Source organism: Vigna umbellata, chromosome 6, assembly GCF_029865625.1.
Source record: "Vigna umbellata cultivar VRB3 chromosome 6, Vumbellata_1.0, whole genome shotgun sequence".
Lineage (NCBI taxonomy): Eukaryota > Viridiplantae > Streptophyta > Magnoliopsida > Fabales > Fabaceae > Vigna > Vigna umbellata.
This window is the reverse complement of record NC_142170.1, coordinates 7570274-7642362: the sequence shown is the minus strand read 5'-3', so window position 1 is coordinate 7642362 and position 72089 is coordinate 7570274. Positions and strand designations below refer to the sequence as shown.

The following is a 72089-nucleotide window of genomic DNA, read 5'->3' as shown; positions in this document are numbered from 1 at the left end:
GTCTCATCACAATCGTTTTGAATACTGTTGCATATCTTATAATCAAGTTTATGATTTATGAGCAGAAAAATTAAGTATAGTATATTGATTAGTACCAAAATTCCAATAAAGAATTACTCTATATATTCATCCTATAATGCCCTATCTCCTCAAGTGTCTAACTTGACAAACAAAGATTTTTAGACTTTTCAAAGTTTTGTCTTGGTAAGCTATATCTGTTTCAACTTGGAAAAGTAAAACTCTAGCAAGCCATATATATATATATATATATATATATATATATATATATATATATATATATATATATATATATATATATATATATATATATATATATATATATATATATATATATATATATATATATATATATATATATATATATATATATTATAAACTCCAAATCCCAAAGTGTAAATAGTCAAATAAATACGATCTATAACCTCGAAAAGTAAATGTCAGTATGTCGTAAGTAATTAATTAAGGAGACATTGGCAATCATAGGGGTAAACAAAAGTGTTTGTCCTATATGTTTCTTTTATCTCGAAAACTAACTTTGAATGCTGCTTATATGTCCGAGAAGATGTATAAATATATAAATCCTTCTGCTATAAGAACCTTTTTTGGTGACGTAAATAGTCGTATATTTCATCCAAGAATCATCTAAAATTGTTTCAATATCAATTATGTAGATATGATGAAATAGTATACATTGGATGATTTCCTTTCCTTACATTCCAATCAATCATTCATCATTTATCAACTTGAAAGAGTTGATTAAATTCAATATCTCAAAACTAATTAATGGTCCCATATATTTAAAAATCTTACTCATCCTTCTTTTACCCTTCTATGAATATTTAGGAATTGTTCACCAAAATAGTAACTAAGCTTTTATCTTTGGCAGAGCTGCATAAGATCTTTCTCTCTCCCTATATATAGAGAGAGAAAGTAAAATACGTGCATGTGATTTTGAAAAGGTGAAAATTGATTTGCAGAGATATAGTTAAAAATATTGGGAAGAGGGATTAGGGTAAAAAGAGAGGCAAAGTAAAATAGAGAAGAAGATGATGCATGCATGTGGTAAATATGATATTTGATATTCCATGGCATTGTCTCATTTATGGATTGTTTTCCTTATTGTCCAAGGATTTACTTTTGTGGAGCATCTTAGAGAGAATTTAAGCCACTTGTAAGGAAATCATGAAGAGGAAATATTAATTTAAATTGTTGGAGGTGAGAGTGTAGGTCCCAATGAGGAATCATTTTCAAGGATTAGGTTTTGGGTAGAAGACACCCAATTTTGACCAGAGATTAGTATGAAGAGAGTTTTACGTGTGTTGGAGGACACAGAGATGAATGAAGACAAATATTCGAAGGATTAAAGAAAGCGATTGGATTGGAAAGGGCATACGCAGGAGAGAAGAAATGGGTTCTCGTGCGGATTCAAATGGAAAAATGGGAGAATTCTCGTAGCTCTACGTTCCGGCTTATTCAAAACTTTCTTCTTTGTCATTTTCTCTGCATGGGAGTTGACATGTTGCTTATTTTAGGAACACTTGCAGAGAAGCAAAGAATCTTTCTCAGAATTACACCTTTTATTATATCATCAACATCTTTTGCCCATTACCAAAAGCTCTACTTCACCTAATTTAATTATTTATTTTCTGCATATAATTCATTCAATTTGCTACGTCTATTTCAGTCCCTTTATACACATACATTTTATATTTCCAATTAGTAGTGAAGTCATTTTCTTTCCCATGTCTACTATAGTGTTTTTTCCGTTTTACATTTTTGTTTCTGATTGCTACTGTATTGTGGATTCTTATCGAAAACGGAAGTAGATGAGGTTATCCCTAACATTGAAATAAAATTGATTTCCATTTCTTCTAACAATAACTATATCTATATATGTCTCATCAATTTCAATTAATATTTTTATTTCTTTTCTACTTTATCACATGAGTTTTTTCTTTTATTAGAAAAAAAATAATCCCATATGGATCAAAGTAAGCTAATTCAGTTTTCTATGAATGTAAGTTGTTATATATATATATATATATATATATATATATATATATATATATATATATTCTCATCTTTATAAATGATTAGGTAATATAATATTCAAAAATGTTAAAGTGAGTTAAAATCGAGTCAATTCAATTTCGTTCATTCTTTCCTGGGTTTGAAGTTTTAAAATCCAACTCAACTCACCAGAGTTAATAAATTAGGAATGTTCATTCACTTACATATGTTTTATTCTTCAAATTTGTTTTATAAATTTATAGCACAACTCGACCCATTTATTTATATCAAATATTATTATAAAATAGTAATAAAATAAAAATGTCAACCTAATTGGAAAAACAAATAAATTAATCATTTAAACTATTCAACATTATCAAACAACATTCTGGTATCTAAAAAATCAAACTATTAACATATATATTATAAGTAGTGAATAATTACAATAAGAAAAATGATGAAAAATAATAAAAAATATTAAGAATTGTTGGTGGTGAGTTATGCATCAATCCACCTCCAACTTGACTCGAATCGGTTTAGTCCATCATCTATATGCATTGAGAACCTAACTCATGTTGCAAAAATTTATATTTGTAAAAATCTCAATTCAACAAAAAAATATCAATCTACAAAACTCTTGTCAAACAAAAATCCTAATCCAAAAAAATTAGAGCTACCAAAAATCTCAATCAAGACAACGAGAGTCACCTTCGCCGTTGAGTCTTTGCAAAAAAATACAAACTCAACAAAAAACACAAAAAAATAAATCAAATTGGGAAGAAAGAAAATACATTCACTACTCACTCGAAATTAAGAAATGGAAACGTCTCGAGTTGGATGACATTGAGTGAAGGTGCTCAAGAACAAATAAGGAAGAAAAAAGGAAAAATGAGTGACAAACGAGAGAGGAAAACAACTTCTACATGGATGAAATGTTTGACATAAGTGTGATCTTTTATAGAAAATAACCCTAAGTAGATATTTAGGTTTCGATTATTCATAATATCCGCTACCCGTTATCTATAAATAATAAATATTTATGAATAGTAACTATCCGTCATAAATTTTATTCACGAGTATAGATTTTTTTTGTTATTTCTAATCACATTAAAAGATAGAAGAGCACGAAAGAAGAAAAGGAATTGATTAAAAACTAGAAACGTGTCATATACTAAAGAGAAGGAAATAAAAAGGAGAAAAATAAATCCTAACTAAACAGAAAGTAAACTGTAAAAACAAAAATAAAAATAGAAAACCATAACTAAGATACGTTCCTATCGTTATATGCTATTCAAAACTTATGTTTGGACTCATTGATTGATTGGACTTGAATCTTCACAACAAGAGAGATTTTATTGACTTAACCTTTTATCAACATGCTTCTATTGAGAGAGGTTTTATTGAAATATATAACATATATTAATTAGTGATATAACTATTGTATATAAATAAAAGAAAATCAAGTTAAGCTACTTTTTGGAGTAGATCAACTTCAACCTAACTCAAATTTAATTTTCAACATGAGAATATATTGGAGCTCTCGCATTAACTTAGGGATAGAATAAAAAAATAGTGTATATACACACATATATGGGGACAACCCTAATCTTATGGAGACAATATTTTTGGGTTGAAACGTACCCAAAACTAAAATTCTAATGTTTAGTCTTGCGAATTTCATACACATGTATTTCTTTTATTGACCCGTGATATGACAAAAATAATGTACTTGAGTAGGGAAAATTCTCACATCATGAGTTAGATTTTAGGGTAAGGTACACTAAAGTTTCATGTTTAAAATATATCAAAATCTATTAGATCACTCGTCGTTGAGTTGTTATAGAATCACTTGTAGATGCTCGACCCATTAGACTTCACACTCTTCAACGTGAAAAATGATCTTTTGTAGATTCTATATTATTGGTACTATGACTAAAATAATGCATATAAATGAAGATAAACTCTTATCTTATAACCAGATAAAGGAAACTCAGAGTTAAATTATAAACATCAGATAATTTTTTGTCTAGAAATTATTATTAGACATGTCATCCTTCATTAAGTTGTCACCAAATTATTCACAATATCATAAAAAATTTACACTAAACTTTTTATTATGTCTAGTCTTTTAAACTCTAAATATTGAGATGTTTCATCTTTGAAACTTTTTGGATTGGATTAGATCCAAACTAAATAGCATCTCCAACACCTTCCTTACCGTGAGAGTTGAACGAAATAATGGTATAACAGCAATAAGAAAAATCTTCACCTTATAAATTAAAGGTTGAGTTATAGTAAGCAAAAGTAATATTTGTGGATATTAATAATAACTTAATAGAAAATGAATTAATAAATCTAACTTAATTGTTAAGAGATAAATATTAATATCACACTAGAAGTTTTAAATTTAACCTGACATGGACTAAATATAGATAGGTAAACTAACAATTGGCTCATATGGAATAACATTTCAGAATTAGTTTCGTTTAATTCAATCCTAAAACGTAACATAATGTAAGAATTATCACACGTTTATATATTTTTGCTATTTTATTATATAATTATAGGATTTCCAACCCATTTCTTCCCAACCTCTTAAAAACTATTTCCTTTCACGTTCTATAACTTTATTTAATCCTCAACTTACATGATTAATTAATTAATATAAGATAAACAAATAATATTACGATTCATGTGATTTTGTTTAAAAAGAATTAGTGTTGATTATAAATGGCAATCGGTTAAACAAGTCATGTATGCTTTATATAGTTTTTGTTCTATCAGAATTTATACTGAGGAGTGTGTTGATCGATACCTTTTACACCATTCACACCATGGGAGAATTATCACTGCTATAAGAACAGATTTGACATAACTGAATGTGTGAACTCACACTTAACAACTTTTTCTTTCTGCATAATTATTAACGGTGGAATTAATATAATCTTCTCATACATGAAAAGTGAAATAGCTTAAGCAAAACAGTCTAAGTAAGATGGAAAAAAAAACATAAAACCTACTTTTATAGGTATTGTCTACAAGATCAATGTCTGCACCTATGTCTACCTAAATAGGCATAGTGCCTGTACACGTGGATATTTAATATTCAAAGACTTACTTCATGGTACTAGTATTAACTAGATGTTCGGGTTTTGTTTAAGAAAAAGCTATTCATATATTAGAAAAAGTGATACTTAATTCCTCAACTATGAACTCACAAAACACAAGATGATATACACAAGAATCAGGTAGTAGAAACATAAATGCAAAATCATGGGTGTCTGCATCGTATTACTGAGTTATTAATTATATCCTACAATATACTATAATATAACTACTGTCTTCTTCCACTAGGTAGCTCTAAAACCTTTGTCCTTTTTTCCAAGTACAGGGATTGGCTCTCACCTTTGTATTCCTTAATACTCAAAGTATTTCTATCAGTACAAGATATTAACATATAATCACAAATACTAATAAAATTAATTAACCCAGTTGACTCTGTTAACTAAAATAATGTTACAAATATACCATACTTTCTCTCATTTTATATACCAAACTACATAAAACGATTTAAGAAAAAGACTATTATAATTTGTTCAAAAATGTGTTTTATAACAATGACACATAAGGAAGCATATATATAATGAAATAAGTATACGAAGGAACAGAAGATTTAAAAAGGAAAAAAGAAAGAAAGAAAGTGGAATTAATATATATATAATAGAGGTGTGGAGAGCAGAACCCTAGAGTTTGTAAAGTGAGTATTGTATATATTTTGGAGCATTATTTGCCATGTTCTCGATGAAGTATCTGATTACACAGTGTAAGAATTTTGGCTGTTACCTATCTTAGTAATGTGTGAGATTGGATTTGTGATAAAAATAATAATAATAATAATAATAATAATAATGCATGCAAAGATTCTATAGGTCGTTCCAAGGTCTAAGTGGTTTCTCTGGCGTGGCTGTGTTTGCTTGCATATATAATGCCTACCTTCGCGGCGATTCTTTCGCCAAAGCAAATACAAAGCTTCATAAGAAAATGGTGTTAGAAAAATTATGACAGAGACACAGACACAAAGAGAGAGAATAATGCCATGCTGTATTTGTACCAGAGAGAGAAAGATCATAATTGATCACATGCCCATGTTTTGCGGAGCCTCAAAGTTAAAGTTTGCAACCATTTTGGCTATTAGTTCAAAACTAGCTGTAGAGTTGGTGATATTACTCAGATCAGTTTTTTCTACCTTTCTTAATTTATTAAGAGTCAGAATCTCAAGAAATTCTGTCCCTGGAAAATATAATTTTCGTTATGTGAATCAGATACCAAATTTTCACTCAGCTCCATCTACCTTTTTCTGCAGGTTAATCCATAAATATTCTGTATATGGTTGAATGAAATGTTATAAGGGTGTGTAAATAGGAAGATATTTTGCTGCAATTATGCAGAAATAAGTGATATTGTTCATTTTTATTAAAGATCTTTTCTTTCAACTATATTTTTCTTCATTCTTCATTTATGTAAGACTTGAATCCAAAACCTTGTTTAAGAAAAACAAGTTTAATTAATCATTCTTTTATAACATATGATAAAAGGTTAAATCAGTTTTTGTTACTGTGCATGACGTGTAAATTGATTAGAGTAATTCAAGTTATAAATATATTTTTTTGTTGGTAAAAAAATAAAATGACTACACCTCTTTGTTTACTATAAAAGGAAGGTGTGAACATGTTATTAAAAAATAGAAGACTGAGAAATTTATGATTTTTAACAATTTTAAATAAATTCGTTATTTGAACGTATAAGAAAATGTCATGTATGTTATATCTACTTATATTTGTCACATTTTTATGTTTATACTATATTAAATATCTCAAAAATATACTCTAAATTTTAAAAAGAGACGGCATTTGTTTATTAAGCATTTTGCAATTATAAAAATAAGGAGACATACTTGAACTATTTTAACCAAAATTAGGATTAAACAACTAATTTAACCAAAAAGTTAACTTTTGTATTTTTTTATTAGCAATGTATAAGTATTTATAAATATAATTGAATACTTGGGGTACCCCATTCCGTATACACAAATAAAAATAAAAAAAAAAGTTATGCATTTTACCTGTCAAAAAAGTCCATTTATGTCGTGGTGAAGACATGTACATTTATGTAAGTAAAAACACTATGCCATTGAACACACCAATTTAGTCTTAGCTCAAAATTCAAACAACTAAATGATATGCACTTGCAAGGGAAAACATATTTAATAAGACATACATAAATACAATTACTTTAATCCTTGTAGTAGTCTCTCACATTAATCATTATCTCTACATTGTCCACATAAAAAATATTGTTGTCCAAAGGGGTTGTTGTCCATGTAGAGGTAGTTGTTGTTGTGATATTGCTCCTTCCTCCTTATTGATGACTCGGGCCCAAGCCCACAATCCATTCAACGGTCCATTACTCGTGGAATGACAAGGAAGATTCAACAAGACCTTGAGGATACATAAAAAGATGTCTAAACCTTATATGTTCACTTTCCTTCACAAGAGGCCAATTCAACCATCTCCGCCCATGAATAAAGCAAAACATGTTTTCAGCCCATTTAAATTGTGCTCAGCGCAAAACCTTATGCGCCCAACGGCTACGCGTGGAGTGTGACTTAATCACGTGTTTGTAGTGCTATTTTTGAAATGTAGCACATGTTCCATGCTTGAATATGTGGCCTTTGATCCATAAATCATGGCTAATCATCAACCTATCATAAGAGCTTGAGCATGAGCGTTGAATTTTCTATAACTGAAGCACCTTCATCTCTTGTATTTTCACTTTTGGATAATATAAAGAGTTATGTTGTTGAGAACACTACAACCTCCATCTTGCTCGAAAGTACTTTCCTCTTGCTTCTCCCTCTACCTCTTTATCTTCCTTTCATAGATGGTAGGCCGCTTGAGTTAGAACCACTTCCATAAGCACTTTAATTCATCCATTCAACCATAAACCTTCATATTCCGCTACGCCTAGCTTTCTGTTCGAGTTTCCTTGGTTCTTGCTCATTGATTAATGACCTTCCAAGCGTTTGGACAAAGTATCTCCTTTTGAAGTTTTTTATGGTTTCAATCCTCTTACACCCATGGATTTATTACCTCTTGCTACTTCATTTGATTTTGTTCATCAAGAAGGGGTATCTAAATCCAAATTTATCAAAGAATTACATGAGAGGATCAAGAACTGAATTCAACAACAAAATGAGAGATTCACAAAATATAACAATAAGGGAAAGAAAGAGATCATCTTCAATGAAGGAGACTTGGTTTGGTTTCACCTTAAAAATGAAATATTTCCAACTCAAAGGAAGTCCAAACTTAGTTCTAGAGGAGATGGTCCTTTCAAGGTCATTAGGAAGGTCAATAATAATGTTAATCAAATAGAACTTCCTAAAGAGTATGATGTCCATTCTACTTTTAATGTTGCTGATCTTCGTCCTTTTGAAGGGGATTGGTAAGTGATGGTGGTTCTATAGATTTGAGAAAAAATCCTTCTCAACAGGGAGGAGACGATGACTCAGGCCCAAGTCCACAATCCATTGAAGGGTTTATTACTCATGGAATGACAAAGAAGATTCAACAAGACCTTGTACTATTTCTTAAGCATGTGTTTGTAGTACTATTTCTTAAATGTAGCACATGTTGCATACTTGTATATGTGGCATTTGATCCACAAATCACGACTGATCATCAACCTAGCATAGAAGCTCAGGCATGAGTGTTGAATTTTCTATAAATGAAGTACCTCCCTCTCTTGTATTTTCACTTTTGGATAATATACAAAGTTATGTTATTAAGGACACTCCAACCTTCCTCTTGCCCCAAGGTCCCTTCCTCTTGCTTCTCCACCTACCCCTCTAGCTTCCTTCCATATATGGTAGGCCACCTAAGCTAGAACGACCTCCATAAGCATTCAATTCATCCATTCAACCATAAACCTTCGTATTTCGTTGCACTTAGCTTTATGTTTGATTTCCCTTGGTGCTTGCCCACTAATTCATGACCTTCCAAGCTTCTGGACAAAGTTATCACTTATTGTATCCTTCATATCTTTGACTATGTTGTTGGAGTTCCTTTCTTTTACCATAACGACTTTCCTTTACTTTTGCCTCCCAATTGTAGAGCTACTTGCATTCATCCACTTTATGACATGTAAAATTGTTACATAAGCCATACATGCTTTCCAAAGTAGTACATTTTAGTTCGACTTACAAAATAACCCCTTCATAGTTTTTAAAGGATATATATGATTTTCCTCTGTACCTTTTCCTTTTACAACTCTTATTAAGTACATTTTTCACATTAAGTTTGAGCTTTGCACCGAGTTTAGATGACAATTGTAGTATGATAATGTTACATTATGTGGTTTATATTTTATCCATAGCCATGTGTTCAACTGAGTTATACAAAGTACTTCTTCAACATCTACCTTTCTTTCCTAAAAATTAGCTTGTTTTTGTGAATTCAAATGGCTCAAATAATTGTTATCCATATTTCCTTCCAGATTTTATTTTGTTTTCCATTTAATTCCATTAGGTGGAAGTGTTGGAAATTAACTTTAGCTTGGTATGGTTTATTAATGTTATTTCGATCCACCTTTCACACATTTCTTAAACTCTCTTAGTTATTTTACAATAGAAAAATAAATGTATAACATTATCTTCAATTTCATTACACAACTCACATAAAGAAGCTCATAACCCAATCTCCCTTCTTCCTTTGATTTACATAAGGTTTCTCATTTAATCCAAGTTATCTTCCTATCCTCAAACTCTCGATCCTAAAGAAATGTTCTCTTTATTCTTGTAGCCTTTTACATACACTTTTTGGCATTTTAAAGAGTGATATGTAAAATAAAGGTAAAGTAAAAATAATAAACTTAATTAGACATACTCTACTGGCAAAAAGATAACAATCTACCTTCCCACTTAGATATCTTATTCTTTACTTTTTCCAATACTTCCTACTAAAAATTTTGTTTCCTTAGGTCTAACCAACACTGCCAACCCCTCTACAACTATTAAAAATAAGAAGGGTGTTATTGGGTCTCCTTGTCTCAAACCTCTTTTTAGATGGATTTCCATAGTTGGGCTACCATTTACTAATATCAAAATTGTACAAGATTCCATACATATTTTTATCCATCTAATCTACTTACTACAAAATCCTAGTCTATCTATCGTATAATACATAAAATCCAAACTTACTAAATCATAAGCTTTTTCATAATCTACCTTGACTACTTTTCCTGTATGGGGTCGAGTCACCTAAATCTGCACGCTCTCCTCTACGTCCGTCTGGTCTTCTCGTGATCCTTCCTTTTGTAGGTCGATGTTCGTCCGTCCTGTACGCCTGGGAGGATACCTATTAGAGGTGCTCCGAAGCTTAAGTCAGTAAAGGTTCGATCGGTTGTTTAGGTACTGCAATAAATGCGTAATTAATGAATCTGCCTACCTCTTACCTTTGACTTGTATTTATAGTTTTGGCAATGGGCCTAGAATTAGCAAAGCCTTAATCACGGCCCAATCCAGAGCTCAACCCTCTAATTGGTGCTTTACCTTAATCAGCTCTGCAGACCTACCTGTCATGACCGTCCGGTCTGGGTGCCCGAGTCCTGCCGGTCGCCCCCTGTGTTCTATCTGGAGTAGTCAGGGGGTCATCTGGTACAACTATTATTGTTTTTCTCTCTTTTTTTTCTCCTAATCGCATCTACTACTTCATTAGCTACAAGGATAGAGACTATCATTTATCCCCCTTTAATGAATGTTGATTGAGAAGAGTATGTCACTTTTGAAAGCACTTTCTTCACCCTATTAGTCAACACTTTAGATATTACCTTATAAACATACCTGACCAAAGATATTGGTCAAAAATCATTCAAATCTATTGGATTATTTTTTCTAGGTACAAGTGTAGTGAAAGACACGTTTTATAACCCCTAAGTATTTCCCCATATTTTTGGAACTAGTTCACTACTTGAACAAAATCATGTTTTATGGTCTCCCAATTAATTTTGATAAAATTAAAATTAAAACTACCTGGCCTAACACTCTTTTCACTTCCACATTGATTGGTTCCTTCCCTTATCTTTGTCTCCTCAATTTTACTAATCAAAGTCCTATTATCATAAGGTGTTAGAGATGAGAATTCAATCTTTTTCAGCATGATCTTGTTGTTACAAGAAACACTCGATGCCAAGATATCTTTTACTCTTTCTTTTACCTTATTTTGGTTCCTCGTACCAATTACCTTCTATGTTGACCCCTTTTATCTCATTCTTTTTTCTTTTCCATATAATCTTTGCATGGAAGAATTTAGATTTAATGTCTCTCCCTTTTAACCAACTTGCCCTAGCCTTTTGTTTTAGAATTAAATCTTCTATGGTGTAAATCAGTTTAAGCTTACTAAGTAACTTCACACGCTCAAAGCCTTGAATAATCATCTAAGACACTTTCATCAAGCTTATCTATGTCCTCACTTTGTTTGATCATAATCATTTTATTTATACTTATATTTCCAAAGACATCTCTCTTCCAATATTTTAGATCATTTTTAAACTTCTTCAGTTTTTCTTTGAGAACTATCATAGGATTCCCATATTCTTTGTGTTCCACCTTTGTTTTACCATCTCCTTAAACCCTAGCATTATGTTCCAAACATTTAGTATTAAAAGTGGTAAAAGTGATGAAAGATTGTCAAATAAGTATAAAGTTTCCTATGTGTGAAAGTATTACTCATGTATAACTTAAATTTTATTTGAAAAAGATAATGAAGAGTAACACACTCTTATATTAAGTTGAAACACAGTACAAGAATAAAATTATCATAAAAAAAGTGAACTTTTGTATTTAAAAAAAATAGTAACGTCAAATGAACGTAAAATTTTTATATATGTCAAAGTAAAATGATGGTTTCACACAAGCTTTGAAAAAATACATTCATTTCACACCATGTTTCAATAATTTAATTTATATTCTAGTTTAATGTCTTAATTTCATATTTTATTATTAAATAATTTTAATCATTAGTATTTTAATAATTTCAATATAAAGTATTTATTATTTTGTACATTATTTTAGAAGTTTCATTATTCACTAAGTTATTGTTCAAATTGTGTGGCTTTATATTACAGTTTTCATATTAGTTCTAACACGAGTAGTTAATTGAAAAAATGAGACTTGTTACAGTGATTAATTTATAAGAACCGAAGAAGAATGCATTTTTTATTTTAATTCTTCATTTAACTGACTTAAAAATATTTTTTTTCCCGTTTGTTACGTTAGATAAAGAATTGATAAGTATAAAAAAATTCTCTCCTTTTACAACTATTAATGATTTAAAACGACGTAAAATAATTTTCTTACATCATGTGATTAAGCATTATAAAATAGATAATTTTTTCTGTTATTCTTATTTATGTCAATTTTTAAAATGAGGTGATTTCGTTGAAATAACTGACATAAAAATATTACTTTATACTTGTAATTCAGTAAATTAAGGTGTATATCAATACATGATTTTGTTATATTTCAATAGCAATGACAAATAATATTTATATTTTAATACACTATTTACTATTGGTTAACTAAACTAATCTCTACAAAAAAAAAAATGAATTAATCAATGATAAACTATATATAAAAAATTATTGAATGAACTTTACACTTGTTTTGTTGTAATATAGTAGTTGTACTGAAAAGAAGATCCCTACAAATAACACGTCGCTATAATTTTGAAATATGTCACACTTAATTTGGAGCTACTAAGCATTTTAATTTTCTATTAATGCAAAATGAAGCTCCAAAAACTAGTGAACATTTTAGATGATGCAACGTTTGAGTACCACTAATCTAATCACACGACAAGTGTTGCATCATAACTTTTCAGAATTTATTTCACTTAAAAAAGTTCAAGTCCTAATTAATTTAGACTTTAATTTTAATCTCCCAAAAATATATAGTTTCAGTTCTTTACAATTCGGAGTTTGATTCTAGTCTTAAATATCAATTTATTATTTTAAATGAATGATTAAAAATATCACATCAGAGATAATATCAATTTCAGTATATATATATATATATATATATATATATATATATATATATATATATATATATATATATATATATATATATATATATATATATATATATATATATATATATATAAATTGTAAAATTGATCTAGAAGTTTACTTTATTAACATGAAATATATATTTTATAATTTCTATTTGTTTTTCTTGTCAACATATTTGAACATTATTCAAATAATTATTGTTTGAACAAAATTAAGGTAGTTGGTTCAACTAGACAGTGGGAACAAGTTATTATATTTGTTAAGCCTTCAAAGTCATACAAAAATTTATTGCTTGTCTTTTTAAAGAAACAACAAAATCAACCTTTTAGCTAAGACTTAAATATAAACAAATTCTACGTACTTTGGCTTACAATTTTAAAAATATCATCCGATTAAATGAGATGTTATTTCAAATAAATTTATTTTATACTTGATCTCAAGTTTCAATTTAAAAAAAAATGAAATTAATAGTTAAATGATTTTAACCAGCTTTCTCTCGAACTATTATTTTTTCTTGTATTTAAGTTGAAATATCTAATTGAACAATACTTTTAAGTTGATTGGACTTTTTATTATAATTCAGAATTTCATTATTCTCACTTCTTATTTAATGATTACTTTCGAAAATATTTATGGGAAAACACATTTTTATGCACTTTTATTGGTATTCACTCTTTTGAACACATTTCTTCTCAAATTTTATAGGTTAAAATTTAGAATGTTCAATAATGTTTAGCGCAGAATAAAGAGCATGCTAGAAAGAAAGTATATAATAATTGTTTGATTTGTTTTTTTTTTTAAATATCAATGTAATGAAAGAGTGATTACATTTATAAGTGACTTCTTAGAATGACTAAGTTACAAGTATTATGTTATCTTTCAGCTAGTATTGCTTGATTATAATTATATTAGAATTTTAATCAATTTTGTAAATAGTGCTAAATAACCCACTTTAATAAATTAAAAAGATAATCTGATCCGATCCATTTAATAAAACAAAACCTATTTTAGTGTATTATTATTTTGTAAGGTTACATGTCCAATCCATACGTTAAAGAAAATAAAAATTCCAAAACGAATTTAAAATATACTTTTGAAGTTTTTTTAAAAGGTAAACCAGTTATAAAAATATTTGTCAAAAGAATAAAGATTAAAATAGACGTAAGAACAGGACCAGAATTGGACGCAAATTGTGAACTCTGTTTTTCAAAATACTCAGAAAAGAAAGCAAATTTTGCAGACAGAAATCAGTATGAGAGTAACATTTTGGATGAAATTAGTTTGTCTGGAACGGTGTAAATTAGAATAGAGAAGGCAAAAACACAAGGAAATTGCAAAGAGGGAATAAAAATGATACGTGGTAACTTATTGTGAATAATAAGCAAACAAAATTTAACAAGTTGACTCATGATGATTGAGGTCCCTTTTTCAAATTCCGTGACTAATCTAGTGGATTAAGGTGAGGAGGGTGACTGGAGACTACAATAGTGCATTGTTATGTACAAACCAAATGCCTAACAAAGAATAGAATTATTGTATTGGCTTTTTGAGAACTCCTTCATCAATTCCCTTAGTTGTAACCTAATGATAAAGGCCAAATTCATTTTAAGGTGAAACACAAAACAAGAAAATTTTCAAGTTCTAATAACAGGACCACTGTAAATCCCTCTCCGAATCACAAAGTCGTCAGGTGGTTGAAATTCTTCCAACCAAGTAACATCAGACACTGTAACTCCATTCAACTGAAGATTGCTGCCTGTAATTCAAATCAATGTTGGCAAACCATATGGCATGGTTAACAAAAACACAATATTTACAGTTAAAACTATCAATCATTTGGGACACAAGATAAATGAACCTGCATAGGATATAAATAAGATCACCTGGAAGGTCTTTCCTCTGTGATTTTCGGAAGTAGGTGCAGTGTCTTCCATGTTCTGAAGAATAAGGTGGAGATAATACATCAAAGATTGCACAGGGAGTCACTGCCTTAAAAGTATGTATGTTTCCTCCAAGGGTAGGATAAAGAACTGTTGTGGGAGTTGGTGCTTTCATCTCGGTATCTTTGACAAGCTTTGCAGCTCTAGCTGCCAAGAACAAATTGGTTGAGGGCAAGAAAATCAAAATTATTAATGATTAATAATCCAACCGATTCCCAAATGGGGTAAAATTTTATGAAAAAGAGAAACATGATAAATAAGACTATAAGGTAATAGCCTTTAATTTTCATAAGCAAAGAAATGAAATAAAGAGTAAGTGCCTGATATCCTGAATCAAACAACTTCGGGGATGTTTGCTTTATGTCATCTTTTATTCCCAAGAATGAGAAAAGATGAATACACATTGTTATGTTTATTAGGAGGTTTTGAAATATATGACTGTGTATGTGTATTGTTGTAAACAGGGGATCAATAGGAAAATAATATCCTCATTATCTCCATATTACAATCTTCTTATTCATTTTAATATATTACTATTTTCTTATTTTAGAGAGTTTGATTGTTACAAATAAAGATGATAAAAATGTAATGTTTGACCATTATCGATAAAATAACTTTTTATTTTCTTACATAGTTCAAATTGGTATCTATTAGGGTAACCAATAGACCCTTGAGGATTTTGATTAAGTGTTGTTAGACAACAAAGTGCAAACATGAATAAGCTTCGTCGCTAAGATTATAGTTTTCAAACAAGTCATGTGAGTCACAAGCGCTCCGTCTAACATACAATATAGCATATTGTGTTCTCTTGCCTTGTATGATAGTAAAACATTAGTCAGACAATAAACACACAGTTAAGTTAATGTTGTACAAAACGAAATTATTTATAAGCTTATTTTGTGTTGCAATGAATGTTTTCATCTTCACCTCTACCGAGAAGATCTCATACAGCTTTTGTCAACATCAAAGTTATCGAGGGACATGCTAAAGTTGTTCTACGCCAACACACATCTTGACATGCCTTATGTCAACTCTGGAAAGGCTATATGTTGTGTATGGCCCAATGTTATACTCCAATTTGGGTGAAAGCTCTATAACCAATAAGTCATGACAACTATTGTGATGTTGCTTAAAAAAGAGATAAGCATTTAATGTTGCATGGAGGACATTTAATGCATTTAAATGAACACTTGAAGCGAAGCTTCTCAATGAGTAGAATAAGATTTGCAACCACTCTTTTCTTAACTCTAAATAAAGCAGTCTTCCAAGATAAAAAAGATACAAGAGAGGGTTGCGGAAACACTATCAGTATTCACACTCAAAGCTTTCCAGGCTATCAATATTCACACTCAAAGCTTTCTACGCCCTAAGCTTCACAAGAACATCGTTTGTGTTTATTTAGCAAACTACAAGACTGCATTAACCTTGAATCCATCCAAAGACGTTATCTTTGTTTAGTAAGCAAAACCTTTAGATCACCCTTTCTTTGTAAAACCCTCTTAGCCAGGAGTGGCTACTATTCCAAATAATACTTGGGTTATTAAGCTAAATGTGAGTATGTTCCAAACAATACTTTAGGTTGTTGGCCAAGAGTGGTTAAGAGTTCAAACAATACTTCGGTTATCCAGCCAAGAGTGGTTGAGTTTCAAATAATTATCTATTGTAATTTCAGTGTTAGTTTGCCTAGTGAAACTTGATCAAGAACTAGACAAAGTTTGTTTTTACAGACAAACCAGTATAAAAATCTCCAACATAAACCCTTCATTATTTTATGCTTAGTTAAATTGCATGTTATTAAAGTTGTACTTACAAAAGAAAGAGAGGTTTTAACAACTAAGTGATTATCGACCACGATAGAGATCAAGATTAGAATTACATGACTATGTCAAATGCTTCACCTAATGAACTAGGCCATGACCACTATATGGAATTCTCTCCCAGGGTGAGGCAAAGAAAACAGTCTTCAAGATGAAGGCAGATAGAAATAGCAAAGGCTGATCTCTGAGCTCTTTTTCTGATTGAATGGATCAGGCCAGTTGAACTAGAAGGGTGAGAAAGAGAAATGTAAAGAAAAAGAGATAGGATGAAATTGATTGATTGTACAGTACAGAGGATGCATAGAACAAATTACAAGTAGGTACTAACTAGACTAAGTAGGGACTACATCCTGGATGGAGTAAGAAACCATTTTATTAACTAACATGGAGTGGAACCCATTAAACTAGGTTGAAAAAGCAAAGAAATAAAAAAAATCTAATTAAAATGGAGACTTGATGTTGCTTGAAATAGACAGAGAGTTGACTGGAACGTTGCTGGAAGTGACAACTCATGGGAAGAGGTAATTAGAGTTGAACGATGTAGGAAGACTAGTAGTTTATGTGTTTCAATCTTTTGTAATAAGTCTTAGATAAACAAAATATGTATAGGACTTAGTTTAGAGAAGTTTCAAAGCACCTTGTACAATGAGTCAAGAAAAGTTCAAAGGTGTCAAAAACTTAGTTTAGAAGTAATTGATGATCCAAAATGATTTCAAAACTTTCGAAAACTCTCTATAATAATCAATTATCTTAAATGATAATCGATTATCAGTGACAAATATGTCTTGATTCTTCAGCTTCTGCAATAAACGATTCTCAATTTTGGATAATCGATTATTAGTGGCAGTTATGGCTTGACTACAAAAATTCTAGACCAAATTTGTGAATGAAGCCTATAAATAGAGGGTTAGGCTTTCATTTGGAAATACAAATGCAAGAAATGAAATACTAAAATTTGAGTATTCAAGAACTCTCTGTGGAAAGGCTTTGAAAAACCTAATGTAGGTAAAGCGAGAACTTTCAATAAGTGTGATCTTGAGTGACTATTGTTGTTGCTAGGAGGTGTTCATTCCTTGTGGATTTCAAGGAAGGTGGTTCTCCATCTCTTGTGGGATTCAGAGAGGTGTCTCCATCTGGGACTCAAAGGAGGTGTTCATCCCTTGTGGATTTCAAGGGAGGTGATTTTTATCTCGTGGCTCCAAGAGAGGTGTTTTCTAAACCTTAACTTTATTCTTTGTAATTGTAAGTCTTAGTTTATTTTAGTGATTGGTTAATCCCTCTTTTTAAAGATTAAAGACTAGACATAGGTTCTTTTGATCATAACTAGTATAAAAATCACTTCTACAAATCTTTCTTTCCTATACTCTACTTTTCATGTTATTATTTGTAAGCGAGTTTATAAAGAGGGAAAAAATTTTAAAAGCACAAATTTATTAAAGAAACCAATTCACCTTCTCTTGGTTTTTGTCCAAATGCAGTTGTGCGACTCTAACAACTATGGCCTCAACTACTTGTGAATTTCTTAGGCTTAAGCAATTATTATGGAGTTACAATTTAGATTCACTCAAATGACACTTATATGTGACAATCAGGTAGCTCTTTTTATATCAGTTCTAATCATGTATTTCATAAAACAACCAAACACATTGGGATTGACTGTCATTTCATTCGAGAAAAGATTGTATCTGGAGACATCAAAACTGAGTTCGTTAACTCAAAATAATCAGTTAGCAGATATTTTCACTAAGTCTTTAAAGGACCGAGAATTGATTATATTTATAACAAGTTTAGTACATACGATTTATATGCATCAGCTTGACGAGAAGTGTACGATATATTGCATTTTATGTTAATTAGGGAAACATAAACTTTTGCTATTGTTTGATATTGGTAGATATTATTGATATTGTTTTTAACAATATCTTTCATTTACCATATTTATGTTTAATTGCCATATATACTTGTATGATTCTTCATATAAATACATTACCCTATGTGTGTTTTACACAAGAAAGACTAATCCTATACCTAGTTTTACTATATTCAATACTGATGATAGCTTGTAAGATAGCCCAGGTGCAAGGGGCCCTTTATATTTTGGATTGGCAACAGCTAAGCATATCAAAACTTTTAATTCAAGCTTGAATCTGTCAAATCTTTTTGGCTTTTAAAATTGAACCATGCATTTGGTCATATCATAGTAAAACACAGAAAAAAGAAAATATTCTCTCTAATAAAGGTTGGATGGTGAAGCAATGACGCTTCTTTATGTTCATTCAGTCATGCCAGTAGAGATGTTGCATGTAATAAGATGTGCAGCATTGAGGGTTCCGAAAATAATGAGAAGGTTGTTCACATGGTTCACATGCAGTCATGCCTCCAGATTTTTAGAATTAGAATTTAGTTTTCCTCAATTAGAATACATACTTTACTTTGTAATAACATGTACTTCATGACAAGATCCCAATAGTTCCCACAAGGAACATTATCTCAATCCAAAATCGCACAAACTCACCGGTCTAAATTTGAATAGAATATTCTTAGGCTTCGGTTACAGATATAAGGTTTCACACTGACCCCAATAACACATTGATCACTAAATTTGGGCATATAAGTATATAAGACAAACTCAATCACATCTTTGCTAATAAAGAAACCTTAGGATGAAGTACTCTACCAGACAAAGAAAACCTAAAATCCATGCCTTGAGATTGCTAAATGTGGGTATGAAGACAGACAAACCACAATTCTCTTGAAAAGTTCAGTGATAACAGAACTAAAGTTTACGTTACACTAGCCCAATAAGAAAGCATAAATCCATGCTTGTAAGATGGGAATTCTTCTGTTATTCCATGTTCAGTTCATTAGCTTTATTTTTGCATGATGGGAAATGCCTTCTGTCACCAGCGAGAAATAGGTCGAGAATCCAACAACTAACAAAGAATTTTCCCCTTTTTGACTCCCATTATCCACTTCTTATCATTTACCAAATTCAATCTGCCAGTTTATAATTTCTAGACAATTTTAGCTCTGCTATCATATGTTTTTAATAGTTTAGTTTTAAATGAGACCAAGCACTAACATTAACAAGTTATATATTATCTGTTGACTTTTAAAACACAGGTCCTGGCTTTTTTCCTTTCAGTTTGATGAGAGCACAAACTCTTTTGGAGGATGATGACATGGTACCATATTGTCCTACCTCACTAATGATGATGCCATGACAGAACAAAAACATAGAAGGTAGTAACACATTCAATACTTGATGTATTCACAGGCAGGTACACTGGACAAAAAACTGTGTTGCAAAAAAAATAATATGTAAAGCCATAAAGAACAAACCTTCAGATGGATCAGTTGGACCAGGGAAATCAATCCAATCATAGGATTGAACATGCACTGAACCATATATGAGCTTGCTTAAGACTGTCATTCCAGGATGATTATGGAGAGGAATAACAGAAGAAGGGGGCATACAAAAAATTCCTATCTGATGAAGATTAAAAATATTAATCAAAATTTTGTAGCTATGCTCAAGAAATAGTGTATAAAAATTGCTGACTAAATGGTGGAGTTCTGAGAATTAAAACTAACAGAGAAGCTGTCATCTTCATACAAATGCAGGTATTTGATCGGTGGTGACTGTTGATGGTTCCCATTACATTCAGGCGACCAATTACGAACCACTTGTGCCTCCTGTTCAAGACCTACATCAGATGGCTTGATTTTTTCTGAAACATTAAATTAATGGTTATTAAAAAAATCTTAGTTAGACGGCAAAACTATAATGTAGCAAGATATGTAGAAACCCAAAAGGGAACAAAATGTGCGATACAAATTTGTGTGATATATGACTGTATTTTAAAAGACCCAGAACCGAACCAAAGATCAGAGAAAGACAATTGAAATGTTACACTAGTATTCACAGTTATAAAAGCACACTTGAACAGCCCCTAGAGCAGATTATATAATTACAATCTCTAACATTAAGTACGAGTCACAATCACATGCTTGCAAAGATTTTCGGTTAGGGTCAAAATCAGGTCACAACGTCACACTAAGATAGTGCAGTCTGGATATATTGGATCTATTATCTATCTTTTAAAGCACCTGGTTGATTGTTGAGATATAACAATGGATACCAGCAGCTAGCGTAACAAGATGAGCAGTAAAAAATCATATTTCAAAAGGTAGAAATCTTTTACTGTGCATTACCATACTGATAAGCAAGAATATTAAATTAATAAATGACAAATAGAAATCTAGTTAACAGCAGAAACTTCAAAACAAAATTAATCCTTTTTGTTCACTCTCACAATCCTTAATGCAGTAAATTAGATCTTAGAATTCTTAAATGTGTATTTATTGATTATCTCCTTCATTAAAAAGGTTACAAATGTTATCACCCTAAGAGTTGTTGTGTCTTTATCACATGAGTGTGACCTTTCATGAAACAAAAAATTGTTTTTCTCACCCTAAGAGTTGTTTTTATCACATTGAACTTAAGCCGTGACAGAGGAGATGAATGCATTAGTAAGAAACTCAACATGGGAGCTTGTTGACAAACCAAAGGACAAAAAGGCCATAGGATGCAAATGGATATTTACACTGAAACTTAAGATAAATGGGTCACTAGATAGGTATAAAGCTAGACTGGTTGCAAAGGGGTACACTCAAACTTATGGAATTGACCATGAGAAGAAATTTTCTTCTACAGCAAAGATGAATACAATTCAAGTAGTTCCTGCTCTAACAACTCATTCTGAATGAGATTTGCACTAGTTGGATGTTAAAAGTGTTTTTCTTTATGGAGCTTTAGAAGAAGAATTGTACATGAAAATTCTTCTCAAATTTTAAACTCTCAATGGAAGAAACAATCTCCAAGAGTATGGTTTGGGAGATTTAAAAAAAAACATTAGTTTCCTCAGAATATAAGTAAAGCCAACGTTATCATACTTTATTCATAAAGCACTCTGTTATAGGTAAACATACACTATTGTTGGTATTGCAAAAGATGATGAACAAAGAGATTGGCTTTAAAGGAAACATTGGCAGCCCTTGTACTTGCTCTCCTCAAAGAAACAAGCAGGGATGTAGAATCTCAGAATTTCCTATTGAGCAAAATCATAGAATTGGAAGTGAAGAGAGTTCTCTTTTGGAAAAAACTCAATATCATGCAGTTACAGTGGTAGGTCAGTTTATGCATGATATGATAGAAAGCCACGAGCAAGCCAAGCCTAGGAAAAAGGCTGCTCTTCAGGATTGAAGACACTTTGATCCTACTGATGCAGACTACGTAGGTTTTGTTGTTGACAAAAAATATCTACGTATGGGTACTATATGTATCTGGGAGAAAGCCAACTTACTTGGAGAAGCAAAAAACATGACAGAATATCTCATTTTAGTGTAGAATGTGAATTTTAAGATCCTGCTCAAGGTGTGGGAAGGAGTTTGGATCAAAATCACACTTGATGACATTAAAATAAAGGTCGACAATTGTACTCTCATAACAAGTCAGCATAATTCAGTCCAACGTACTAAAACCCAACATTTGAAATTGACAAACACATAACATATATTTTCACTCAAGGGATTTTTCAAGACAAATTCCAAGATATTGTAGACAAGATGGAAATGATTGATATTCATGCACCAACTTAAGACAGAGTGTTGTAAGCAATAGATTATTAAGATAAAAAGAATTCAATATCTCCACAGTTAGGAAAAAGTACATCAGACTCTTCCTATTCATTTGAATATATTTTTATTTCCTTATTTTAAAGATTTTGATTATTACAAATAGAGAGGTGAGAAAGTAATTGGCCTCATTGCTACCAATAAAATAATTTTTTATTTTCTTATATAGTTCAAGTAATACAAAATATACATGCATACACACACATATATATATATATAGAGGGAGAGAGAGGTAACTGACAGGCAAAATCCAACAACATACCTAACTTCTCGCGAACTTTTGTAACAGCCTCTTCAGAGACAGGTCCATCTGGCGAAAAGGAAGCCTTGCACAACCTATAAAGTCTTTGTATATAATATGGCATCTTGTAAAGGTGTGATCGATTAGTCTACTGATAACACCTTGCAAGGAGCTTAAAGATTGCAATAGGGACTGGATATACAATTGGATAATAACTGTATTTTAGTCTCAAACCAACGGTAATGAATCTGAATAGCTGCAGATGATCCCTCACAGCAAATCTAATTACGGGCCTACTGAACAACAAAAGAGCCACACCACAGCCAAAAATAAATGAGTTTCGCTTCATAGACATCACAACAAGTCTAATAGCAATTAGGGCAGCATATGATTCATCCAAAAACACTGAGATTCAATAGTATTATGCTCTATGGTCTCCCCAAATAAATATCAAAAGAAGCTAAAACCTCCATTTTTCTCATACAAATCAAAAAACCCACAAGCTTTGCACAGACTAAAAAACAAAACCCTACATTATTTCTTCATTTCCACTCATCAAAACAGCACTTCACAATCGAATGCGACGTTTGAATAATAAAACGCCCATCTTTTCCATAGCATACACTGTTAAATGAGGGGAATCTTTGGCAGAACAGAGAACCAAAAATGGAAAATTAGAGAGCGACCCAATAACAAATATGAGATGAAAAGGCATAAAAAATAAGTCTTGGACGAGAACCACAAATGGAGCACCAGATTCCGATTATAGAAACGGGGAAAAAAGCAACAACAAAAAAACATGGATAGAAGTTGCAGAAAGGGAAGCGAACCTGGGAAAACCATGGAGAAGAAGGTTTAGGGGTAGTGTACAGAAGCGGATGAAGAATGAGGAAGTTGAAGTATGGAAGAATGGGTACAAAAGAAAGTAAATAAACGATGAAGGGAAAAGAGTTAAAGAAGGTTAAAAAATGAAGAAACGCGATTAATTAAAGATGCCCAAGGAAGATCTTCAACACGTCATCATCACGCACTGTTTTTTATTTATTTTTCGTTTTTAATTTCGTGGTCAAGCAATCGCAGTTTTTAAACTAATGTTTTACAAAACATGAAGATTTTTTTGTTTTTTTAGACAAAAGAAAGTGTTAAAATTAGAATTTAAACTAATGTTTACAAAACATGAAGTTTTTTTTTAAGGACAAAAGAAAGTGTTAATTAGAAAAACCTCGCTGTATTACTACCAAAACACTCATAACATCCAAGAAAAAAACTACATAAAAAATTACTGTATGTAGTTTTGCTTAGTCACACTTTCTCAACACAATATTGAGATTTAGAACATCTCTAGTAATGTAATCTATTTTGGGTTCTTAATGCAAATTTGTGTGGTCCCTCTTACATAAATTTTCTTTTCTTTTTGTCCTAATAAAAATAACCTAAATTGGATTTTTATTTTTGTTGGTCCCTTCATTTTCTTGATTAAGAACATCTTTAACTATTTATTCTTTAAGAATTGAGTATAAAAGACTAAGAACATTTAAGAACCATTATTGGAGAAGATTTTAAAAGAATCTCTAGAATGGTTTATTTTCGATTCAGATTTTAGTTCATAAAAATATCAAATTACTATTTTTTATTCATATATGAAGTTAAAGTTTTGAAAAAAAAATATTATATATTGGATCGTTTTGCTTTAATTGAAGTATAATGTCTTGATTTAGAAGTGTTTGGTGGTTGTAATTTGATTAAACTTTTTATTAAAAATGCATATAAATTAAATATAAAAAATGTACATGGTTTCATTTGATTTAGTTTGAAATAGGAGAAAAATTCAACCAAAACAAATTAATTTAGTTTTTTTGTGATTTTTAAATTTTAATGTTAAGTTTTTTTATGGGTCAAATATATTTTTGATAATAAAGTTATATTTTGTTTCCTTTTATATTTTATAAAGATATATAAAAGGTCTTTGATCACAAATGGCTACTAACAATATTAGAGTCATTTTTCTCTCTATAAACTCTTTTCATTTCAATGGCTTGAACACTAAAGATAAAACGATTTCATAATATATATAAATGGGTACAAATCTTATCTTACAAGTTGATTTTATAAGGTTGAGACTTAAAGCTTACCTTTTAAGATTATATCATAGCCATACTTTTTCATTCCAACCTACCTATTATTTAATGGGGTCTTGTTGTATATTTTAGATGTCACTAAAGCCTTACTTTTTCAATGCAATCTACCAACCACATTTTGGTGTTTTGTTGCACATGTTTTTCTATCAATTGCATTTTTAGACCATTACTTACTAATATGACACCTTATGAAAAACATTAAAATAAACTTTGTGATATTTATCTTTTATGTGTGTTTGGTTGCTCTTGCTACTCTACCACTCCCACTTTGCACAAATTTTTTTTTTGACAATCATGTTGTTCTTCGCATCTTCCTTGGTTTTAAGCCTCACACAAAAAGTTACCTTTTTCTCAATCTTAAAAATCACAACATTCATGTTTCTAAAAACACTATTTTTATGGAAATCATTTTCCATATCATTATAATCTCACTCAACATGAAGATGAAAACAATTTGTCTTTACCTATACCTCACAATTATACTCAAACATGTGATGATATTGTTCCTATTAGTATTACTGTTGCTAATAATATTGTTGTCCCACCTATTGCTGTCAAAAACCTCACAAAGATTGTCGATCCTACACCCTGACATCCCACTCACCTTAGAAGACAATTTGCATATCTTGATGACTTCTAAGTCACTATCATCATTCATAACACAATTGTAGGAATTAGTATCGCGCATCGGAATGTTTAAAAGGTGTGTTCAAACACAAACCAAGAGGGGAGGGGTGAATTGGTTCTATTAAAAATTTAGTTTTTCCTTTACAAATTTCTTCGAAGAGAATAAAGTAAAGTAAAGAAAGGATGCAAAGATTTACACAAGCAATTTTTATATTAGTTCGAATCAAAAGATTTTACGTTCAATTGTTAATCATTCTAAAAGAAGTTATTAACATTTCACTAAAAATAGTTTAATGATAAACTATTGAGATTGTTGATAGGAAGAGCACTAATTTAGCTGAATCCACAATCTCAGTGATATATGAGTTTTTGATGATGACAACACATAATTAATAACACACATGTATTTAGTGTTACATGTTTTATGCTTACATGTTATATGCGTTTTTTAGAACATGATTGTGTTGTTTGTGTTGTTCATTGCATTTCATTGTGTTATATATGTGATTTTATACATGAATGCATGACACATGTTTTTAGAAAAGAAAAACCACAAGCACTTTTGTTGAACTTAAATTGTGTGGCAAAACAACAGTTTTAAGTCGATTTCATTATGGGGTGAGTCGATTAAAACCCGTGTATTTGCACAAACTTTTTCAAGTGTGTTGTGAGAGTTTTTCAAAGAGAAAACTTTTCAAAACTGTTTTACTCTGTTATAAAGTCGATTACATTTGTGATGCATTCGGTTGAGTTTGTTATGTTTTGAACAACTCTTAATGCTTGATATAAGTGTCACAATGACTATATTTTTAAATATGTTGACCAAACATTAAATGAAAATCGAATGCATTAATTGTACATTCAATTAACTACATTGATTGCTGCAAACTACAATAACAGAATTGCTATATTCGACTACATTAGTAGCTTAGTCGATTAAAATGCGTCAGAGTTGTGTTTATCAATAAATTGACGGGAATTTCATTTTTGTAAGAACTTTTGTGAATCTAACAATTTGTGATATTTTTTCAGAAAGTGCATTCTTACAGAAAGAGAGAAAGAGCTCCAAGAAACAAGAAGTGATCGTGGTGATCATCTACTTGTGGATTCTTGAGAAACAAGTTAACTGCATGTACAAAGGCTGATCATATCTGCACATTGGGTGTAACTAAGAGATCAGAGGCTACAATCTTGTGAAGATTGGATTAAGGTTCCCTGTTGTGATTACAAGAAGAAGAGCGTGGTGCGTTCTTGACTTTGAGGGTGACTCAAAAGGTTTGGACTGTAGGAGAGGAGATTCTTGTTGTTAGTCTGTTTGTATGCTACCTATATTTTGATTAGAGGGTTAGAGAGGTGTTTTATATTTTTGACGTGAGGTCGCTATAAAAGCCTTGTTGTAAAAACCTTGATCATTATAGTGCATTGGCTTCCTGTGGTTGGAAGGACACTAGATGTAGGCTTGGCCGAACTAGTATAAAAACTCAGTGTTTGATCTTTCTATCCCTACACTTTTTTATTCAGTCAACTTCTTACTGTACTGAATCGATTTAATTTCTGCTGCATAAACAAGTCTTTTACCTTGCGTTTCAAGAAATTCATAAAGGCATCATTTTTGGTGAAAAAGATTTTGAAAGTTTTAAATTTTATACTTCACCAATTCAAACCCCCCCCCCCCCTTCTTAGTGTAAGAAATAGAGTCATTCTTTTTTTAACAATTGGCACTAGAGCTGGTTTTCATAAAATATTTGGAAAACTAGTCGATTATTGTTTTCATTAAATCGACTGATCTTGGAAAATGGCTTTCAATTTTCAAACCTTTGGTGAAGGTGCATCCACAAATAGACCATCACTATTTGCTGGAGAAAACTGCTTTTTGGAAAATCAGGATGCAAATCTTTCTTGAATCCGTGGATAAAGGAGTTTGGGATGCAACTCTAAAAGGTCCATATGAACCCACTCAAATTGTGAATGGAAAAATTGTTTTGAAAAACTTTTTTGAGAGGACTCATTTCTGAGTAGAAAAATTGTTTTGAAAAATAGTAGAGCATAATATGATGTTAAGGCTAGGAATATAATAGCTTATGCACTAACAATGGATAAATTTTTTAGGATATCACAATGCAAGATTGCCAAGGAAATGTGGGAGGTTCTTGAGGTTACGCATGAAGGAACGGATGAAGTAAAAAGGGCTAGAAAGAACTCTCTTATACAAGAGTATGAGTTGTTCAGAATGAAAGCAGGAGAGACGATTTATGAGGTACATAAACGATTCACATACATAGCCAATCACCTCATGGATCTTGGGAAAGTGTTTAATAAGAAATCAACATAAAGATCTTGAAAAACCTCAATAGAAGTTGGCAATCGAAAGTCACTACTATATCTGAATCAAGAGACTTGACCAGCATGAACATGGCTACATTGTTTGGAAAACTCAGAGAACATGAATTAGAGCTTGGAAGGCTAAAGGAGGAAGAAGAAATTGAAGAGAAGAAATCAATTGCTTTAAAGGCCACAAGCAAGAAAGCTACAAAGATTCATGAACTTGGAACTGAATTAGATGCAGATATACCAGAAAAGGAAATGATGAATATGATAGTAAGAAAATTTAACAGATTCATGAAAAATAAAAATTTTGCAACTAACAATGCAAGTTTCTCAAGAGGAGGAAAGAAGAGCTCAAGAAGCAACGTTGTTCAATGCTATGAATGTGGAAAGGATGGTCATATCAAGCCTGACTATCCAGACTTGAAGAACAAGCAGAAAGAATTCTCCAAGTATCCTCAGGACAAGAACAAGAAGCAGAGGAAAGCTTATATTGCCTGGGAAATAGTGATGAAGACTCTTCGAGTGATGATGACAATAATGTTGAAGAGGAGTCAAACTTATGCTTTATTGGGCTTTGCACAATCTGATGATAATAGTGATTGTGAATTGGAAAATGAACTAATAGAAGTCAAGTACTACATGCTACTGGATGCATTTCAGGAAATTCATGCAGAGGCCATGCGACTTCAGTATAACGTCAATCGATTATCATCTGAGAAAAGAGATTATGAATAACGAATTGATAATCTTGTTCAGGATAATGAAAAGCTTGAAAAAGATCTTAAAGAAGCTCTAAAATCTGCAAAGACAGTAAAGACCAAAGTACAAGTTGTTGAGAAAGAATGTGGTAATTGTCCTCTACATGTTGAGAAAATTGAGTACTTAACCAGCACATTGGCAAAATTCACTCAAGGCAAAGAAAATCTTGATGTTGTGTTAAGATCATCTGGAAGAGCTATCTACAGACAAAGTATTGGTTATAAAGCCAAAAGTAATAGGATAAACATAAAGAAAGTCATTGATATGAGTAAGCCTACTACTAATGCATGCTTTTAATGCAACACAATTGGTCACACTGTTAGAAACTGCTATTTTAGAAATATTGGTGTTCCAAAGGGAAAATACAAATGGGTTCCCAAGGAACAGCTTCCTGCTACTAACAAGACAGGACCCAAATTCAAATGGGTACCAACGTCAAAATTGTTTAACTGTTGTGCAGGATAGGAGCAGTAGCTGCTGAAGCAGTATTCAACTCAAGGATGAACTATAATGATGAAATAAACAAGTTCTTGAGTCACTGGTTGTGGTAACTGTATCTAAACTTTTTCATGCATCATGCATCATAAGTGTTTGAATGACTCATTGTTATATGCATGCTTGCTATATGATGCTTGAATTGTTTGTTTTCTGTGAAAATACTTCTCTGTGACTTTTAATCGATTGTATAATGTTGAGTCGAATATTTTGCGTGTATGTGTTTCTCTATTTTTGGTAACACTCTGTCAAAACATTAAATCGACTTCGTTTTTAATGAAACTGATTATTAGTCTCTATTTTGAACTATCTTGTGTTTTGAAAATTTGAATGGGCCTAGGTATATGATTTTTGGTTTGTTCGTGCCCTCAAACATCTTCATCTTATGAAAATGTGTTAGCATTGAATGCGCTTTGTTTGTGAAATCCTTGTAACCCTAATATTGAGAAAGACTATCCGGAACTCAAAGTTAGATGGCTTCTTCATCACACCACTTTGGTAACAGAGAGAAGGCTATAGTTGTTGCAAGAGGTGTTGATTCTTCGAGATGGATCAATGTTGATTAAACGCGTGAAAGATTTCTTAGAGGGAAGAGAATCAAGATTGTTGTACCACATATGTACCTGAAGCTTGACTTATTTGAAAAGGAGGGCTTTCACTTCCCATAATGGATTAAAACTCAAGGGCTCTCTACATTGGTACAGATGAAAGGTGAATGGTACCCCAACCTCGTTAGAATATTTTACAATAATTTGAAAAGCGTTAATGGAGACATTCAATCAAGGGTAAAAGGCGTCAACATCTATATTGACAACGATGTCTGGCTACAACTAGTTGGTCTGAAAGCTGAGGGACTATATTCTCTCATCTACGCAACTCTAAGACAAATATATTGTTGAAAAAGAAAGATGTTTATAGAAACTGGTTAAGATTTCCTAGAAGATATAAAATTGAACGGTTGTACGTTCATGAAGGATTAAACAGGGAAGAGAAGATGATAGCACATATCCTTGCATGGGTAATATTACCAAGAAGGCTACTGCAAGACAGAATGACGACTGAAGATGTCTTCCTACTACATGCCATTAAGAACGATATCCCCACCAATTGGGTGGAAGTCTTGAAAGACCACATGATTGAAGGTGGGCTTAGTCAAGCTCATTATCTGCCCTATGCAGTGCTTATCAATAGAATTCTAACTCTTCAAGGAGTGAATGTTGAGGGTGAAGAGAAATGCTCTTACAACTCCACAAATATACTTAATTGGAATACCCTGACTTCCATTGGACTAGTGAAGACTGAAAAGGGGTGGCGCTTCAAAGATGAGGTAGACTTGGTTCATAGCTCTAGAAGCACGAACGAAGAGCACACAAACTACTTTCCATAGACAAACTTTGAACGATTTGTTGTAGAGCAGTTCAAGCATCTCAATGAAAGAGTTAAAAAAATTGAAGGAAAGATAGATAATCTTCATCAACAAAGAGTGAACAACTCATCTGAAGGTTCTGAAGAATCATCTGATGAAGATTCCATGGATATGTCTAACTCAGATTAGAAAATTGATGTGTTTAGATTGTATTAGTTTTTGTGTTTCGTTTTTCTTCTGTTCTAGTTGTATTGATGGCTTTATAGGCAACTTTCTTTTGTCTTTACTAGATTGTATTTTAAGTTTCATATGAATGAAATCAGAATTTATGGTTAATTAAATCTCTGATTGAATTAAACTAAAATAGATCAAATCGATTACATCGTGCTTGTATGTGAATGGATTATTGATTAATGCTACTTTCATACATTTGCATACTCACATATTAATTCTTGTATTACATTGATTCTAAAAAGCTTGATCTGGAAAGACTTGGAAAGGTTTTGTAGGAATATCACTTGCTGAGTGGATAAAACTAGATAATTTGAGATCAAATCGATTAAACATCAACAAGAGTTTAAAGATTCCAAAACTGGAATATTTGATATCTTTAAATCTGGCTTTAATTGATGTTGATTGCTTATTCTTATATCTCTATGCTTATTTGCTGCATAAAATATTTGTGATGATAAGAGATTGAAATGTGTTGTTTGATTGAATCAGTATCACCATGTTATTACTGTGATTTATCTGATTTGATACTATGTTATTCATACTGATAAATGCTCTGACATATTCTGTTTACTACATTGTGCATCTGTAATTTGAGATTGAAATATGCATAATGACAAGGGGAGCATTGCATATCATTGCTTTATTTCACATGCCTTCATTTAGGGGGGAGAATATCTTAATTTCATGTGAATATTCTTGACAGAGGGAGCATCATTACTTGTTTTATGATTATCTGATGCATCTCTGTATGCATGATTATCTGTATATCAATACCTTTGTGTGCTTACCTTTTTTGCTAATGCCCAAAGGGGAGAATCTTTGGTTGATTGATTGATAATATGTATTGAGTTGTGCAATATGGTTGATTATTAATCATGGTTGTGCATCATTAAAAAAGGGGGAGATTGTTGATAGGGAAGCACTGGTTTAGATGAACCCACAATCTCAGTGATATCTGAGTTTTCGATGATGACAACACATAATTAATAACACACATGTATTTGGTGTTACATGTTCTATGCTTACATGTTATATGCATTTTTGAGAACATGATTGTGTTGTTTGTGTTGTTCATTGCATTTCACTGGGTTATATATGTGATTTTATACATGAATGCATGACACATGTTTTTGGAAAAGAAAAACCACAAGCACTTTTGTTGAACTTAAATTATGTGGCAAAACAACAATTTTAAGTCGATTTCATTATAGGGTGAGTCGATTAAAACTCGTGTATTTGCACAAACGTTTTCAAGTGTGTTGTGAGAGTTTTTCAAAGAGAAAACTTTTCAAAATTGTTTTACTCTGTTATAAAGTCGATTACATATGTGTTGCATTCGGCTGAGTTTGTTATGTTTTGAACAACTCTTAATGCTTGATATAAGTGTCACAATGGCTATATTTTGAAATATGTTGACCAAACATTAAATGAAAATCGAATGCATTAATTGTACATTCAATTAACTACATTGATTGCTGCAAACTGCAATAACAGAATTGCTATATTCGACTACATTAGTAGCTTAGTCGATTAAAATGCGTCAGAGTTGTGCTTATCTATAAATTGACGCAAATTTGATTTTTGTAAGAACATTTGTGAATCTAAGAGTTTGTGATATCTTTTGCAGAAAGTGCATTCTTACAGAAAGAGAGAAAGAGCTCCAAGAAACAAGAAGTGACCATGGTGATCATCTACTTGTGGATTCTTGAAGAGCAAGTTAACTGCACGTACAAAGGCTGATCAAATCTACATATTGGGTGTAACTGAGAGATCAGAGGCTACAATCTTGTGAAGATTGGATTGAGGTTCCCTATTGTGATTACAGGAAGAAGAACGTGTTGCGTTTTTAACTTTAAGGGTGGTTCAAAGGGTTTGAACTGCAGGAGAGGGAATTCTTGTTGTTATTCTGTTTGTATACTGCCTATATTTTCATTAGAGGGTTAGAGAGGTGTTTTATATTTTTGACGTGAGGTTGCTATAAAAGCCTTGTTGTAAAAATCTTGATCATTATAGTGCATTGGTTTCCTGTGGTTGGAAGGACACTAGATGTAGGCTTGGCCTAACCAGTATAAAAACTCAGTGTTTGATCTTTCTAACCACACACTCTTTTATTCAGTCGACTTCTTACTCTACTCAACCGATTTAATTTTTGCTGCATAAACAAGTCTTTTACCTTGCGTTTCAAGAAAGTCATAGAGGCATCATTTTTGGTGAAAAAGATTTTGAAAGTTTTAAATTTTATACTTCACCAATTCAACCCCCTTCCCTCTTGGTGTGAGAAATTGAGCCATTCTTTTTTAACATAAACAAACACCTTCCCTCGACACACGATGGAATGAAACAACTTGAATCAGCTTGCTAGAGAACCGCTACCACCTTAGACACACTAAGATAAGCTTCTCATTCTTCAAGCACTTGATCAAGCACACTTAAATAGTTAGAGCTTCATTAGAACCAATTTTTTACTTTATAATAGTTTAGGTAACCTTTTAAGAGTTGTGGAGAACTCTATTTATAAGCCAAGGTTCAAGCAGGGTCAAAAACTGAAAAGTCAGCTCCCAATTGTCAGTAATAATTGATTATCAAAAGTGATAATCAATTATTTTTTACCGTTATAAGGTTTTTTAAATAGTGATAATCAATTATTGTCGAACCCTGAACAATCATAACTTTCGGTGATAATCTATTATCCTTAATGATAATCAATTATTGCTGAATAATAGATTATCACTGAATTGAAGTGTTTTTCCCATTTTACACATGATAATCGATTATCCCCTTTGGTAATCGATTATTGCCGCAATGAAACTATACTAAAAAGAAAGTTACAAGGCTTTTAATGGTTTACAAGTGAAAATGAAAGCATAATACAAAGGTTTCTACAAAAAATGCTTTAACAATGTATGTAAAGAATTCTTCAAGTCTTCAAGTACATCATCATCAAAATCTCTTCAAAACATCAATGTTTTTCATCGGTAACAATCTCCCCCTTTTTGATAATGATCAAACACATCTTTGTTAAAGGCACTTTTAAGACCCGAGAAAATGTAGAGTTTATAAATAAGACTTGAGTATGTTTTATTAAAATCTGCATGAGTTCACAAGGTGTTGTGTAGCTTAGTTGGTGTGCAATTCTTGAGTAAAATATAAAGTTATATGTTATTTATTTATTTTGTTGATATAAGTGTAACACATGTTATTGTATGATTGTTAAATTTATGATGTCCTACATTTTCAATGTGATGTGTTGGTTTATTGGTAGAGATGATTGTTTAGGATTGAATGGATATGAGTCAAATCCTAGGAAAATAGGTTTCTGAGAAACTTTTGTTTTATTGAAATAGTATTTTTTTTCCTAAGGGCAAAATGCTTACACTTGAAATAAAATAAGTAGAAAAAATAAAATAAAAGATGTAGCAGTTATGCTTTTAAAAAGGGAAGCGTAGAAAGAGAGGTACATAACATTTGAGGAGAGATTGAAGATGAGAAAATATTTTTTAGAAGATAGTAGAAACGTGCTTCTGTGATTCACTGATCTTCACTCTTAAAGCTTTATAATTGACTAAGGTATGAGAAACTTTCCTTTATTTTATTGTATGATGATTTTGGGAATATCTTTGGAAGTATTGGAAGCTTACCTTATGTAATTATCTGTTCATTTGATTCATAATAATTTTGAATGTCTTGAATGATTCATTGGGGTGGATGTGATTGAATGGAAGAATTGTGAATTTTGATAGTATTTACATCATAAATGTTGATTCTCTTTTCTGTTTATATATAGAAATCTTTTAATGCCTTGAAAGTAAATTAAATGAAAATGGGAAAACATTAAAGAAATCATAAAGTATGGACTTGTGATTAGTTTCCTTTTAATTATATTTAGAAATAAATCAAGAATTAGGAGTTATGTTAATTAAAATTAGAAACAATCTTGAGTTAAGTAACGTGAATCTTTATTTTGTAAAAGGAAGAAACGATTTAAATAAATAAGAATGAATGGTTGCAGAGTGAGAAGATAGTCTTGAGTTATCTTTGATTAATCTGGAAAGGGAAATTACGAGAGAGGATACATGGGTTAGGGTTTGACTTATTATGTAAAAGTTTCATAATTAATTCTAAAATCTTAACTCACATTAGGATGAAACCCTAAGTTAAATTCTTAATCAGAATATTTCCCCAACCTTAAGTTTCTTTCTCGCGGTCCACCCAATCCTGGGTTTTTCCCTTGTCTCGAGCAATGGCAGAAGCCTCGTGGCGGCGAGGATGACAGAGCTATGGAGGCACGACTCAGTGGCATTTTCGCCTTCTCTGGTGGTTGGCGGTGTGTTTGCGAGGCATCTTCTTTTCCTCTACCTTGTTCAACTTTGCAGAATCTTCTTCTTCCTTGTTTTTCTGGTTTTGGGTTAGCATCACAAGGAGCGAGGGTTTCTTTCCTCTTCTCTTTCTCAATTCTGGGTGGGCTTTTTGCAGGTAGGACGCGAAATCCTTCCTTCGAGACGCATGACTTCGTTTTTCGGCGTCTCTCGTATCACGAGAGTCTTAGTTAGAGGTGTCTTCCAGTGGCAAGCGCGACAGTTCGTGACGCAAGGATCTCGTCCGCTAGTGTCTTCACGGTGAGGGTTTCGAATGGGATTTAGGGGTTCTATGTCCTCGCGTGAGGCTCGCGATTTGGGGTTTCCTTCTTGGATTTTTTCTGTTTGTTTCTTCTCTACAGGATTGTTGGTGGGAGCTTGAGTTCTCGATCTTGCGGTGTTCGCCTTTTCGTCTTGGGTGTGAACCTTGTGGATGGTATGGAGTATTTTGGAAGTATATTTGTAAGAAGAAGTAGAAGCATCACAAGTGCATAACCTTCTGTGACCGCTCATCAACGTATCATCCGAATGAGTGTTTATTGGGTATTGTGGGATGAGTGTTTATTGGATATTGTGGAATGAGTGTCTATTAAGTATTGTGGGATGAGTGTTTATGGGGTATTGTGGGATGAGTGTCTATTGGGTATTGTGGAATGAGTGTCTATTGAGTATTGTGGAATGAGTGTCTATTGAGTATTGTGGGATGAGTGTTTATGGGGTATTGTGGGATGAGTGTCTATTAGGAATTGTGGTATGATGGGATGAATATCTATGGTGCGATTGTTGTATGATGGTATGAGGGTGTCTGACATAATTATTATATGATGTTTGTTGAGTGTATCAAAGTAATTATGCATGTTTTATAAATGATTTGTTGCATGTTAGCTCACCCTACTTGTTTGTGTTTGTGTATGCGCGATGATCGTATAATTCGTTATACGGGAGCAGATGAAGGAATGTCTTTTGATTCAATGCCAATGAAGAAAGAGATAGAAAAATAAATTAGAAGATTTCGAGTTATATTTATGAGTTTGTAGTTGAAATCTGAGTTTAAAATATATATATGTATATATATATATATATGTATATATATATATATATGTATACATATATATATATATATATATCAACTATGAATTATTAAGTGTGAGATTATGGGATGTTACACTTGTCAAACCAGGCATATTCATGAGGTCAAGAACTTTCTTTGGCACAACATGTGAAAGGTAACAATAAAAACTGTGAAATCATGTTTAAAATGTGGACTTCAAATTTAACTCAAAGGTACAAAACCTCTTTATAATAAAAAAATTGTGAAATCATGTTTAAAAATAAATTTTAAGTAGAAAAAAAATTATATCTACTTATATATTCTAAATTGATTTTATCCCTATTACATAGGAATAAGGAATAAGGAATAAGGACTAATACATACATCTCATAAATTAAATCTAAATATTGAATGAATAGAGAAAAATAGAAGAAAGGCTAAAGAATCATACTAGCAAGTCCAATTTGATTGACAACTTTGACAAATTTACCATGCAGTTTTGGTGTCCATACCATACGAGACTTCTTTCTTGAAGGGATTCACCGACATTATCAAATTTTCTTGAAATTTCAAGAGTAGAAGAAGAAACAAATTTAGAATTCCCGCTAAAATAATCTTTTCGCATCCTATTCTCATTCATGGACTTCCTAACAACATGTGTCCACATGTTCTTGAGTCGATCCTCATGCAAAGGCTTAATCCAGTAATCACAACCTCCAAGTTTTATACTCTTCATTACAGATTTCTTGTTATCATCCCAAGACATCACTACATAGTAAATTTGATCAGTTAAACAAGTTCAAAATCTAAAGAAAAACATAAAAGAATAGTTACATACTGATGACAGAAACATCAATTTCTTGGTTAGCAAATAAGAATTCATAACCATCCATCTTTGGCATATGAACCTCCATCAATACTAAATCAATACCCACTTTTCTTTCTTGCAAAATCTCCGTAGCACGTAACGATTCTGTGCATGTGATAACTACAAAAAACCTTACAATTATCATTAAAAAAATCAAATATTATCTCTTAGTTCAACAAATAGGTGATCAATTTAGTATTCTATATCTAACCTTCATAGCAATATTCGTCACATATCTTCTTGATGCATTCAAGAACAGTAGAGTCCGTATCAACGACGAGTATCCTCAATTTGATGGAAATTCACGAAAAGTCTTTTCGAAAAGAAATTCTGATCATTGCTTTCTAATGACTCTTTGACCATAGAATGGAGTATGAAAATGAAAAAAAAAATGTAAAATTTATCATAATTTATATTCACATGTTTAAATTTGATTCAAGATACAGTTCATTGAAACTATTCTAACAAAATTATTTAATCTTTTGATTTTTCTTTTCAAAGATAGTCAATTAATTATGACAGACATTTAATATTAGTTAATTGTGGTGATTGAAAAATTTAGTTGAAAAATGCATAAACAAAATTAGTTGCTCCATATTTTCTTTTACTTATTTAAATATCTTTAATGACTTATTTTTGAAGAATTGAATATAAACGAATAGGAGATGATTTTGAAAGACTCTCCTTAAGGTTTCTTTCCAATTAAGATTTTAGTTTGTAAATAATATCAAATTACTATTTTTTTTTATTCGTATACGAAGTTATTGAAAATCTGAAGTAAATGTTAAAGAAAATAGTACTTTTTCTATACTTATTCATTTAGTTCTTATGCTCGATCATTTTATAAATTAATTTTCACATGAACGAATAATATTGCAATACATTTTTATTAAATACGTGAAAGTTACCGTATTTAGAATATTAAAAGAATAAATATTGCATTATAAACATAATAAGATTTGTTTCATAAAAATGTAAGCAAAGTGATAATGGACCAGCATGTAATTATAATTGGCAAAATAGTTAACTTTTTTGTGTCAATAAAACTAAAAAGATGAAGTTTGATTTAAGTAATATACAAATTAAGAATTTATAACGTGATTTAAGATAAAGTTATCGTATTTAAAATTGTTTTTAGAAAAACTATAGATGCTATAAAATCATTAGTATTTCTCGTCTCCTCACTTTCAGTTTATGTTATAGTTTTATTACTTTTGATTTAAATTCTCAATTTTGAAAGGAAAAATATATTTACAAAGGTATTTTGTACTCTGACATTCAAATCAAGATTTCTTTCTCGATATCTTCTCTCAATATGTCTTATTTGTCACTAAGGTTTGTATTCTTATAATATATGTATGAAGTTGTAATAATGTAACATGTCAAAGGTGTTAAAAAGATAGGTAGACTTTATTAAATTAAGAGGAAGTGAATTAATTTTAATTTTTTCATATATTTTTACACAATGCACTTTTCTTGAAACTTATTGATACAGGAATTAGAAAACGCAATAAAAGAATTAATCATAGTATCTAAGAATGTGGAATCTGATTGATTGAATTATTATAGATTATGACTTTTAATACATTTTTGTTTTTTTTTATAATATAAAAAGTAAGTTTAGATTAAATTTGAAGTAAAGTTAAAAAAAAAATTATACTTTTCTACACTTACCCATTTAATGTACAGAAAAACAAGCTATTATGTTATTGTGCCATGCTTTCTCTTATTATATGACTATGCTTAATTAATTTTCACATGAACTAATAATATTAAAATATATTTTATTAAATAAGAGAAAGTATACTTGAGTGACAGATTTGAATGGTCAGTCTTGGAAGGAAAAAGTATTTACAAAGGTAATTTGACATTCACATCAATATTTTGTTCTTAATATTTTTCTTTCAATATGTCTTATTATCACTAAGGTTTGTATTCTTATAATTGATGGTGTTAAAAAAATAGATAGATTTTATTAAATAAAGAGGAAGTGAATTAATTTCAATCTTTAAAAGTTTGAGGGAAGTTGATGAATCTTTAAAATATTGAGAGCACTTGATAATATTTGATATAAAAAAGCACTTGTATATTTTATTGAGAAAACAACTCTTCTTTATTGATACTCTTTATCAAAATATAATTTGTAAACTGATAATGACATATGTCATCGATTATATTAACTAATAACATATTATTTTAACTAAATTTAAAAAAACAAATTGCAACATTTCTTGAAGATAATTATTATATAATCATTTAATCAATTAAACACACTATTCATTGTAAAAATTAATTTAATAAATTATAACAAGAATATAACCAATTACATAATTGGAAATATAAGAGTCTGAATAACACTTTTATTTAATTGGCTAATTCCTTATATAGTCAATTATATTGTTGTTAGAATTTTGAAGAACAATTTAACTAATTATGTAATTGATTAAAAACGCTAAATTTCATTTTTTTTTTACTGTTTTTAAGTTATCAGAAAACATTTAATTAGTTTTAATTCAATTTGAAAGATTGTGTATTGTATGATAGAGTTTCAATAGTATGTTGTGTGAAAGACTTAAATTAAAAACAAAGATAGTTATAAAATAAGCTTGAATCTTTAACAATATCTTCAAATATCATTAAAAGCTTACCTTGTGGAAAACGGAATGCTTCTTTAATATCAACAAAAGGATGGTGGAAAATCATAAATTTTCACCATTCATCATCCAAAACTGTATGCACTACAATGGTTTTAGGGTGTAAGAAAAAGAAAACATTGCCCAATTGATCCAACATTATGTAGGCCCACCTGAAAGCCCAATCTAAGAAAGGTCCAATAGAAAATGGGACCCAGCCTGCCGTGCATCCCAAGCTAGTAGTATATTATCCACATTCAATTCGTTGAACCACTTCAATCTTCTTCAAATAAAACCCTAGACTCCTCAGAACCCAACGCAAGCAGAAGAAAAAGAACAACTCCTTCAGACAAACCAAACCAAACCTTTGAACCATGTCAGGAGTCGGACCTCTGTCGCAGGATTGGGAACCGGTGGTGCTTCGCAAGAAAGCCCCCACTTCCGCCGCCCGCAAGGATGAGAAAGCCGTCAACGCCGCTCGCCGCACCGGCGCCGACATCGACACCATAAAAAAATGTTTTCCCTTCCCCTTGAATTTCTTCAATCGGATATAGATTATTGGAAAAAAATAGTTTTCAATTTTTTAATGCTTTTGATCGAAGCGTCTGATTGATTCCGTTGAATTTTTTTCCGATTAGTGATTTTCTTTTAGGAGTTCGGGTTAGACGTGTTGGTCTTTTATATTTATATATATGTATTTTTTTTTCTTTTTTTATTACGGTTTATTTCTTTTAGTTATGCAGGCAATTTTTATTTGGTGTTCTGTTTTTTGATTTTGTTGCAAGTTATTAGCGTGTTACCTTTCATCTACGTTGCTGTTAATCAATGTTTTTATTGAGTTTGAATATGGGGTGGGACTGTTGTTTATGGATTTACACGTTATAAGTGATTTTTGTGATTGTCTGAGAGATGGATTTTCTTGCATGTGGCACTTTAATGAATAAGAGTTGAGTTTGTGATAACGTGATTGGATGCTTCTGATTTAAATGTTTACCGTTTTAGTCTTCTTTGTGTTTGGTTGGTCAGAGTGATGATCGTTAAGTTGTTGTATGCAGATAATGCTGGAACAAACAAATCTGCTTCTAGTAGCACTTCATTGAATACTAAAAGGTTGGATGATGATACCGAGAATCTAGCTCGTAAGTATGCTTCACTTTATGTATTCTACTAATTCTGTAGTTTGCATTTTCTACACCCTTTAAAAAAGGTTCGTTCCATCTTTTCTTCGGTGAGAAATTTGCATGCAGCATGGTTTGATTGGTTCTATGCTATGACCTTTAGAAGCTTGTGTCATTTGTGCCAACCTTTGGAATGCTTACATGGTTAACTTAGGAAATTCATATTTCTTATTTAGCATGGGTTATTGTAGACATCCCAGACGTGCGCACACAGTTTTATTTCATCACTTAAAGTTAAGTTATAGAAGTCTATTCTATAAACACAGTGCAAAATGACTGAATAGCTTGGACTTGGTAGAGAAACTTTTGTGGGGGTGTGGGGGTAGAGAATTTCATTTGAGGTTGTAATTGTGATTTGGAATCTGTGCCAACTGCCAACACGTTTTATTTTTGCAAAATTTGTTCTGTTACCTAGCCACTTGAGCAATATTTTTGTTGTTGTAGTGAAGAAAATATTATCCTTTTCATTATTCACATAGCTATATTAATAACTAAACATCTAAAGTGAGACAATTCTGTTTGAACAAGATTTATTGTTACAAAATCACTTTCAGGTAAATGTTTCGAAGTATATATCAATCCGTTATTTCATTTTTTTGGTCCGAAATCAATTTTGCGAAGTTGAATTAAACATAAGATAAACTTTATTAACACTAATCCTGACACACTCTTAGTGTACTTGTGTAGTTCTATCTGCTCTAGTCCACGTGACAATTAGTACATGTCAGGGTGGGCATAGAACTAGCGACATTATGACAGTAGTCCCCCACCCATCTGATGCGAGCATATATTCTGTATAAATCAAGATCTACATTATTAGATTGTTATATCATTATGCTACAGCAATTATAAAACCGATTATTTCCTTCACTGTGCAATGTGGTGATTATATTTATGTTTCTGTTTGATGAGATAATTTCTATGGTGATCTGCAATTCTCTTTTGTCTTTCCTACAATGTACATGTGTTGATTATAGATTTGCTTATGTTTGATGAGATAACTTCTCTGGTTGGCAGCAATTCTCTTCTTTTTCTTACTTATTTTGGCCGTTGTTGTGTTTATACCTAGTTCAATGGTGATGTGCAATCCATGTAAACTCACCTAATGGTTGTGTATTTAGGTTGTTCTGATAACATTTTTATAGATAGAATTGAGGAGCTTGATTCAACAGAAGTGTGTTACTATAACTTTGATACCACGATATAACTTTGGTCATGAAAGAGTTTCTATTTTAATGCTCATACCAACATTGAACTTGTCTGCTAAGATAAGACTCCTGTTGTTGTTGTGTACCTTAACTATATGATATGAGGGTCAAAGATTGTGGTATCTTTTAGATTCTTCTGATGACATTTTCTTATAGATAGAATTTGAGGGGCTTCATATAAACAGAATTGTGTCGCTACATCTTTGATACCATTATATAACTTTGAACATCAATAGAGTTCCTTTTTCTTCATTATTTGAAGTTTTTAACATCAAAACTTCTCTTGTATATGATTCAACCTTAACCTTCCTACTTTAATGCCCATTCTGAGTCATTGAACTTGTGAACAGACGATCGGGTACCCACTGAACTCAAGAAAGCTATAATGCAGGCCCGGATGGACAAGAAACTAACTCAGTCTCAGCTTGCTCAAGTACTGTTCTCTTCTCTCTTTCACTTGCTTTCACAAACCTCATTTATACTTATGATTTTAGTTGGGTAGTTACTTATAACTTATGATTGTTTTCAGTTGATCAATGAGAAGCCTCAAATAATCCAGGAGTACGAGTCGGGGAAGGCCATTCCAAACCAGCAGATAATTGGCAAGTTGGAGAGAGCCCTTGGTGCCAAACTGCGTGGCAAGAAATGAAGCTGCTAATCTGACGGTTCTGTATGTAGTTTAAGGCTTTTATTTCACTGTCCAAGGTTGGTTGCAAGAGAGACTACTAGTGTGGCAACTTGAGTGTTTCACCTGCTTAAACATGATTATGTATTTGCATAAATAAAGATGTATTTCCAGCACAAATTATCTTACCTTGGAGTTGCGATTATGTGTTCATGATATAACTGGAGATCCACAATCTGTTCATTCGTTGGGATCTAGTGCCATTTAATATGGATAAGAAAGAACAAATGGAATTAAATTATACTAGTGCCTTTTGCCTAACCTTTTTTTCTTTTTGACTTTTGGACTTTCAGTCCTTTTGTTTAACATCTAAAGTTTAGGCAAAGAAAACCCTTTAAAAGATTAATGCTTTATGAAGAAAAAGTTTATTATTATTGTTTTTAAAAATAGGTTTAATATTTAATATCCATCTGCTTCAATATTGTTAAAGGACGTAGTAAATTTTTTTTACTGTGATTTGTGCGGTAATACTTGCTTTGAGAATGGCGTATGTATTTTTAGAGTGATAACATGTATATTTACTTATTAATTATTGATTAAATAGTATTTTTATAAAAAATAAAATTTACAATAAAAAATATGATATTATTGAGTATTTATGATAAGAAGGTATTATTTTTTAATCAATGAATTATAATTATATAAATATTAAATAATAATTTGTTTAGATAATGGTAAAAAGTGATTAAATATGTATTTTAAAAATAAATTACAATAAAAAATCAATATAAATTTGATATTACTTGATAAATTAAAATTATTTAATAAATTAAATGTATTTTACTAATTTAAAATGAAATATATATATATATATATATATATATATATATATATATATATATATATTTATTTATTTATTTATTTATTTATTTTTATTTTTTTATTTCTTTTTTGCATACTTAATTTTAAAAATTTAGTATTACTATTATCTAATCAATGTAAATATTTTTATAAAAATTGGAATGGTTTTGAATAATATTAAGAAGTTCATTTGTTATTCTCAATTGAGTTATAACTTTATGCATATAAATCGATAAAATTATAAACTAATTAATGGATATCTCACCATATAAGTCTTGGTTTTAGTCTTATTTTAGAAGGTAACTTTTTTATCTTCTTTTTTTATTCAAATATGATCTATTGGTTTAAATTGTAATCTTTTTTCAATTATATAATCAACTATTCTCATTGATATGTGGTCTTTTAGTTTAAAAATGCACTTATATTGGGATCTTTTATGTCTCGTTGAATGATAAATGATGATGAAGTTTCATTTAAAAAAACATTGTTTTGCTAAATATAACTATAGTACTTATAGTATATCTTATTTTGTAAAATCTATATAAAGTTTCAAATTCTTAGACATATTTGAATTAAGTGAATAATTAATAATATATTTGGAAGAGAAATTTTTAGAAGGTAACTCTTTTTATAAAAAAAAATAATTATTTTATGAAACAAAATTTTATTTGAATGCATAACTAAGTGCGCACTCACGGATTTTTTTTTTTAAATTTTGATTAAGAAAATTAATATAATTACTATTATAGTTTAATAATAGCTTATTTACATAATTAAATTTAAGTGTTTTAATTATGTATAGTTATATAAAATACTTAAATAATGAATTGGATAGAATAAGAAAATTTAAATAATTAATTATCATTATTTTTTATAACAAATTAATTAAAAATAAATAGCATTATTTTAATATTGATTTTTTATGTTAAAATAATTATTATTAATAACAATAATAATAATACTATCAATGATAAAAATAATAATAATAACAATAATAAAATTAAAAAATAATATTTGAGTATGAATTTTTTTTTAAGTTTAAAATTGATAATAATTAATTAGTGATGTATGATAAAACAATATTGTGTATGGTTAAAAAATACAATTAAATTTTTAAGTTATATATTATATTAAAATAAACTATGTATGTACATATCTTTGTTAAAGTAATATGATCTCATACAAAATAAATAATCTTGTAGTTAATGTTAAATTTTTAAATAGATGCACATGTAGATATAAACAAAAGAAAGAAATATTAAAAATATGTTGCCATATGAAATTAAAGAAAAAAAGAAATTAAAATTAAAATATTAAACAAAAATAACATAGAGATATGAATAATCAACATAAAGTAAAATGCAAAAATACTCTAAAATATAATCCTATTAAAATAAGTTAGGGTAACGCGAACTTGAGGATAATTTTTTTGAACATATATTGTTATCAATATAGATAGTGAGTTTATAATAACTAATTAGTGATGCATACATATTAAAATAAAATACATATACATATCGTTGTAAATAGAAGCACACAGACAGCATAAAACATAGACATATATTGAAAAATATTGAAATATGAAATTAGGGAAAATAAAGTTAAACTTAAAATATTATAAACAAATTAACATGCACATATGAATAATCAATTAAAGTAAAATACATTGTGAAATGAAATCACTATTAAAAAAATTAGAATAACATAGAAATTGAGGTTAAATTTTTAAATAAAAATACAGGCAATTATTGTTATCAATATAAACATTGAATTTATAATAACTAATTATTGATATAAACAAAGATGTTTACTTTTTTGTTTGAAAAGATAATATTAGGATTAGAAAATAATATTTCAATATGAGTTGGTTTGTATTAAATTACAAAAGTGGCATTATACTTGATAGAAATATGTAGTAAAACAATATAGTTATATGATTAAAATTGAGGTCACATTTTTAAAACAGAAATACATGCAGGCAGCGGTATTGGTATCAATGTAGACATTATTGAGTCTATTTATTGATGTGTAGGCGAGTTTATTCTTTTATTTGGAATGGTAAATATTTAAATTAAAAAATAATATTTGGATATGAATTCTTTTGTATTAAATTATAAAATTAACATAATAATTAATTAGTGATGCATAATAAAACAATAATAAAACAATATGGTTATATGATTAAAATTTTAAGTCAAAGTTTTGAGTTATATATTATATTAAAATGAGAGGTGTGTTCACGGTCGCTGTTAAAGTAAAATATATTTATATTATGAAATATGATTTTGTAGATAATGAAAACAAGGTTCAAATATGTCTTTAATTTATTAATTATCAAGCAATTTTGTTTTTAAGTTTATTTTTCAATGACATATTTTAATTATTTTCTTTAAGAAAATCATAATTTTTGTCGTCCAAAATCAACTGCTCTCGGGTGCACCTATTTGAGTTATGCTGTTGTTAGTAAAATTAGAAAGAGGTACTCCCACCTATAAATGGAATGTCGACAATGATTATATGAACAATGAAGTATCTCTCCAGAATAAATTTCCAATGAGATAATTAACAAACAATTTATGACCTCCTAGTCTGAGAAAATAAAAATATTAGCTGGTTAATGATAGACAAGCACCAGAAACTTTTGACTTTTTTCCAATCAACTACTTTTGACTGGATTTTAGAAAATTAGATGGTTAAATTATTTATTTATTTAATGGACTTGGACAATTGGCTAACATTTTTTTACTTTTAACATTGGATACGAAGATAGCTTCAATCATTGCAGAAGGGCACCATGATGGTAAAGCATCTCCAATTGTACATGTCTCTGGTGAAGAGATTTGCTTTAAACAAGTATTTTGCTAGTTTTAAATTTTGAAAATTGATATTCCAAATTGATGAAGTTAAAAGCTCATAGAGCGAGTAAAAATTTAATTCATTTTATTAGTGCATTTATATGATTGAAAAGAAATAAAATTTAATGCTAATCTGTAGAAAATTACTAGTAAACCTCATTTTAATAATATCTGCCTTTTGTTTCCATTCTATTGTGCCAAAGATGGGTGTAGTTTCTTTCACCTTTGATTACAGCTGTTATTTGTTGTACTTTTTATGTATTTGCATTTATGTTAATTTTTTGGTATTTCATGAGCAAATTGGTAACAAAGCGGATCGTCTTAGAATTTAATCAGACAGTCTTGGTGTAGTAATTTTCTGTTGCTTTAATATCTAGTTTGAATATGTGATAGTTTGTGTATGTGATTTCTAGATCGTTCCAAACTATTTGAATTTTCTAAATGATTTGAATACCTAAATAATTAATTATTACGAAGTAAAATAGACTAAATGTAGGAGAACCATATTAGAAAGTGAGTTTTTAAGCCTAACTCAACCCCACAAAACCGGCTTGTAAGGTGAGGTTTGCACCTCACTTATATATTATAAATTGGTCTTATCTCTAGTCGATGTGGGACTTCCAACACACCTCCTTCACGTCGAGGTATAGACATCTCGTGCGTGATAGTAGAAATTGGGTGGTCCAATAGCGGCCCGATTGCGAGTGGAATAGAAGAATAGAATGCCCACTTAGAACTCGCTAGGATAGGCACTAACCATGGCTCTGATACCATATTAGAAAGTGAGTTTTTAAGCCTAACTCAACCCTAGAAAACCGGCTTGTAAGGTGAGGTTTGCACCTCACTTATATATTATAAATTGGCCTTATCTCTAGTCGATGTGGGACTTCCAACAAACCATCGTAATTGCCAGCAATGTTTCAAGTTCTTTCTTCGTTGACATTTATCATGGTTGATGCAGATAAAAATACATTGATGAACCCGATGAGATGGCAGGAGAGAGGTTAATAGTGAGATGAACCCAGTCCAATAGCTTGGTGTCACGTACCTAGTAGGAACGTCCCATTAGACCGTTGTAGACGAAGAGAACGAGGATGAGAGGCTTTCCGAGGGGACGACGGAAGGCAACGGGGTCGAGGTGAAAGGTTGGGACGGAGGTGGTGGTGTTGAGGGTGGAGGCCGAGGCAAAGAGAAGGAGGAGGGCCGCATGGGTGGGGAAGATATTGGAGCGGATTTTGTAGAAGTAGGGAGTGATAGAGAGATATGCACCCGAGAGAGTGGAGAGGGTTTGGTAGGAGAAGGAAGTTTCAGAATCAAGAATCAGAGAGTCACATTCGACGCAGGAAGGGAGAAGGAACCATGGTAATGAGAAGAGAAAATGACAAAACATTTTCACTTAAATTTCAAATGACGTGGTATATTACCCTTAGCCACCTCAGCTTCTTTTTAATACGGTTGGTTTTCGAGGACGAAAAATTATGGTTTAAGGAAAATGATCAAAGTGTGTTAAAGTTTAAAAGAGGGACTAAAAACAAAATCACTTGATAGTTAAGGGATTAAAAACATATTTAACCCATGAAAACAATACAAAGTTAATGTTAAAATTTGTAATTAGAAGGACATGCACGTATGAACAAACAAATATATATTGAATATATATATATATATATATATATATATATATATATATATATATATATATATATATATAAACAACGATCTTATAAAATTAAAATATAATAAGGTTTTTAAAAAAAATTATATATAACCAGATCACTCTAACACTATACTCTATCGCTACTATAATCTGAAACTGCATCAAATGTATCACTAAGGTGATCATTACAATAAAAAAAATCATACACAAAATAACACAGAAGAAAAGGGTAAACTAGTGTGTAACAATAATATTCAAACAACAAATATATAGTTATCATCACACACCATTCTTTCAATAAAACAAATATATCACATATGAAAATATGTACAATACTAAATTATCTGGATACATGTATTAATGTTAGACTCTGGTGTGTTATGCACTTGTAGTATAAGGATGACACTTAGTGGTGTCTTGCTACTGCTCAACGTCAAAACATTCGTAAATTTTTACGCTCAATGGTACAAAACTGACACTCAACGGTTTGGAACTAAAAATTCTCACAGACCTACATAATAAACTGGAGGCTCAATGCTAGTCTACCACTGCTTAACGTAATAGATATTAATAGATTGATTTTTATGATTTGGGGAAAAGAAGACATGTTCAATTGGTCAAACTAATAATCCTTCTTAGTACTTTGATTAAAAATAACTTTTAATGTCAAGACATATGCCAATTGACTTAATTGATCAGATCCTAAGTTACTCAATCAACACAAATTAAACCAAGACAAACAACATGGCAAACATCCAAAACAAATCAAATTCAACATATCAAACTTCATTATACAACTCAATCATACAAATCAAAATTTCAAGATATTTATAACTTAAAACAATGCAATGAACTTTCCTTATCTAAAAGACAAACCAAATAGCTTGATAACCCTTATAACATTCTCAAACGCACAATAAATTCTATCTACTCCTATAAATAACAAACACGATTAAGGCACATCATTAGAATCACTAAATAGAGACTAACAAGGAAAACTCAAACATTATATGTGATTCAAAATGGATCACATGAAAAGAAGAAAATATAGACTATGAAAAGAGATAAAAGATCAACTTAATCTTTTGAAGAGAAATTAATCGAAGAAAAATAGAAAGCTCATCTCAAAAATTACTCTAGTAGTATTTGATATTTAAATAGATGAACAACCGTGAGAAAAAAAAAACTCTTAAAAAAATGTGTTTACAATTGTGTGACTTTAAATTATATAAAATAAACATAATCCAACAAATATTATAAATATATCACATATGAAATCTGTTGTTAACATGGAAGGCTAATGTAGTAAATTCATATTTTTGGAGGAAGGAAATTACAGTAAAACCAATACACAACCAAAATTGAAAAACAACAAATTTGTCATTCGAGATATCTGATTTTGCACAATAAAACAACAGTAAAAGGTAACATAATTTACAAAAAAAACCCACTCCAAGAAACAGCATTTTCTATAATAAGCAAGGCATATACGGAATAGAAAAGTGAAATGACAAAAAAAAACCGTAAAATATAACAGGAGTCAAAGCGTGAACAATGGGTATTTATGAATTTTCAATAGTCCTTTTCTTAGGTATAGTAGATTTTAAAAGAAATTGAAATTTATAAAATAATTTGAATATCTAAAATAAGATAATTTAAAAAGTTAATCAAATAATACTTATTAAAACAAGCATTTTGTGCCCTAAACAAATATGGGCCACAAACTAGGCCTCCATGTATGTCCACCGTTTCAAATTAGCAAACACCAAACAAATAAAGGTGTTACTCCCTTCACCACCCCAAATGCTCCTGCACCTCCTCATTATTTTTTTTTATTTCAAAAATACTCTACATCTCCCCATTATTTTTTTTTATTTCAAAAATACCCTACACATCCCCACTATATTCAACAATATTTCTCTTTCTCTCCACATTAATTGAGCATTCACATGGCTCACATTTAAACTTGTGATATATTGCAAAATTTTATTTACATTTTTCCTTAAATAAGTTTGGTTCAATCTTATTTTCACTGTTCAATATATTTATTTTTTCTTCAAATTACTTAATAAATGGTAAAATTTTGTTCTAAATTTCTAGAAAAATGTTAATATATATATATATGTGTGTGTGTGTGTGTGTTGTGTGTGTGTTGTGTGTGTGTGTGTGTTTTTTTTTTTTTACATTTAATATCTATAATTTTTAACATTATATTATGTTTTAACTTACCGACATGTTTGACTCAAATAACTTGAATAAAGTATTTAATTTATTAGATAAATAATATAAAAATATTATTAAATACTTAAAATATAAAAGAAAAGTTATTTGTTAAAGATTTGGAATTTATTTAGTTCTTTCGTCATTATAAAGTTAGTATATAATAATAATAATACATTATTTACTATTAATATTAGGGTTAAATATGTTTTTAGTCTCTAAACTATTGGCCGTTTCTGGTTTTCGTCCCTCTTTCAAAGTAAGGTACAATTTGGTCCTCATTCTTTTCGAAACGTTCGTTTTAGTCCTCGGAATTTTGGTTTTAGTCCTCATTTTGTTGCTAAATGAGGACCAAATTTTTAAACGGTGTTAGTTTTTGAGGACTAAAACGAACGTTTTCGGAAAGAATGAGGACCAAATTGTACCTTACTTTGAAAGAGGGACGAAAACCAGAAACGACCAATAGTTTAGGGACTAAAAACATATTTAACCCTTAATATTATTATGTTTATTATTTTGTATTTGTATCTAACTTTTAAGTTTATAAAATGAAAGTGGTAGAAGCACTACTATCGAAGTTTCCTCTTAATTTTATATTTTGCAATATATCAGAAGTTTAAATCTAAGCCATATAAATGCTTCATTAATGCAAAGAGAGAAAGAGAAAGATTGTTGAGATAGTGGGAAGGTATAGAGTATTTTTAGAATAAAAGAAAATAGTGGGAAGGTACATAAACACAACACTTGAGATGGTGGAGGGAGCAACACCCAACAAATAATGAAGTCAAAGTGGACATATAACCAACCAAAATTGATTTTGTCATAAAATTTGTGCTTATTTTAGATGTGTAAACTTATTGAATAAATTTGTCTTGATTAATCAAAATTTGTCAAATCAAACACACATGGAATACGGTTACTCTTCAAATTCTTATTAGCACCCATATTTAATGACCATGTTATTATAAAAAATGTCTTCGTAATCAATCAATTGGAGGTACACAATTTTATTCAATATAAATATATTTCTCTTATGAGATAAGCAACCATTTAGATGAAGAAGAACCAGCTTACATGTAAAATCATATTCTAATTCTCATTATTCTTACATGTTCAATTAATGTTACTTGTATACATTTCAATTCAAATACACTTAATAATAATTTTAGCATTTAATATTGTTTTATGTAACATCCAAAAATACAGCAATAAACCAGAGTTACAATAATTACCTAATACATAAGTACGAGTCTGACCGAACGGTTTACAAAAGTTCCTGCCGAACGGTCAGATTAAAATTCAAAAGAGAGGAGGTGACCGAACGATCACCTCACAATAAGACTACTATCTACTAACCGAATGTTCCTACTGCTCGGTCTTCACTTCTATTTCTACCAAATTTTTCTCTTCCAGCGCTTCTTCAAGTAGCTCGCCTCCTTCTGCTCACATCCACACGGATGATCATTGCAACGACAAGAACGGATGTACAAAACAGACAACATAGGAAATGCATGGTAAGCTTATGTAATTTAATTCATACATACACATACATTTCAAACAATCCAACATACAAGATAGATTTCAGCGTACGTAATCATGCAAAACCTATCACTAGATTAACTGTCCGGACTGTATGAATTCTGTGTAGCTACAGGCGTGCACCCGGGTGATGTAGTAACTGGGATACACTCAACAGCTGTCACCCGAGGTTAACCCTATCTGTCCAAAGTACCCCTAAGGACTAGGATCTCCTGTCGTTCCCAACATGACCTACTCTCCTCTACGTGAAGACGAGTACCCACGGAACATCAGGATGAACAACCAGCTTAGCATGCCCACAGTCATACTTTACCAATTTCAGTATTCAAGCATGAGTCGTTCCTCCCCGGAACGCTCATCCAAAAATCACAACCTTTCCACATCTCATTTTTTTCATCTTTATCTAATAATCATCTCATTTAAACATTTTACACAAAGATCCGTTCGGGTACAATTTACCGAACGTCCAACCCTGACTCAGAACGAGACTGAACAATTTGGAGCTAGACCGAGGGCCTCAAATTCCAGAATAAATTTAGATCAAGAGGTTTACTATCGGTTTGAGAAAGAAACGAAGTACAATCTAATATCACGACCAATAAACAGAACTAACATAACTTGTAAAATGAATCAATTAGATGAATTGACTCTTAAGAACTTTTTACCGAGCATCTAAAAAGAAAATTATACTCAACACTAAAGCTCCAGGCCGAAGCCAATAGACACAAACACTCCAAGAGATTCAAAGAATAATACATAGAGGAATTTTCATGAATAAACCGAGCGTTTATGAGAACTTAGATTATTTAGATTTAGTATTAAGAAATACGAATGTCAGTTAAAGACTGAACACTATAGGGAGTGAACCTTAGTGGTTTGAACGAATGCTAGTATTAGAAATTAGCTTAAGGAAATGGAACGAGTGCCTGGTGTAAGATCGAGCACTAGTCAGTACGAGCGCTTGGTATAAGACCGAGCACCCATAAACTTAACATAAAAAGGCTTGATAACATAGTACGATAATGTTGAAGTAGTGTTTACGAACAATGAAATATACAATTACATATATACTTAGATTTATAACCGAACGTTAATACCCAACTGTGCTTGGCCGAACGCTCAAGCACAGTCTTTTGAAGTGTAGACGCTCGTCCTCAACTAGGGTTCTTCCCAAATGAAAGAATCCACTACAACTCTCAATTCACTAGAAAACCGAACGGTCAAGGACCGTTCAGTAACGTACATACACTTTCTTAAGAAATTTCTTACCAGAATCGCTATCATTCAAATTCAGTTCTTAACATACAGTTTCATACCTTTATACATTCACACAATAATCCATTTTTCATATCTCATAGCATCCAAACATAGAAATTTCATACATTTCATGCATCATAACATAACACACTCATTTTTCATATCCAATCAAATCAATGAACGTTCGTGCAACACATAATCATATAAATTAAATTAATAAGCTTCCCTTACCTGATACGTGAATGAACGTCCTAAAGGTAGGTTTCGGTTCGTCCGACTACAAATCTTTCTACTCTCAACGATCCACACTCTTCAAACTAAACCAAAACAACATGAACCAAAAAAATAACTTAGACTACACGCCCGCATGCAACCAGGACTTGGTTTGCATGTAACAGAAGACGAACGACTAAAGACAGATACACTTACCCGTTCAAACTTGAAACTTGTTCGGTTCAAAATGAAGCTTGGGACGCCGGAAGTGCTTCCACGGTGCCTAAACAGAGATCGAAGTAGAGAAATGGTGAGTTTTGGTAGAGAGAAGGGCGAGATTCTAGAGAGAAGGAGGAGAAATTGAAAGATCAGGTTCTGGGGAAGAAGGTGCATGCAGAGAGAGTGGGACAGGTTTTTCAGAAAATCAGTTTTGCTTCCCACGTCTAAACGAACGTCCGCTCGTCTGCTGACACCTGCATTCCACTATATGATTTTCGAATCCTCGTTGATTGACACCTGGCGTCCGTGCAGAGGGATTTTGGGTGCGTTTTTAATGATTCTGACACGAGGGATTTGGGTGCGTTTTTCCGAGATCTTACATTTTACATTAGTTTTTATGTTTATATCAAGCCACCAATAATGTTTTTAAGAAATATATACCGACAAGTTTTTTGTGGAATAATACAAAGATAATGTTTAGAAAAACAACAAATAATCTTATTTAAATTTTGTATATGTCTCTGTTTCTCTACGTTGCCTTTCAAACTAATAAGAAAATAATATTAAATAGTTGTCTCATATGTTATTACAACTTTAATGTCCATTATTGGAGAGCAATTTGTTTTTTTTTTAAACCTATTTTACTCATATATGGTATTTTCTAAAGTTTAAAGAAAAAATGGTTTGAAGATATTTATTTGTGACAAGAATAAAAAATCATTAAATAGTATAGGTAATATCGTTTTTAAATTGTTATTTTTCAAAACTTTTATTTTATATTATTAATTAAAATTACACTTTAAAATAATAGAAAAATATGTTAAGAATCTAGGTGAGTTTAAGTTCAGAAAGAAATGAAAAGTTTTGTATGTGAATTGTGTTCGGATCTAATTAGTATTGTATTTTTTCAATAAACTCTCATCTATACAGTTACATAAATGATATCATAGTAGATAATTTTATTAATATGTTCGTACAAGTATAATATGATTCCTGGATAAAATATCTTTCAGGTTAAGATGAAATATTTGTAACAATTTTTTATTTTTCCTATGAGTGTTCCAAAGGGTAAGTCAATTGCTATACTGCAGGCCTATGGACTGTGAAGGTATCTCTCTAAAGAATTTTCCGAAATTCCAAACACTGTCTTCTTGTGTTGTTCTTTTCATCGCTCAACTTCTGCGTTGATTCCATTTTTCTAAAATTGAAGCTGAATTATGAATAGGGTTAAATATGTTTTTGGTCCTTTAATTTTCAGTGAAAATTGGAATTAGTCCCTCTTCAAAACTTTGCACTAATTTAGTCCTCAAACTTTAGAAATGTGTGAATTTAGTCCTTTTAACCAAATTTTGTTAACTTTATTTGATGTTTCAAACGCATTTCTTAGTTAACATTGAAGCAAAAATGTGTCAAAAGATGTAAACAACTTAGATGTTATCATCAAACGCACTTGAAATATCAAATAAACCTAACAAAATTTAGTTAAAAAGACTAAATTCACACATTTCTAAAATTTAGGGACTAAATTAGGCCAAAGTTTTGAAGAGGGACTAATTCTAATTTTCACTGCAAGTTAAGGGACTAAAAACATATTTAACCCTTATGAATATAATAAAATAAAATTTAAAAGTACAAAAAGTAGAATTTTAATATGTATAATTTATGTGAAGATTTAATTGCTTATTTGATTTTTACATTCATAAGTTTTTTTTCTATTTTGTATTTATTTTTAAAAATATTTTTATTTTATTTTAAAATAATATAAATTATATCAATTCAATCTATTTCTGTTAATTTAACGGAAGAAATTTAATTAATACAATTTATACTATTTAAAATAAAATAAAAACATTTTTGAAAACGAATACTAATAAAAACCAAATAAGCAATCAATTCTTATGTAAAAAGAATAAGTTTGATTAAGATTTACAAGTTGAAAAATGGTTCCCATATGCACGCATGAGTGGATTTATTTACTAAGGTTTTGTTTTGAAAAGGTGGTCGTATTAACGAGGGTGATGTTGTGTTGGAGGGAAGTGAGATTGAGACCCAAAAGCAATGAATGGGCAAAGTTTGTCCTATTTGAATTTAATAAATGGCATTTCCACTGTTTTATGTTCCCAATCCAAAGGTGCCGGCCTCATTTTTCTTTCAATTGCATTCTCAGGCCCCTCACCTTTCCCCTTTTTACACCTTTTCCATTTCATTCATAATATTTGGAGATTCAGCTGATATTTGAAAAAAAATAATTAAATATGTTTTTAATTTTTAAAAATTAAAATTTATTTATATCCAAAAAATTTAATATAATTAAATCAAAAGAATTACATTCATTTAATCAAAATGTACCCAAAATTAAAATGTAAACGAATTTTAATTTTATGAACTAAAACATACTTAATCCAAATAATATTAAATTAAGTAAATTTATTTAATTTGAAAAAAATATTTAAAATCTATCCTGGGGGAAGAACGAAAATAGCGTAAAATGAGTTGGTGTGGTAACGCAAATTGCAAGAAGTTGAGGGACGAAGATGCAAAAGAGAAATGTCAGTATCAGCACTGTAGGCGGCAGAGTAAAAAGGGCAGAGGGAGGGAGAGTGAGCCAAGTCAGAGTGTGTCTTGCAAGAAGTTCCGACGCAGCCTTTTAACCATTTTCGCTTCTTCTCGCATTGCCACTATGCTTTAACCATTTCTAGGGTTAGGGTTTTTGCATCTCAGAGAAATCTAAATGGACGAAGATTATGACTACAGAAGGAAGGCCAAGATTGCTCTCATCGCCATTTTGGTCTTAGCTTCCCTCGCCGTCTTTGCCTTGTTCGTTGCCTTTACTTACTACTGCTACATCCTCAACAAGGTCTCCAACCGACGCAAAAGCCTCAAAAAAGGTTTGGCTCTCTTTCGGAAATGTGCTGAACTTCAATGTTCGCTTTGTGTTCTTCTGCAAACGCCTGAGATTATTCGATGGAACTGTTGCTGACCATTCTGTACTAACATGCAGTTGAGTTTTTCAGTTTTTGAAAAAAAGTTGATAACATTCATTAAGGTGTCATGTAGGAGAATTTATTATACAGTTTGAGTTTTTCAGTTTATGAAAAAAATTAATAATCTTTAGGTGACGTGTGAGTTATTGTTGTTAATTCTTTTATGCGAGTTTGAAAATTTAAAGACTTGTCAGGTGGTGGTTTGGGTCTGTCTAATAATTTATTGTCATGTGGAGATTAGTTTTGATTACGGTGTGGTTTCGTCTGATTGAAGGGATGTGTTAGATTTAGCGCACCGATAGCAGGCTATAGTATCTCATGTGCTGTTTTATTTTGTTTTGATTGAGATTTTGCTCGTCTTATGTTTTCCCTCTCCAGGATTTGGACCTATTGGAAATTCTGATAAAACTGTGTTGTTATGATCCTTTTGTCAAAAAAATTCCTTTCATGGATTCACAAATAATTACGAAATGATGCCGTATTTTTATTCTGTTTTCAGTTCTCAACAAAGATGAATATTAACAAATTGACAACGGTGAAAATACCATTTTTTTCCTATGCAACTGTTTGAAAATACTGAACAAAGTGAAAATAATATGATTTTATTTTAATTATCCGTGAAAGCAAGGAAAGAAAATGGAAATTACCTATTCAAGCCAAGTTCATCCGTATATTTCCTTTGTATTTACATTTAATTAGTTTAATTAATGATCACCTATCAATCTCGACACTTGGAAAAATAGTAAGTATAAATATTAATACTGCCAGTTCATTGATATTCATTTATATATTTTTTTCTACCGGGTGTAATTAATTCTCATCTATATTGTTTTAGAGTATTCATTAGAAGGGAAAGGGAAGTACATTCAGTGTTGTTATGTTCCACCTTTTTTTTTCTAGATTTTCAACTGAGTGGTTTGAAAGTAGCTTCTTTCTGTGTTTTCACTTTAAAACTTTATATCTTTACTTTTTTTCTACTTTACTTGAGTAAATTGAGGTCCCACTTACTGACAGATTTTGCTTGGTTTTATATTAGTTGAAGACGCAAACCTTAATGAGAATAGTGACTTTGCAAATCTGCAAGTTATTGCCGAGAAAGGACTTCAGGTGTTCACTTTCAAGCAGCTGCATTCTGCAACAGGGGGCTTCAGCAAGTCGAATGTCATTGGTCATGGTGGATTTGGACTTGTTTACCGGGGAGTGCTCAATAATGGCAGGAAAGTTGCCATTAAATTCATGGATCAGGCAGGAAAGCAGGGGGAAGAAGAATTTAAAGTAGAGGTCAGTTACTTCTTAGAACATTTTGACCAGCGCTGCTTCTTTTCTAGAGACTATGGGAAAGGAATGCATTGTTCTTCATACTTATGCGTTTGATTACCCTTGTAATCAAATTAGTTCAATTTTTAAATCATACGCTTTTTGGCTGAATCAATGAATTAAATAGCTATAGATGTCTTTTAAATACATTTTGATAATTGAATTGAATTGGTTGCTTTCATGTCACTGTAGGTGGAATTGCTAAGCCGGTTGCATTCACCATATCTACTGGCATTGCTTGGGTACTGCTCTGATAGTAATCATAAATTGCTGGTGTATGAATTTATGGCCAATGGTGGACTGCAGGAACATCTTTATCCTGTTAACAGTAAGTTATGAAATATATATTTGCTAGAAAGCTTTTATTCTTTGCTGATTTAAAATGCTGCGAATGGATGATTACTAATAACTTTTCATACTTGACAGACAGTAGTCAAGACTCTAATCCTCATGATGGGTGGGTCTGTAATATGTCTATGGAATTTTGATGTAACAATCTCGGGTTTTGCTATATACTTAATCTGTTTGCTCAATAGACGGGCCGGAACAAGAAAAACTTGTTGAAAACCTTTTTTTAGTTTGAATGAGTAACACTCAGTTAGAAACATATATGATGATAGACTAATCTGTTAATCTTGCAGTATTGAATATTTGATTTAAATTGATGATATTATTGAATGGAAACAGCCTGCCAGCGTGTACCCAGTTTGACCATTACATTTGGTACTCTGATTAACTGATTCCTTACATACATTCCTCTGTTCTGTTGTGTAAAATTGAATGGCATGTCCATATAAGCAAAAAAAAGTTTTCATAAAATTCTCTCTTGCATTCTCTTTTCCGAACTTCTTCACTCTGAAAGGGTTTTTCTTCCCTTGTAAAGTTTATGATGACTATGGGTTGAAAGTGACACATTGAACTATGTTCCTCGCATATTACACAATATGGATAGTGGCCTTGAAGTGATAACCATGTTATATCAATCTGAATTTACATTATATGTTCGATTTGTTACTGCTTTTTCTGATGTCTACATTTTACATAGATAGCTCGTAGGTGCGTAAGTAATTTGTATGCGATCTTTGAGGAAAAGTCTTAAGTTGGTCAGTTTATGTATAATTGACAATCTTGCTAGAGAAGAGAGATTTACCTCCTGATTAATTTTGCACATCCTCCAATAAGTAGCAATACGTCCCTCTAAATCTCTAGGTGTATTGAACACTGTAAAAGGAAATTTTTGATGGGTCATGTATGGCATAAAGTTTGTTTCAAAATAATTTCTATTTTTAGTTTGTCTATTTGATCTATTATAAAAACTTTGCCAGAACCTGGAGCAAAAATTCTGCATATTATCTTTATTGATACCATGAAAACAAAATTTTGCTATGATGTGTTGGAGAATGTTATAATTGTTTGTTATTCCATATTTTTATTGATATTTTTTTACACATTTGAGATAAAAAAAATCTTGTTGTTTTGTCTACCCTTATTTTCTTTTAAAATTTTCATCAGTGGGCTATTTAATATAAAGTGTTCAAGAGTGCTGTGTCTGCAGCCATGTTTGCTATTTTTTTTTTGTTAGTTATTTTGTATGTTTGAGTTGGTTTTGATCAATTGATTTTCTTGTAGATTCTATTATTACACCCATAAAGTTGGATTGGGAAACTCGATTAAGAATAGCACTTGAAGCTGCTAGGGGGTTAGAATATCTTCATGAGCATGTCAGTCCCCCAGTTATTCACAGAGATTTTAAGAGCAGTAACATCCTCTTGGATAAGAAATTTCATGCCAAAGTTTCTGATTTTGGATTGGCAAAGCTGGGACCTGATAGAGCTGGTGGACATGTTTCAACTCGAGTTTTGGGCACCCAAGGATATGTTGCTCCCGAGTAGAAACCTCACCTTGTTTTGGTCATTTTGTGTAATCTTCATTCTTATTTCAAGAGTTTTTCTTTGAATAATTCATCTCATGAAAAACTAATTTTGTGTTTCTCAATGTTTGTTTGTGCAGATATGCACTAACAGGGCATTTAACCACAAAATCAGATGTGTACAGTTATGGTGTTGTACTTTTGGAGCTGCTCACTGGCCGAGTGCCAGTAGATATGAAGAGACCTCCCGGAGAAGGTGTTCTTGTTTCTTGGGTGCGTTTGTTACTTCTTTCAACAAATCAAGTTCTAAGTTGATTCTGTACTGCTTGGTGATAGTTATTTAATCAATTCGTATTTCCACCAATCTTAGCACTTCCTTTTTCTAACAAACTTGCATGTGCGATATGTGTTTAGGCTCTGCCTCTTTTGACCGATAGGGAAAAGGTTGTAAAGATTATGGATCCTTCATTGGAGGGACAGTACTCTATGAAAGAGGTTGTCCAGGTGGCTGCAATTGCTGCAATGTGTGTGCAACCCGAGGCAGACTATCGTCCTCTCATGGCAGATGTTGTGCAGTCATTGGTTCCACTGGTTAAGACTCAAAGGTCCCCTTCAAAGGTGGGAAGCTGCTCTAGTTTCCACTCTCCCAAGTTGTCCCCCGGCCCAACATCTACTTAGTGCATGTAACATATATTATCAACATTTAAATGATGGATAGGTACATGCTCACCTAACTTGTATCTGTATGCTTGGTATTAGTTGCCGTTTCTTTGTAATCTTGAACAATGCGATACATTTTGGTGAGGAAAAAAATGGTGGGTTTAATGCTAATGTTCAAATTGATGAAAGATCAAGACTTGTTCATCTCAGTTTGTGATGGAAGGTTCTATCTAAGAATCTTTTTTCAAGTCTCCCCATAATTGATGGTTGGTTGCTTGGTGCTTTACTAATCATCATGGTTTTCAATTATCAATTATTGTATCCTTTAAGGCAAACAAAGAAAAAAGAAAGAGAGAGAAAGCAATTGAACATGCCTCAGGGAATTAATTCATCATCTTATTGTCCCCTCCTACGACTTTTTTTCCATTCATGTAGTTACTACTGAGGCATAGATTTCTTTGTAAGGCTGATGGTGTTGGTGGATCATGGCAAAAGGATAAAAAAAACTGAAGGCTATTTGAAGGTATCATGAGGGAAATAATTAGAGCGTGTTTGGTTAAATACGTTAGTATGATTGACGAAATGTTCCTAAGATTCTCAAATATTCAACCCTATTTCTGTTTCTAGTACGTTAATGAGAAACCGTGTTTAAACTTTTGTTTTCCTACATTTGTCAATCACTCCATATCCTTGTGTTCCTAAACCCTTGTCATTGTCATGGCGACGTCTGGGAAATTTAAGCCATTTTTAATCTGTCAGGAAAATGTAGTTATTGAACATTGTTTGCCTAAAAGAATGGTGCGATCTGTTTCGTTTATTTATAAATATAAAAAGAAGACAAAGGTATATTGTTTTAAAGTTATTTATCTATGCATTTGGTAACTATATTCAAAACTTAAATTTTTACTGTCAAGAAAAATAGGACTTCAAAGAAATATTTATCACTTCTAAGAAAACAATTTCAATTGAATTTTCCCTTTCACACTGCTCACCTAATTATTTATTTTTTCCTTTTAAATATCCCTTTCAATAGACATATGAATATTTTAAATTTTCATTTGTCTCCATATAATGAAGTAAATATAAGTTTCTTAGCAAATATTTTTTAAATTTAGAAACTTTTTTTCTTTACTCTAAAGTATACAGTAATGTTTAATATAAACTTAAAAAAACTGAGGTACTGTCCCTTTTTCTCTAAATTTTTATTTTAAAAAATAAACGATGACGTCGATAATGTATGAGATCTTGAATTAGCCATAGTTCTGACTTTGATATGGTTTAATTTATGAGCATACGTGACCAAACACATCGTAATAATAAGCATGTGTGAAGTGAGTTACACCTATGTGACAATTTCACTATAACGTGGCTGCAGATTTCCCTGTCAAATCATTTATAATCATATAGAAATTCAAATCATTGAATTTTCATGCATAAATACCTTCGTCAACCTTTATTAAAAGTTCTACAACCATTTTTCATATGAACGTGAAGCACTAGAAAAGTGCACACAACCAACTTATTTTATTTTTCAGAAACGTGAACGATGCCCACTTTTTTGTATAATTTGTTTTGTTAATTTTGATTTGACAAAATAACTGATTTAGACAAAGATGTGTTTGACTTAACCAAATGTAATTGAAGTTAGATTGAGAAGTGCTTTATGTGCATATGCAACTTGTAAAAACTGGTCAAACAGATCCCAGCTTTTTGTTCTCCTAAAAAGGATATATTCATGGTTATGATTAGAATCACTTTTATGGCTGGTGACTGATTCAAGCTCTTTCTTTTTTGCTTCATCTTTGCGTTCATATATTATGAATTATACATGTTACTGACGTGTAAAGTAACACCAATCATGCATCCTCTTTCATTAAATAATAATAAACTAAATAAAGATAAAAGTTGGAAAACCAAAGAGCACCATTCATATAAATTAAGAATACTTTATGCGATTTTATCATTGTCTTCTTCATTAATCTCATTGGTTATAGTATATAAAGGGAAGTGTAAAACATCATTTTATAAATTAATTTCGTATATAACATCAAATATCTACTTTTATACTAAAGATATTGAGTCTTCTATATGTAAGAACATATTATATGACTAAAATAAAATATACAAGTGATATAAAAATCTTGCTTTAAAATTTAATTTTTTAAAAATTGAGTTTTAAACTCGTGTCTTAAAGTGAAAGACATTATGTGAAAAATCTGTTACATATTTATTGATGTTATTTAAAATAAAATAATGATTAAGTAATAAATGAAAAGATAATAAAATTTAGATGTCGTCATATAAATCAATGTAAATTTTTGAAAATAACAAGCTCTTTTTAACACGTGCTTTTCTTATCAGGGGGTTTGGAACAGTATATTTATGATGTTATTTAACTTTTAGTATGGAAGATTTTTTATTTACTGAAAAAATTAACCACACTTAAATATTTAATTATATATCATGTGCATATTAGTGATGAGATGACTGACTATATAGTAAAGTCTCACACTGCTTACTAATTTTTGTAATTCTTTCCATTAAAATTTACTTAAAACTATGACATTGTTATTAGTGGATTTATTGAATGCAAAGTAGAATGTTCAAAAATTTTCATGAATGTATTAAAAGGATTGTTCCCGATGAAGTTGCAGCCATCCAAGTTGTCTCAAGAAAAAATCTTCAAGTGTGAAAATTAATTTTTCACTTCTAATAGTTTTAATCTCTTTAAGAAGTTTAAGAACAAATGTAATTTAAATACTCTTCTCATTTTTTACTGGTCTTTTAAGGATAAAATTTGATAAGTTCTAAAACGAACAATATCTTAAATAGGATAATTGATCCAAATAATATCAGTGATCAAAATTAATATAAAGATTTTTTTTAAATATTAAACTTCATAATTTTAAGTTGGAACTAGTGTTAATTTATCTCTGATTAAACCATATTCACTAGTAACGAATCTTTCTAATATATATTCTTGTGGTTGATGTTAAATTTATCCTGTGTTTCCTTTAAGAACAATTGCACTGTGATATTTTATCTCATTGGTTTCTCCCCAATTTTTTTTTTTTTATTTAAAGTAAAGCATGTATGGAGCAGCCAAATTTGAAATTTGGTAGAACTTTTTTTTTTTTCCAAATTTTGCTGTGTCTGCATGCACCAACATTCTATATATTGCATACCCTCTTCACCTCTAACACAACACAATAATCATTATTTGTGGCTTAATAAAGCTTGAAAGATGACACCCTTCTCACGTACCCTCTTCTTTGTTGCACACTTCCTTCTTTCTCTCCTTTCTTCTTCAACCAATGCACAACTTTCTACCAACTTCTACGATAAAACTTGTCCCAATCTTCAAACCATTGTCAGAAATTCAATGGAGCAAGCCATCAATGGAGAAGCTCGACTTGGAGCCTCTATACTCCGATTGTTCTTCCACGATTGTTTTGTGAATGTAAGAACACAGTTTCTTGTTTCTTTAATACCATTTATACATCTAACTTCGTACACATATATATGTAACAACATGTGAAACTGGTATTAGCAGAAGTAACTTAACATTCAAACTTACATGATGTTAAATTTGAGTAAAAATAACATCATGCATACATGGTTTGCTTAATCTTAGTAACATTTTCAGGGCTGCGATGCATCACTTTTATTGGATGACACTGGCACATTTGTTGGTGAGAAAAATGCAGCACCAAACAGAAATTCAGTGAGGGGTTACGAAGTGATAGATGCCATTAAAACCAAGGTTGAAGCTGCTTGCAATGGCATTGTCTCTTGTGCTGATATTCTGGCACTTGCAGCAAGAGATGGAGTAGTTCTGGTGAGCCATCTCTTCTCCTGTTTCTTTCATTAGGGTTTTTCCTTCTTCCATTATTGACTTTCGGTATTTACTTTCCTCTAACACGTAATCGATCACCATGTCAACTCTCGTAATTTGGTGGGGTCCTCTTCCCCAAAAGAATGCATGACACAGAACAATAATTGATGAAGAGAAAAAGAAAAAAGAAGAAGGGATAATGGTTGATGCAATCAAAGTGTGGTGTCAGCCTTGTCTCATTCTCGAGAAGAACCACTCATTATCTTCCCTTTTAAAAACTCAGAAACACAAGTACCACCAAACCTTTGTCTTCTCCTGTCTCATCCATTTTTAGCTTTCACTCACCACTTTTCCTCAACAATTCAACCCTATTTTCTCACTGTTTCGTTTTATCTATCTGATATCACATTAAAATCAAACAATTATTTCTTAAAAAAACGCTTATATTAGATAAAATGATGGAAGAGGAGAAAAAAATAAGTGAGTATATATATTGAATAAAAATAAAAAAGTTAAATACTACAAGAAATAAAACCATAAACATTGTATTAAATTTTTAAATAAAAAATGGTGCATATTTTTTTATTGGATTGAGTTCTTGTCTTATTAATATTGTGTTTTCTTTGATAATCTTTTCTTGAAAAAATCGTCTATAGTATAAATTTAAAATTTATTTTGATGATCGACTCGTATAAATATATGATATTTGTATCAAAAGTCTTCTAAAGTTCATCAAGCATGTCTAGTTATGATAAACGAGATCACAAATAAATAAAAAAAATTGTATGAAAAATCTTCTTAATAAAGGTTCACAAACATGAATAAAATAAAATAAAAAATATATTTCAAGAGGCTCATATTTAAAGAAAAGAAATAAATAAAAACATAAACGTAAGTTTAAATTTTACATTAAATAAATATGAAAAAATTAAACATTAACGAAAAATTCATAAATTTATTAGGTTAAAGTTTTGAATTAGAATGATGTTTAATTAAAGAAAAAAAAGAAAATCACAGTAACCTAGAACTAATATTCTGAAATGCAGCTTGGGGGACCTTCATGGACAGTAGCTCTAGGTCGAAGAGACGCAACAACAGCAAGCGAAAGCGCAGCCAACGCCCAACTCCCTTCTCCGTTCTCCGACCTTCCCACACTCACCAGCGCCTTCGACGCCAAAGGCTTGAGCGCGCGTGATCTCACCGTGCTCTCCGGCGGCCACAGCATAGGCCAAGCGCAGTGCCAGCTTTTCAGAGCTCGCATCTACAACGGAACCAACATCGACACTAGCTTCGCCGCGTCAAGAAGAAGCATTTGCCCTTCCTCCGGTGGGGACACCAACTTGTCCCCTCTGGACTCCCTCACTCCCGTTCGTTTCGACAACAACTACTTCTCCGAGTTGGTGGCTGGCCGTGGCCTTCTCGTCTCAGATCAAGTGCTCTTCGATGGTGGCTCTCAAGACTCTTTGGTGAGAATTTACAGCGACAATAATGCTGCGTTTTTTCGTGATTTTAGTGAAGCCATGATCAAGATGGGTCATATCACTCCTCTCACTGGAACCGCCGGTGAGATCAGAAGTAATTGCAGGGTTGTCAATTGAACATCCTCAGTTTCTTGTTTCGTTCGGTACGAGGAACGTATTATGGAAGTTTTGTTTTGTTTTATTCCTTAAGAAATTATTAAAAATTATAAAATTAGACGAGTTTATAAACTCCCTAATTTTCTTAATTTTTAATAGGCGATAAGAAAGTATTAACAAGAATGTGTTGAAAAAGTGTGTATGTGTGCTTTTAATACTTCACTCTCACAATAATTATTGTAAAAAATATTAATTTTATAATGTTGTTTACTGATTGGTCAATAATAATAATAATTAATAATGAAAATTATTTTACTGCATAAATTATTTTATTTTGAAATCTTTAATTATCCAGTATAAGGGTACTGCAGTATATTTATACGGCAGAGTACATATTTGAAACATTGATATGACAAAAGTTGAAACTCACAAATACTTCTCATTTGGTACTTTATTGACTTCGAATGGTATTTGAATGGTTGCAGTTGTACGTATATGTACTTCTCATCCTCAAACATTTTGGTTTTATTTATTCTAATTTCTCTCGAATTGGTAAAGTATAGCTGTCACCCTAAATTTCTATTTATGTGTACATAAACGGATGAATGCACAAGTGGGTGAACGGGTTTCTTTATCTTTTGTCGAAATTTTTGTCTTCAGTTTTATAAATATAATTGTATTAATTAGTAAAAATAATATCGGATTTTTAAATTAAGGATAAAAATGAGAGCAGGTATGATTATATTTGTCTACCTAAAATATTTTAAAATTGTTCATGTTATATGTATATATATGTTATGAATTTTCAAATTTTCTTGAAACTTTTTAAATTATATGTAATATATATATTAGAAATTGATTGAAATCATAGGTGTCTGTTTATTTCTTTTGTAAAAGCATAACATTTAATGAAAATAAATAATACAACATAAAATCAAGTATAATAGAAAATATTTATTGATATTTTATTGTTTTTCACAAATTATATTCATACGACAAAAACGAAAATTTGACACAAATTCGTTATTTTTATTCTAAAAGTATTTTTTTTAATTGTGATTTGATTATAATAGATTTTTGTTTTAGTAGTTGTCAATTTTTTATTAGATTATGATAAATTATTTTTTAATCTTAATTTTTTTTTTCTTTAAAAATTAAGTATATTGATCAACAAAAAATGAATTGATTAATTTTTGAAAAGTGATAAAAGGGAAGCTATCAGTAAAATAATCCTTTAGATGTGTATGATTTATTTTGTATGTATTAATTTTTTTTATATTAGTAAATTAAATGTATTAATTTTTATTGTATTAATGATAATAATTAAACCAATAAATTTTGAGTATATTATTTTGGTTCCGCTAAAGTTATTGGTCAAAATTTGTTACATGTGCCATTTTAAATTATTAAAACACTTGTAATGTAATAAATTTATTTATATTTCTCTTTTTATATAGATTTTTTTAATTTGGAAAAATTTTATTTTTTTCGCATAATTTTTCGTCTTTCTTTCTATTGTTGTTTAACTTATTCAATATTTACAAGGTTGGTTCATTGATATTTTACTTTTCCTTCTTTCTATAAATTTGATTATACATTTTTCTTTTTTAGTATATAATTTTATTCAAATGATGTATTGTATTGGAAGAAATACAAACCTCAATTTAACTACATTAAATAGTTTTTAAGGACAAATTATTTTTACTTTTCTTTAATATTTTTATTTATTATGTATTTTGTTCACATAAAAATATTTCAATTGTGTTCAACGATTTTTATTATATATAATTCTTTTGACATCAAATCATCATCAGTAATATCACACTTATTTGAGATTTTAGTGAAAAAAAATTATTTAATTAATATTTAAAATAATAGAGACATGTATGGAAAAAAATTAATAAATTTGTTATCATTAAGATGAAAATGAGATAAAATTTTTATAATTATTAGATAAGAAGATAAAGATAAATTTTCATTTTGCTTATTGAGATCAATTGTAATTCCATCATCTGGTTAGATTTATACAAGTATATAAAATCATGTAATTGAAAATAAACTAAAAAAAAATGTTTAGGATTATCATGTAGTAGAAATTTTTTGAGTTGTGTAGTTCCACTGCCCTTGAAGACTTATCCGCAGTTGCGTAAGTGCCTTAGGATACAACAAGAACTTCTTAGAAATTTCCAGAACTAGTGGAAACTCTAAAGAAAGTAAAAGAATAAACCCAAGATAAAAGGAGGATAAGAAAAGAAAGGAAGAAAAACTAAGAAGATAACTTGTGGAATAAACTTTTCCTTTGGAGAAGGAAGAAAAAACTTTCTTTGTGGTGTGTTTTGGAATGCAAGAAATGCTCTATTTATAGAGCATGAGACAACCCTAAGTGAGAAACTTGGTCGAAGACCGTTATCAACAATAATGAATAATAAATAAATAAATAACTGAACATTAAACCAAAGAACGTTTTGCCAACAATAATAAATAATAAATAAAAAAAATAAACGTTTGTACTTTTGAAATTCCCACATTCAAACTTTTGAAATTCCCACATTCAAATCCAATGTTTCTTTTGCAATAAATTATTATTTTACAACAATCCCCCACATATTGTAAAAGAAAGAAAATAGAAAAGATCTTTGATCCAAATAGTTTCGTCTCAAAAGTGATTTTCCATTTTGTAGGTAATCATTTTTCAAAGATGTAATCTTCTTGTAAAATTGAAAAATGATTGTATTTAAGCAATAGCGCAAATATTTGTTCTGATCGTTAAAGAAAGATTAAAAGAAAGATAAGAAACTTTTATCTTGGGTTTCATAGGTTGTAATGCATCAGAGCTTATCTATATGAATCAGTCTTAGATCAAGAAACTTAACACATGGTGTAGTTGGTATAACAAACTATATGAACCAAAGATACTTGACGTGTGTTTGAGGTTTATCAATCACAATACATTCCCACAATCATTGTTGTTATCATTGTGTTGTGCTTATTAGGTCATGTTCATGTCCGCTATTCATGAGTGCTCTAGAGATCATGCCAAGATCTCATGTAAGCGGTCCTACTCGACACTCATATAGGTGATTTCATCAAGTGTATGCTACAAATCATACACCACCCATAAGGGATATGAAAATCATTAAAAAATTTGTTTAAGCTAAAAATTCTTTCACCATATAGAATTTTAATGACAAATTTAACCTCTCATATGTAGTTTCTAGCACTTTCACGCACACTATAGGAATGTATATAATTGATTATAATCAATTTAGTGCTATCAGAACTAACGAGTGACTTGTTTTTACCTATATGAACCTTATTCATGGGATCTTCAATCACAAAGGTTGAATTATCATCACTTGTTTGTTTCCAACTGGCTTAAGTCTCATTTCCCTCAATGTTTCTAATATAATTTGTCTTCCTAGGAGTTGTGTTAGAGGATCTGCTAGATTTTGTTTTGACTTCACATAATCAATGGAAATAGTTCCACTCTTTAGTAGTTACTTCACCAAATTGTATCTCAATTGTATATGTCTATTTTTTTTTCATTATAATTCTTGTTTTTAACTATAGCTATTGCCGATTGGCAATCATAGTGTATTAACACTAATGGGGTTGGTTTAATTCTTAGTGTAATGTTTGCTAAGAAGTTCTTCAACCACTCAACTTCATTACCAACCTTCTTAAGAGCGACAAACTCAGATTTCATTGTTGATCTTGCAATAATTGTTTGTCTGGCTGATGATCTCCATGTAATTGCACAACCCTCAAGTGTGAATACATAATCACTAGTAAATATTGTCTCATTCTACCTTCTCCTACAGCGGAAAATCCACTATATTCAATGGCATAATCCATTGAACCTCTTAAGTATCTCATAAGCCTAGCAAATGCATCCCAATGTTACTGATTTGGACATTGAGTGTACCTACTCATTCTACTTACTGCTTAAGCAATATAAGGTCTATAAAAGCTCATGAAGTTCAGTAAGGTCTCGATTATCTAGGCATACTGAGGCTGAAAAATAGATTCTCCTTTATTTTTCATTAATTTAGAATTACGGGGTTGATAAGTGTGAAAAAGTCATAAAACCCAAACTTCTTAAGAAGTTTCTCAATGTTTTGTATTTGAGATAGTAATATATTGTCTCCCTTCCTTATGATTCTATTACCTAAAATCACATTGGCTTCACCCATATCTTTCATTTCAGAATTTGATCCTAGAAACAATTTAGTTCTAGATAGCGACAATATCATTGCATGTACTAAAAATTAACATGTCATCCACAGACAAACATATATAACATAATCACCATTTTTCAGATTTAGAGTACACACATTTATCAGCATCATTAGGTGAAAACCCATCATATAGCAATATATTATCAAGTTTTTCATGCCATTATTTTGGTTCTTACTTCAAGCCAAAAGATTTTTAAAGTTTGCATACTTTATTCTCTTAACCAGGTACAACACACCCTTCAGGTTGAGTCATATAAATTTCTTCCTTCGAATCACCATTCAAAAAAGTTGTTTTAACATCCATCTAGTGTATAACTAGTTTATGGATGGATGCTAGAGCTAACAACACTCAAATGAAGGAAATCCTAGTCACAAGGACAAAGGTACAATCTATGTTGGGTCCTTCTACTATTAATCTTTCCTTATACTTCTCTACAGATCCATCAGGGTGATATTTTTCTTAAAGATCTACTTACAACCAATGAACTTTGCTCCTTTAGGCAAATCTACTAAAGTCCAAGTATTATTTTTCTTTATTGATTAAAATTAAATCCTAATGGCCTTAACCCACTGTTTTGCATCAGGAGCACTAGTAACCTCTACAAAGCTAGTTGGATCATTATCAACGAGATAACTATAAAAGTCACTCCAAAGGAAGTTTATTTTCTTTGTCTTTGAGTTCTTCTCAAATCCTCATTCAAGGTATCACTATTATTATCGATAGGATCAGATGTCTCACTAACCTTTAAGGGAAAAACATGTTAAAAAAACTCATCATTTTTTGTCTCCATTATAGTGCTACGCTCAATCACACCACTTTTAAGAACCAAAAACCTATAGGCAACATTATGTTCTTCATAACATAAGAATGCGCAATCAGATGTTTTAGAGGCTATTTTCCTTTTCTTTGGATCGGGTAACATCACCTTATCTAGGCACCCCCACATTCTTAGATATTTAAGGTTATGTTGATAACCTCTTCACAACTCATAAGGAGTTTTACCAGTTTTTTTATGAGGTATTTTATTTTGTAAAAACCATGCAGTAAGCAAGGCTTCTCCCCAAAGATTATCTATCAAGTGCACCAGAACTAATAAGCATGACATTCATCATTTCTCTAAGAGTTCTATTCTTTCTCTCAACTACTCCATTAAACTTTGTTTATCATGCATATTAATTAATCCTAGTTGCTATAATTGCAAAATATATAAGGAATTCACATGTCCTAATCTAGCATGCCATATATCATAGGAGTCAACAATGTAAGCAGAAAAACTTGATTCATTAATAATTTCATAAACATTCAGTATGAAGAGTCCTTGACCACAATATTCCTTTCTCACAAAAAACTTTATTTTTGTCATAACAATCTTGTCAGATTCAAATGACACTTTAACCCTCGCTTTTCCCAGTATTGATACAGAGATTAAATTAACCCTTATAGAGGGCATATGCAAACTCAAGGCTAGAGTCTTCCTATATGTGAGTTTAAGAAAAACTTTTCCTTTTTCTAGAGAAGGAGTTGTCTTGGAATCACTGAAGTACACATGTTCTTCTCCATCTCTTACATAAAGATACTTTTGTTTGCTCAGATATGCCAGGTAGCTCGAGAGTTTACCACCCACTTGCTCACATTGGTCATTAGATTTACTTGCGAAACGATCGCAACAATGATGTCATCTTCTTCGGCTATATTTGTCCTAAGAGGATTGTCGTTTCTTACGTTATGTCTGCACTGTGGTGCATGATAGCTTGATTTTCCACATACGAATCAATTTCCTTTCTTCCTAAAGGTGAGGTTAGATCCATTGGGATAAGATTTTCGAAAATTATTTTTCTTTTTGTGATCAAGCTTGTGTTTGTACCTTTTGAGAGTTGGATTGACTTCTATCATAATTTCTTTTGTAGATAAAGATTTAGCCCTTGCAGTATCCTACTCATTCCTTTGGGTATCTTCAATAATTATGTGTGTGATAAGCTTTGGAAGCGACATCTGCATGTGTCTATGTTTCAGCTATTGTTTGTAGTTTGTCTAAGATTGCGACAATTTTCGGATCAAAAGTTCTGAA

The 72089-nt window shown here is 30.9% G+C and overlaps 4 protein-coding genes across 5 annotated transcripts; 3 read left to right on the top strand and 1 right to left on the bottom strand.

Moving 5' to 3' along the window:
- Positions 1 to 14500: 14500 nt before the first annotated feature.
- LOC124842280 (plant cysteine oxidase 4-like) lies at positions 14501 to 23838 on the bottom strand. 2 transcript variants are annotated; one of them, XM_047318729.2, is made up of 6 exons: positions 23684 to 23838; positions 22875 to 23149; positions 20510 to 20646; positions 20258 to 20405; positions 15042 to 15245; positions 14501 to 14914 (listed from the first exon to the last, which is right to left on the bottom strand). In XM_047318729.2, the coding sequence occupies exons 2-6, from the start codon at positions 22975 to 22977 to the stop codon at positions 14793 to 14795; spliced, it is 714 nt and encodes a 237-aa protein (XP_047174685.1). In that variant the 5' UTR covers positions 22978 to 23149; positions 23684 to 23838; the 3' UTR covers positions 14501 to 14792. The 2 variants fall into 2 exon arrangements, with proteins under 2 accessions (XP_047174685.1, XP_047174684.1); XM_047318728.2 differs by having other exon boundaries at positions 22875 to 23146; positions 23684 to 23787.
- A 16145-nt stretch (positions 23839 to 39983) lies between these two features.
- LOC124842278 (multiprotein-bridging factor 1b) lies at positions 39984 to 43024 on the top strand. The gene is made up of 4 exons (XM_047318726.2): positions 39984 to 40223; positions 40763 to 40846; positions 42444 to 42526; positions 42623 to 43024. Exons 1-4 carry the CDS (start codon positions 40082 to 40084, stop codon positions 42740 to 42742), a joined length of 429 nt encoding a protein of 142 aa, XP_047174682.1. The 5' UTR covers positions 39984 to 40081; the 3' UTR covers positions 42743 to 43024.
- A 13117-nt stretch (positions 43025 to 56141) lies between these two features.
- Positions 56142 to 60541, top strand: LOC124842276 (Protein kinase superfamily protein). The gene is made up of 6 exons (XM_047318724.2): positions 56142 to 56427; positions 57560 to 57804; positions 58033 to 58168; positions 59470 to 59728; positions 59851 to 59983; positions 60125 to 60541. Exons 1-6 carry the CDS (start codon positions 56271 to 56273, stop codon positions 60386 to 60388), a joined length of 1194 nt encoding a protein of 397 aa, XP_047174680.1. The 5' UTR covers positions 56142 to 56270; the 3' UTR covers positions 60389 to 60541.
- A 3056-nt stretch (positions 60542 to 63597) lies between these two features.
- Positions 63598 to 66043, top strand: LOC124842277 (peroxidase P7-like). The gene is made up of 3 exons (XM_047318725.2): positions 63598 to 63830; positions 64017 to 64208; positions 65252 to 66043. The coding sequence occupies exons 1-3, from the start codon at positions 63615 to 63617 to the stop codon at positions 65801 to 65803; spliced, it is 960 nt and encodes a 319-aa protein (XP_047174681.1). The 5' UTR covers positions 63598 to 63614; the 3' UTR covers positions 65804 to 66043.
- Positions 66044 to 72089: the final 6046 nt, after the last annotated feature.

What these genes read in the sequence shown, in the direction of transcription:
- LOC124842280 (XM_047318729.2), bottom strand. Translation starts at nt 22,977, where the DNA reads ATGCCATATTATATACAAAGACTTTATAGGTTGTGCAAGGCTTCCTTT. An exon ending in AAAAGTTCGCGAGAAGTTAG is followed by an intron (nt 20,647 to 22,874) that starts GTATGTTGTTGG and finishes TTAATGTTTCAG; the next exon opens with AAAAAATCAAGCCATCTGAT. An exon ending in ACAGAGGAAAGACCTTCCAG is followed by an intron (nt 14,915 to 15,041) that starts GTGATCTTATTT and finishes TTTGAATTACAG; the next exon opens with GCAGCAATCTTCAGTTGAAT.
- LOC124842277 (XM_047318725.2), top strand. Translation starts at nt 63,615, where the DNA reads ATGACACCCTTCTCACGTACCCTCTTCTTTGTTGCACACTTCCTTCTT. An exon ending in TCCACGATTGTTTTGTGAAT is followed by an intron (nt 63,831 to 64,016) that starts GTAAGAACACAG and finishes TAACATTTTCAG; the next exon opens with GGCTGCGATGCATCACTTTT. An exon ending in CAAGAGATGGAGTAGTTCTG is followed by an intron (nt 64,209 to 65,251) that starts GTGAGCCATCTC and finishes TCTGAAATGCAG; the next exon opens with CTTGGGGGACCTTCATGGAC.
- LOC124842276 (XM_047318724.2), top strand. Translation starts at nt 56,271, where the DNA reads ATGGACGAAGATTATGACTACAGAAGGAAGGCCAAGATTGCTCTCATC. An exon ending in ACGCAAAAGCCTCAAAAAAG is followed by an intron (nt 56,428 to 57,559) that starts GTTTGGCTCTCT and finishes GTTTTATATTAG; the next exon opens with TTGAAGACGCAAACCTTAAT. An exon ending in CAAGGATATGTTGCTCCCGA is followed by an intron (nt 59,729 to 59,850) that starts GTAGAAACCTCA and finishes TTGTTTGTGCAG; the next exon opens with ATATGCACTAACAGGGCATT.
- LOC124842278 (XM_047318726.2), top strand. Translation starts at nt 40,082, where the DNA reads ATGTCAGGAGTCGGACCTCTGTCGCAGGATTGGGAACCGGTGGTGCTT. An exon ending in CATCGACACCATAAAAAAAT is followed by an intron (nt 40,224 to 40,762) that starts GTTTTCCCTTCC and finishes TGTTGTATGCAG; the next exon opens with ATAATGCTGGAACAAACAAA. An exon ending in TGATACCGAGAATCTAGCTC is followed by an intron (nt 40,847 to 42,443) that starts GTAAGTATGCTT and finishes ACTTGTGAACAG; the next exon opens with ACGATCGGGTACCCACTGAA.